At 28.9% G+C, this 60948-nt stretch overlaps 5 protein-coding genes and 1 long non-coding RNA gene across 17 annotated transcripts; 3 read left to right on the forward strand and 3 right to left on the reverse strand.

Annotated features, from left to right (window-relative positions):
* The first annotated feature begins 10983 nt into the window (after nt 1-10983).
* LOC140180444 (uncharacterized) lies at nt 10984-13101 on the forward strand. Its single transcript, XR_011874722.1, has 3 exons — nt 10984-11327; nt 11410-11596; nt 12918-13101. It is a non-coding gene; the product is annotated as an uncharacterized lncRNA (long non-coding RNA).
* Nucleotides 13102-18175: 5074 nt separating this feature from the next.
* On the forward strand, nt 18176-26452 carry LOC112755826 (ABC transporter C family member 4). Its single transcript, XM_025804125.3, has 12 exons — nt 18176-18537; nt 18749-20973; nt 21076-21396; nt 21567-21653; nt 21829-22458; nt 22603-22767; nt 23220-23514; nt 24164-24378; nt 24799-25104; nt 25484-25547; nt 25663-25902; nt 26011-26452. The coding sequence occupies exons 2-12, from the start codon at nt 18859-18861 to the stop codon at nt 26109-26111; spliced, it is 4539 nt and encodes a 1512-aa protein (XP_025659910.1). The 5' UTR covers nt 18176-18537; nt 18749-18858; the 3' UTR covers nt 26112-26452.
* A 274-nt stretch (nt 26453-26726) lies between these two features.
* On the reverse strand, nt 26727-30087 carry LOC112720398 (probable E3 ubiquitin-protein ligase BAH1-like 1). Its single transcript, XM_025771341.3, has 6 exons — nt 29766-30087; nt 28389-28630; nt 27994-28236; nt 27400-27537; nt 27090-27148; nt 26727-26980 (listed from the first exon to the last, which is right to left on the reverse strand). Exons 1-6 carry the CDS (start codon nt 29956-29958, stop codon nt 26875-26877), a joined length of 981 nt encoding a protein of 326 aa, XP_025627126.1. The 5' UTR covers nt 29959-30087; the 3' UTR covers nt 26727-26874.
* A 13261-nt stretch (nt 30088-43348) lies between these two features.
* LOC112755835 (universal stress protein PHOS32) lies at nt 43349-45883 on the forward strand. 2 transcript variants are annotated; one of them, XM_025804146.3, is made up of 4 exons: nt 43349-43827; nt 44151-44245; nt 44891-45012; nt 45494-45883. In XM_025804146.3, exons 1-4 carry the CDS (start codon nt 43641-43643, stop codon nt 45579-45581), a joined length of 492 nt encoding a protein of 163 aa, XP_025659931.1. In that variant the 5' UTR covers nt 43349-43640; the 3' UTR covers nt 45582-45883. The 2 variants fall into 2 exon arrangements, with proteins under 2 accessions (XP_025659931.1, XP_025659923.1); XM_025804138.2 differs by having other exon boundaries at nt 43499-43827; nt 44142-44245.
* An 859-nt stretch (nt 45884-46742) lies between these two features.
* On the reverse strand, nt 46743-53169 carry LOC112755851 (hydroxyisourate hydrolase). Of its 6 annotated transcripts, none has more exons than XM_072206080.1 (13): nt 52725-53038; nt 52595-52658; nt 49839-49894; nt 49610-49685; nt 49412-49483; nt 49241-49328; nt 48841-49066; nt 48547-48662; nt 48220-48440; nt 47897-47925; nt 47698-47785; nt 47499-47589; nt 46743-47126 (listed from the first exon to the last, which is right to left on the reverse strand). In XM_072206080.1, the coding sequence occupies exons 1-13, from the start codon at nt 52902-52904 to the stop codon at nt 46982-46984; spliced, it is 1452 nt and encodes a 483-aa protein (XP_072062181.1). In that variant the 5' UTR covers nt 52905-53038; the 3' UTR covers nt 46743-46981. The 6 variants fall into 6 exon arrangements, with proteins under 6 accessions (XP_072062181.1, XP_025659965.1, XP_072062190.1 ...); XM_025804180.2 differs by having other exon boundaries at nt 48841-49102; XM_072206089.1 differs by having other exon boundaries at nt 46743-47226; nt 48841-49102.
* Nucleotides 53170-53896: 727 nt separating this feature from the next.
* Nucleotides 53897-59589, reverse strand: LOC112755882 (hydroxyisourate hydrolase). Of its 6 annotated transcripts, XR_011874725.1 has the most exons (14): nt 59316-59589; nt 59135-59198; nt 58596-58651; nt 58341-58416; nt 58162-58233; nt 57987-58074; nt 57466-57724; nt 57185-57300; nt 56766-56986; nt 56602-56624; nt 56420-56507; nt 56135-56225; nt 55708-55890; nt 54509-55616 (listed from the first exon to the last, which is right to left on the reverse strand). XR_011874725.1 is itself a non-coding variant. In XM_072221609.1 (13 exons), the coding sequence occupies exons 1-13, from the start codon at nt 59478-59480 to the stop codon at nt 54259-54261; spliced, it is 1356 nt and encodes a 451-aa protein (XP_072077710.1). In that variant the 5' UTR covers nt 59481-59589; the 3' UTR covers nt 53897-54258. The 6 variants fall into 6 exon arrangements, 3 of the variants coding, with proteins under 3 accessions (XP_072077710.1, XP_025659994.1, XP_072077709.1); XM_072221609.1 differs by lacking the exons at nt 54509-55616; nt 55708-55890 and adding an exon at nt 53897-54312 and having other exon boundaries at nt 56152-56225; XM_025804209.3 differs by lacking the exons at nt 54509-55616; nt 55708-55890 and adding an exon at nt 53897-54275.
* Between the last annotated feature and the right edge of the window lie 1359 nt (nt 59590-60948).

Raw genomic sequence — 60948 nt, forward strand, 5'->3', positions numbered from 1 at the left:
AAAATTATATATATTAAATTAAATAAAATAATTGTGTGTTTTATCTTCTTAGTATTATATATTTTTTTATGCAGTGTCGTTTGGCTTAATTATTAATAACTAAATTCATCATGAGAGGTTATATTGATTATTTAAAAATAGACTTAATTATTTTGTCATATGTTATATCTAAAGTTGTTAAACGAGTGAATAGGTAAGGTTCGAGTCAACTCAGTATGAGTGATGAGCAAAAATATAAATAAAAAAAAAGAAAAGTCTGAGAGGCCAGCAATTTTATTAAATTTTGGTCAGCATGTAATCAACAGAGAAAGATGAGCCATTGGATGAAATCTTACACTAATCTCATACCATTAAATAATCATTGATGGCTATTTGATGGCTACCAATGACAAAAATTATTGATCCCCTTGCATTGCTAAAAAAAACGGATTGATCTGTATTTTAAATGTAAAATGTCCATCCAACTCAACTCATTTGAATTAACGAGTTAAACATATTAATTCCCTTGACTTTCTTTTTATAATTTTTTGCTTAAAAAATTATTATATAATTTTAACAATTTTTTTTATTTGATATACATACGAATAAAAAATTTATTATGCATTCATATACTTTGATAAAAAAATATATATATATATTTTCTACTTCCTAACAAGTCCTAACTTTAGTGGTTTGATTCATCTATTTTTTCGAACGATTTGAAGCGACTCGCGAATCGCAATTCATTTTGATGGCTCCTCTAATCATATATATAATGAAGATTCCAATTCACTTTTGAATTTTCTGGAAATTAATTTAAAACGTCTAATTTTTTAAAGACTAAATTGATCCTAAAGATATATTTTGTTCCTTTTCTTCCCTAATTATTGCTTATGAGTTCAATTTACAAAATTATCATATATATATATATATATATATATATATATATATATATATATATATATATTAACAACAATTGTATGTTTTTATGAATTTAATTATCATGGAACTTCAATAATTTTGTATATGATTTTGCCAGGGAGTTCAATTCTGGAGTACAAATTCGAAATAGGATTAGATGAATTTTGTGACCCTAGCAAAGGGTATGTTGTGAATGATACTTGCATTGTTGTTGCCGAGGTTTTTTATAACCTGTCCAGTAATTATCCCACTTTGCCTAAGCTGAGGATCAAGTATTATTCATTTGACATTTATCGTTCAATAACGGATTTCAAGAATTTATGCAAAACAGAAAAATTTTCTGTTCCACAATTGGAGGAGCTATTTAAGCAACTATTTGTAACATGGCGTGATGGTATCAAACATCTTGAGAAGAGTAAGAGAAGTCAAAAGTATATTGAATGGTCGATGGATGCTTTGTATAGAGTTTCGCATTTTCTTAAGAGTCACAGTGTGAAGGATATGAATGATGATGCATGTAAGGAGCTTCAGATTTTATTGGAGGAACTTAAGACTTTTGGATTTGATGAGTTTAGTTGGATGAACTTTGATCTATCGGCGGAGCTTGAAACAAAATTTTGGAGGGGTTACAAATTTATTATAACAGTTGAAGGTCTAACTCATTTTTCGATGAAATTCTTTGAATTTTGGAATGTTGTATCTCATTTTTTTTCGTAATTTATTAAAGTGCAAGAATTATTTATAAGTGTTGATATTGTAGGAGTTATATGTTCTCTTTTTTTAATATTAGTCTTCCTCTAAAAAAATACATCAATTCTTTAATTTTTCATCGTGTTAAGAGGATCAATGAGAGTCTAGTGGTGTATTTTTTAAGAGGATCAATGAGAGTCTAATGGTGCATTTTTTAAGTATTCCTTATGTTTTTTAAATATTTATAAAGTATTTAATTTTGGATTTAATATTAAAGACAATGTGTGTTAGATTTTTCAACAAAATTATGTATTATTTAAGATTTAGCATGAATATTTATATGACAATTTTATATGGTATCACATTCGTCTTTTTTGTTAACAGAAACAAAATTATTTAATAATTGAATATTTTTATTGATGTTTTAAATCTTTTACGAAGTTTTTTGTCTTTTTTATTTTTTAAGATTGCGCTTATAGGTCTCAATCTTTTGCATTTTTTTTACCAATTTATTCTTAAACCTTTTAATTAAAAATAAACCTTTTGATAAAAATGCTTAATGGGATACAGTTATAAATCTCATAAAATCTTCTTAGAGAATTTTAACACAATAACTCTAAGGAATTGATGGAATTATCACCTTGACTAATCTTTGATTAAGATGTTAACAAAACTATTCAAAATAACAATAATCTACTAATCTTTAGGATTAGAAATTTAGAATTCAGTTAGATTAAAAGAAGATAATTTAAAAATAAATTATACTTTTTTAAGACTTAGATAATTTTATTAACCTAAATCTATCTTTTATATATACAAACTTTATTTTATTTTATTTTTCTCGTAAATAGATTTATCAACCTTTTTAACTATTGTGGGTAAAAACGTACTTTTCTCAATTTTTGACAAACTTTTTCATTTTTTCCTACAATTTCATTTAGTGGGTGGCATAACTCATAAGGAAAAATACATCATATAGCAGATTAGCAGCACAAAGCTCCTTTTTTATTCCTATTGGGCTCAAGCTTTTAGGCCCAGTCTTATTCTTCCTTGAACTTGGAAAGTGAAAACTGATAACCACATTCTACATGACCAAAAAGTATATAAAAAAAAAACCACATTCTAAGAATCCATATTTCTTATACCAAAGGTCAGCAATATTTGCCAAAATAATCATAATCTTTTCAACCAAGTTGGATTGATTTAATGGTTAGTTTATTAGTTCATTTAAGAAAAGATCAAGTTTGAATTCTACTTTATGCATGCAACAACTTATTAATCAACGACAAACTCTTATTGCAGCAAATTAGTCTTTAGTATACCAGGTTGACAGATATCGACATATTGTAAAAAACAAAAAAAAAATGATGATCTTTTCTATTATTTTTAGCAATTATTTATTTTACTTTAATGGTAATAAAAATAGTCACTAATATATTTATCTTATGTTTTGTTGCTACAAAATTTTAATAGTAGTTATAAAATTATTATAAATAAAGATTATTTAATAATAATAGAAAGTATATAATTATTATAAAAATATAAATTAAATAAGATATAAAATGACTATTATGTTATTGTCATTAAATATTTTTTATTAAAATTTTAAAAATTTTTTTTGGTAGTGAATTAAGAATATTTTCTATTTTATATTATTACTTTACGAACCACTACTACGCTAATAAAATTCAGCATTAGTCGCTTTTATTATTTTACTGTATTTTCATGTCGTGGGGACAAAGGAAACAATTGACTCTTTTGCTACGCATTTTAATTTAATTGTTTTTATCATTAATTATATACATGATATATGAATATGATGCCGAATTATTGCTGATATATCTCTTTCTTGGAGAGCACACCATTTTCGTATATGATATTTCTTCTTCTTCTTCTCGTGTGTGGACCTTTGCATTAAAAATTAAAATATGGATGAAATTTAAAAAAAAAATACAAGCTGTGCAGGTTGACCTAACCAACTTGTGGGGTAAGTTTGAAACTTCTAAATGTATAATATTTAATAGCCAATTATATTAACTAGTATTTAGTTGAATATTCAGTTTTTAATAACATGTATGTGGAGGAAAAGATTTTGTGACCAAATGTATGTTTCTCTTTTGAAAAAAAAAAAGTAAAATAGAATTATTATTTTTTTGGTTGAACTGGTCATTAGGCACGCACTTTGAGTTTGAGGGGGAAAAATGAAAGTGATTGGTGGAGAAAAACTATAAGTCACATGACGTGCATGCATGTATAATAATATTCATGGTTGATTTGACTCCATGATTATTATATCTCCAATTTCATTTTTCTATATATTTTCGGTTAGAATAACATCATGCTATCAATTATAAACATTTTTCTAGATATGGTTAAGTGAAAGGATCTCATATTTCTCTTAATCAGGCATTGAGAAAAATTAATATAATGCTCAATAGTGAATTATAAATTATGAGATCATTATTATTACCATAACTTAATGGTTATGTTCAACTTATATAGTAGCTAGCAACATATAATTAAATATTAATATTAATATACATCTACTACTTTACTTTATAATTGAATTATATTCAACTTAATTTCAACAATAATAAATTTAGAGAATATATAAATATAATATATCATCAGTTGCTTACATATAACATATATATAATAATATATATTAAAATTATTTCAAACGAAGAGTTATACATAAACTTGTGGGTCGAGGAAATTTTTCTTAAATATATAAGTTAAGAAATTAATATTCCTAAAAACAAATTAAAATATTCCTCTATATATATATATATATATATATATATATATATATATATATATATATATATATATATATATATATATATATATATATATATGGACTGAAATGCAATAATGCAAATATAAATTAATTCAATTATTATTACTCCTAGAGAACTTAATATATACATATATATAGACATAGTAATAACTTGATATATTAAATCTTTAATGAATGAATAAAAAGTAAGAATAATGATAATCAATTTAAAAAGAGAATAATAAGCTAAGTACTGGTTAACCCTTCTTATAATTTAGTAGTAACTAGTAAGTACTAATTAGTGATTAACCAGTTGTCCATGCATATTGGTATTTTCGTTAAAGTGATAATTAAAAATGATGCGATGTTCAAATATTAATGGTGTGGAAGCATTCAATATATGCAATTATATGCAATCACATGGATTAATGTTCTTCCAAGATTGTCACTATCATTATTATTGTACTTAGACAGACACGTGAAAATTATAAAGATATCATTTCTAGTTCGAGGAAAATAGCAATGGGGAATATTATGACTAGTTTTGATTAGTATTATTTGATTACTAATAAACAGAGGACATCATGCTGACATCATGCATGACGAAAATTCAAATGTACATAATCGATAATAACCCTTAAATTCAATTTAATTTAATGTTAATGTAAAATAATTTGATATATGTGTATTTTTATACATATAATTATATTAATAAAAAAATTATTTTTAATATTAACTGTGTGAATGATAATCTAAAAAAAATATGATTGAATGGATATATAAAATATTTTACACGGTTAATATATTAAAATTTAATTTTTTAATTTAATTTGTCATGATTTGAATGTATAAAATTTAAAAATTATTTTTTTATAATTAAAAGTTAACTTATTTAAATTACTTTTTAATATTCGTTAGTATTCAATACCTAATAAAAATAATTTAGATAATTCATTTTTACTTATTAAATTATTATTTGTTGTTACAATAATATTTTTAAAAAATTAAAAAGAAACAAAAAAAAGGCACTACTTCAAAAACTACTCTACATATATAGAGTATAGTACTCTATAAATAATTAAGTGCAGTGAATTCCACTTTTGATGATTTTGGTATAAGTTATTTTTACCTTTTTAATGTTTAATGCTGAAATTGAAATGAGATTTTAATTAGCAAAATAGTATGTTTTTGAATTGTAGAAATTGGTGTCAAATTTCTAGTTATAACTTATAATTTTTATCTTTTTTAATTAAGTTGTTGGTTGTTAGAGATTGGGATAAGTATTGTTTTGGTCTCTAATGTTGAGGGTTGAAATCGAACCTGTTCCTGATCTAATTTTCAGTTTAGAATCGTCTTTAACGTTTTATCCGTATTAAAATCGTTTTTTTTTAATAAAATTTTTAATTTTATTCCTAAATTATCCTTATTTTAATAAAAATTATAAAATTAAAAAAAAATAAAACAGGAAAGGGGAGACGGGAAGGGGAGACCGGGGGTAGAGGAGGGGGAGGCAGGAAGGGGAGGGGGAGGGGGGAAGGGGGGTGGGTTGGTGGAGAGGGGAGGGGGAGGCAGGAAGAGGAGACGGGGCGGGGGTGGGGTTGGTAATGGGGGGAGGGGAGGAGGAGGGGGGAAGGGGAGACGGGGCGGGAGTGGGGTTGGTGGTGAGGGGAGGGGGAGGGGGAGGGGGATGGTGGGTTGGGTGGAGGGGAGGGAGAGGCGAGAAGGGGAGACCGGGGGTGGGGGACGGGGAGGGGGAGGGAAAAGAGAAAAGAGGAAGGGTATTTTTGTTAAAAAAAGAATAAAAATGACGATTTTAATACGAAAAAAATATTAAGGATAATTCTAAATAAAAAATTAGATCAGAGACGGATTTAATTCCGACCCTCAACATAAGAGACCAAAACAATACTTATCTCTTAAAAGATTTAACAAGGTCACACCAAATAACACTTTAAAATTTAAGGTGAGACCAAAATCCTAAAACAATTAATCATGATTTTCCTTTATATTCAGAGAACGGTAATATTTTTGATAAAGACAATAAAAAAATAGTTCAAACAATAAAATTTTATTTTATTTAATATTTATTAATTTTAGTGATAATTAATAAATATTAAATACGATAAATTTAAACTATTTGAACAAATTTTTTATATTGTTCAACTAAATTATCTTATCAAGTCGTTTTATAGAATTAATAATTTTTTATTTTAAATATTTTTAGCCTAACTTAAATTGTTTTCTTTTATCATACAAAATACTATATGTGATATGAGTAAAAAAAAAGTGATTCTTCTCCATCCAACATTTAGGATAAATAATATATATATATATATATATATATATATATATATATATATATATATATTCTTTTTTTACTAATTTATGTTTCTACTCCTTCTCCAAATAAATTTAATATTTTACATTATAATTTTTACACAATTATTAATTATTAAAATATATTTAATTTTTATTTTTATATCATATAAAATATATATAATTATAGAAAACATTAAAATACTTTTGATAAATACGTAATTAGGGTGAGTACAGGTAGCGAGTATCTAATTATTAGTCCAAATTCAAACCGAATCAATTAAATTGATTTTAGAACTAACGGGTATTCGGACCTGATCCAAATCAAACCAATTGTTCTCTCTAGTAATTGGTTCGGGTAACAGTTATGGGATGCGGAACCCAAACCAATCCGTGGATCCGATTATGTATTAATTAAATAAAAAATTTAAAAAAATATATATGCCTTTTAATAATTTTGAGTTTCTCTCTATTGCATTCTTGTATTTAGCTTTTAATATGTTTAGTATTTAACATGTTTAGATTTTAATGTGTATAGTATTTAATATGTTTTGATTTTAATGTGTTTAGTTTTTAATGTGTTTTGTGTTTAATATGTTTGAATTTTAATGTCTTTAGTATTTAATATGTTGGAATTTTAATGTGTTTAAGTTTTAATATGTTTAGATTATTTCTATTGATTTCACATGTTTATTGTACTGACATAATTTTTAAGATAATTTTTTTTTAATAAATTTTTACTTCATCGGGTACTTAATTATCCGAACTGAACACACTCATTTTCAATCGATTTAGTTTTTTTTTTTGGTATATACATAAAAAAATATAAATTCAAATCAAATCGAACCAATTCTAATTTCACTATAAATTCGAACCAATCCCGTACTTATATCCCTACATGTAATGCTCAACAAAAAATGCTAATTATTTTTCATACAACGACTAAAGTTATGTAATACGTTAATACGAGTCTAAATTGATAAATTCAACACTAGTGTGATAACAGTAAGTCAGATAACACAAATTGTGGATACCAATTTATATATCACAATTTTATAAATTATAAGTTTTTTTTTAATTAAAAATTGGAATGATAGTAGTACTGACTAGTGACTAGTGAGAAAGATACGGTTCATTATTTAGTGCACAGTTCTTAAACGAAGAAATACGGTCTGCATCAAATATTGACTTAGCTTCACATATCACGTGCTTAAGAGTTAAGACGTATCATAATTCATAACAGGGAAAAAATTGAACGAAAAAAGTTGAAAAAGAAAAAAAGAAACAGTTACTTTTTATTTTTTAATGATATTTTTTTAGACTTTTAATCTCACACACACCTGCACAGAAACTGAAAGTGTAATCCTTTTTGGTATCATCGAATTGTTTAAGGTAGAAATTCAGGTACAGTCGACTTCATGCGAAGTTGATAATTGAGAGTTGTTAGATAAAAATTTAGTCAAATTAGTCAAATCATCTAACAGCTCTCAATTATCAACTCACGTGAAGTTGACTGTACTTAAATTTTCACCATTTTCTAATTAATATATAAATACGGTGATATATATCATAACAATTTAAAATTTTAAATAATAGTTTCATAAGAAATTAAACCTAAAAATTGATCTTCAAATAATGAAGTCATTTCTATTTATAATATATAGCATGCCAAGAAATGGGGAAGAAAATGAAAGGGGAATGGTGTGGTATGGAGATTACAAAAAGCATATGAATTTGTGCGCAAAAAATCATTAGGAAACAAACAGGACAATGAATATCTTTTTGAAGAATAATATATAGAGAATTTGATACCAAATAGAAAAGCTTCACATTCACATCAAAATGAAAAAGATGGAATAAATAAACCTATAGAAAGAAGATAAAGCAACCAAAGAGATAGGTTTAATTTCTTCATGTGTTGGAGAATTAAAGAAGGGTCATCATTCAACTATACTTAGGTTTGTTTTAATAATTTGTATGTATCTTTATCTTTATAGATTCACTCTCCTTCTCTTTTGGAGATGCGTTTGGATTTTGATAACATATCATCTTTTTTTGTATTATTTATTTAGCTCTACTACATTCTTGTTAATATATGCATGAAGAAATTTGTACCATGCAACTAAGGAGATTTTTTTTTTCTTTTCCAGAACCTGATTGAAGAGTGAAAATTGTGATTAAAATTTTTAAGAGAATATGCGTATATTGTATATAATATCTTTTTTGTTATAAGAAAGAACAATTTTTTTTATTTTAACCTACATGTGTATACAAATTTAACTATTAAATTAGTGACTTATATAAAATGTATATTATTGACATATAAAATATACATTAAAAATGAATTGAACAACACATATATTTATACAATAAATATTATTTTTCGTGTATATATAATATTTTTCTTTAAAACAGTAAGTAATCTTCAACCTTAGATGTAAGTAATGAATATTGAAAAAAGTTTTGTTAATTAATAAATATTCTAAAAACATTAGTTAAAGTGTTTAATATAAAAAGTTTTTATAAAAACTTAAGTAATTATGTCAACTAAATGAGAGGCGAATTCGAGTTAACTTGTTACAAGCAGCGAGTCAAAATTAAAAAAAATGAGTTGGTTCATATTTTAAACAAATCAAAAAAATATCAACCCACTACAATAGAAATGGAAGATAGTGGCCAATTATTAGTGTCAATTTTGACTGCCGTTAATCATAAAAAAAAACCGCCACAAAACTACGCTTCTTTTGTAGGTACCTGACTTGACTCATCCGAATCAACGAATTAGACGAATCAATTCGTTTGACTCATTTTTTTAATTGTTTTTTAAATCTTCATAATTTTAGTTATTTTTAACTTGATATCCATATCAATAAAAAATTATATAAATAAAAATTAAAATTATTATACATTCATATATTTTATATTATAGTAAATTATTTAAATAAAAAAATATTTTGTATTTTAGAAGAGATTTTATATATCCAAAAAGAAAAAAATAAAATGAGAAGAAAAAGAGCTAAACAACTAACTACTCATTCGACCCAAACCCATTTATCTCATAAGTTATACCGGCCGAATTAACTTGTTTCTAATACACAGTTGTGATTTTACTGATTTAACTCCTTTATTTTTACAAGTGATTTAAGTTGATTGACGATTCATAACTTATTTTAATAATTGTAAAATTAAGTAGTTGAAATTTTTATATACTTATAATATATTTTAAAAAAGGTTTAAAAATTTTGACTAGTGATATAACCTTAAACAATTGCCTAAAAACAGTACTTAACGCAAAATCTTTTAAAAAAATTATAACTCCTAAAAAGTATTGAATGTTCAAGAAATAAATTACATAAGAGAAAGGAAAATAATAACACTATATGGATAGATAGTATAAGAATGTCCTTTTAAAAAAATATATATATTTTCTTATAATATTTTTTAAGTATAAATAACCTTATTACATACATGATACATAATAAGATATAATAATATTATTTGATCTATATTGTTAACTCACTGAATAGATCAGAATAAAATTTTGTTATTATTATTCTTTTAACAAGATTCTTAAAGACAATTATTAATAAGATTTTTTAATATTTTTTAAATATCATCATGTATAAGATCAGACCTTTTAATTCAATTTTTTGTATGTGTGAATATTTTATTAATAGTAGATCAAATATCTTGTAAGATAATTTTTGATAATATTTTTTATTTTGGAATGTATTCAAAGAAATAATACAAATTATATCATGTGTGGTTTCATATAGTATTTTTAGGATAATATTAGAGAGACAAAAGAAATAGCTAGAATTTATGTTATTTAGCATTTATTAATTGTCATAACAACTAATAAATACTAAATAAGACAAATTATGGTTATTTTTAGTTTATTTTCTTTGGTTACTAAATATTTTCGGTATTTTTAATATATATTATATATACAAATAGTTAATTTTAATATATATATATATATATATATATATATATATATATATAAAAGTTGATAATATATAATTACTATATTTAAGAATAATAATGAATATATAATAAATTAATAAAAATAAAAAAAGACATACGTGATATTGTACACCAATAAGTGTTTCTACATTTCCATATAAAGATAAAGAGCCATAATTAAATATAGTCTAAAGAAAAAGTTTGGTAACAAAAAAATTTCAACTATAATTAGCCAAAACTTTTCATAATTTACTTCATTTATATAATTTAATAATATTTTAAATTTTTTTTTAAAGATAAATTATTTTATTCAACTGGATAAAATAGACATTGTCTATTACTAGGAAAGCAATACATGAATTGGGGATCTTCTAAAAACTCTTTAACGAGTAAAAATGCAAAAGCTTAGGAAAAGAAGATGAAACACTCCAATAGAAAAATTAAGGTATGTGGCCTTGCATGTCATGAAGAAGGTTGCTAGCTGAAGTAAGAATTTGTTCTATTCCTTTAGTATCATTTTTAAAGATGAGCCGATTTCTTGATTTCCAAATTTGCTAACACATAATCGCAAGCATCTGAAAGTCACGGTTGTTGCTTCTCTATCTCTTGAGCTTGCTTACACTTTCCGACCATGTTTGCCATAAGGTGAATGACCAATCTCCACAAACCAACTCAGGTAATGAACTTCTATTCCAGGCCTCCTTCGATTTTTGGCAAAAGATTAACAGTGACTAATGATTTCTAGGCTAAGATTGCAGCACCTACAAAGAGGAAATATTGTGTGGATGCGACGGTAGAAGTTTTCCAGAACTGGGAGCTTCTCATGCAAACATCGTCAGAAAAAAATTTGATTTTTGGGAGTAGAGACATTTTCTAGAGCTCCAACCATGTGTCTTTGTGCTGCATCAATTCGGGGCAGCAATCAATTGGAGAGTGATAGAACAGGTAGGCAATTTGGTAACCTGAGCTGACTTCATATTTTTTGCTTTTGGTTATGGCCCAAAATAAGTGATCATCACCTTCCTCAATTTTTATTAGCGAAATACGATTAGCCATGTTTGAAGAGAAGATATTGTTGATTAATTTCAAGTTTCATTGTTTGCTAGGCATGATTAGCTCATTCACCCATGCTACTTCCATAATTTGATTGCTGATTACTGAGCTGTGTGGGACAAGAAAAGGTTGGGATGTAGTTACCCACGGATCCTGAAAAATGCGAATGCTGTTACCATTGTCCACCTTCCAACATATGTCTTTTTCTAGAACTTTGCGGTCCTCCAAAAGGCTTCTCCAGCCCTAAGAAGATTGGTTTCCTGTCTTTGCTCTCATGATATTGCTGTAACCGTAGTACTTGCCTTTGAAAATTTTGGACAATAATGATTAAGGTCGCATAGCTAGTTTCCAGCATTGTTTAGCAAGTAGCGCTAGGTTCTGAGCTCGCAGGTCTTTAAAACCAAGGCCACCCTCCTTCTTTGGTCTAGATATGGTGTCCCAACTAATCCACGCTATCTTTCTTTCTGCTCCTTTTTGTCCCCACCAAAATTGGATGAGAATACTGCGAATCTCATAAATTAAAGTATCTAGAAGTCTGAAGTAAGAGAATGTGTAAATAGAAATGGCCTCTCCGACTGCCTTAATTAGTACATGTCTACCTAACGTAGATAGTAAATGTCGTTTCTACCCCTAAATCTTTTTTCTCACTTTTTCTTTAATAGCCCCAAATGTCTCCTTTTTCGGTCGATTAACCGTTGAAGGGAGCCCCAAATATTTGTCCTGTGCTCCTATGTGTCTAATGTTGAGCCTGTTAGCCAAGACAGTTCTCATTTTTTTTGGGGTATTGTTGCTAAAAAACACAGCTGATTTAGATAAGTTTACTTTTTGACCACTAAAATTTTCATATAGATTAAGGATTTTCAGGATATTATAACAGCTGATTTAGATAAGTTTACTTTCTGACCACTAAAGCTTTCTTGTAATCACTATTTAATATATTTTTTATAATTTGAATATTATAATGTCATATGATTCTCTCTCCCATGCTTAATAAATAGATACCAATGGAATGACATTTTTGGAGAGAGATTCAAATCTTAGACTTAAAAATACAATAATCACTAATAACAATTAAAAAGGGTAATAATATTAATTAAATAATTTTAATTGTAACTGATTTTTATTTTCTTTAATTCATTTATTATTATTGCAAACATTGACAAATGTGAAAGCTTGGTTTAATAGTTTTTCATTGTTAATTTGGATCATAAAGGTTGTTATTCCCTCCCACTAAAAATCACAACTCTATTTCAATTACAAGCACAATTGGAATAGGACAAGGAAATTTACAAGAAGGAGTTGAAGAATAATTTGAACAATAGACAAACTTACCCAATGAGATTATTGTCCGTCAATCAATTTTCGAGAATATGAAAGATTACACTAGCTTTGATGAGGTATGGTAATAAACTGATTTAATTTTTTTATGTGCATCTATAATTATACTGACCTAACTAAGTTCATACACATAGCATTCATAAGTTCATATACATAACATCCATAATTACATACAAATAACATCTAAAAATTAAATTTATGTTTATTAGATATTACATCCATACACATATTAATTTTTAGTTATTGCATAAGTAACTATCAAATTAACACAAATATTTTTAAATTTTTTCATAATTGAATTTGAAAAATGTCAAATTCTTAAATTAATTTATTCAATTGATAAATTTACTCATAACATCCATAAATTCATACGCATAATATCGATAATTTCATATTAATAACATCCATAATTTTGTACTCATAATATTCATAATTTCATACATTTGATGTCTATAATTAATAAATTTTTATAATTAATATTACCAAATTTTAAACTATGCGTTGTATTTTTCAAATTATCTCATATATGTACTAATAGGTAATGATTTTAATTATTTTAATATTTTTTTATTTATATGTATACTTATTTATTGATTTTAATATGACGAGTTAATAATTATTTTTAAAAATTTATTTTTTAATTTGTTTATATCTTATCTTTTATTTTTTATTTTTTAATAGTTTATATGTAAAATATAAGTTGTGCAGTAGAAGTTGTTAAAATTTTTAAATTTAATCTCTATAATTTTTGCAGAAAAATTGTATTTTAATGAGTAATAATGTGAGTGAGAAATTTTAGGGATTTAATTTGGAAGAAACTAAAATTGATTTTGAAGAGAACATTAATGACTTTAAGCAAGCAGAAAAATAGTAGGTGATAAGAATAGTAAGTGATAAAAAATGTATATCACTTGTTTATCATGAGAATGAAAATTTTTATATAATAATTCTATATTATAATTAATTTTTGACTACCTAGCACTATGGCTAAGATAATTACAATTGAATTCATTTTGATAATTTTGAAAAAATAGATTATATATTATCTATCTTACTAAGAAATATATAGTCCGAATCTTCATCACGATTTAAGATAGGTTCACTAAATTGATTAAAAATTTTTTGGATATACCAAGATACTAGTATTTTAATAAATTTTAATTATCGATATTACTTAAATTTTTTTTAAATTGATTATTAAAGAGTACAAACCTTAACTTTTATGCTTTTTTATCCATTAATTATTAGAAATTTAGAACTGCAAGAGACAATCAAGCTGCTATATATAGATAGAGATAAAAGACCACAGATATTTTATGTTCATAGTTTTCCAAATAAAAAATCATACTACTACTACTACTACCTAGTCACATTCTGATTGGCTTATTTGGAATGTAATTATTGAAAAGCAGATTCCCTCATAGAAGAAGATGCAAGTTGTTTACAGTTCATCAATCAATTTTTTAATGCATGCAAAGATAAAGCACGATATATTAATTAGTTATTTAATATTACATTATTACTTTGTTACTGTTATTTAGATTCCTGAAACTTGAAATACATTCCATGCGTGTAAATAATTAAAAAATATTGGATATATTATTATTATTATTATTATTATTATGAATAAAATGACAATTAAATTTTTGAATATTTTAAATTCGAACTAATTAATTTTTTTAAAAAAATATCAATTTAATTTTTATAATAACAAACACAGATACGTAATATTGTATCATTATTATTTATATAATATATTTATTTATAAAAAATGATCATGTATATAATAATTGTTGAAGCAAAATTTTACCTATTTTAATAGGATTCTAATAAATAGATCAGAAAACTTAATAAATGTTACATAAAAGTTCAAAAGATAATAAATGTCTCAATTTTTAAAATTATATCGTTTTTATACTCACGTGATAATAATGAAACACGCACTAATATAAATAACAAAATACATAACCAATTCTATTTTATTTCACATTATCTATTGATAAAAAGACATATATGTTCACTATTTATTATCATAGAGATTCTACTTAATACTTTTTAAAAAAAAATAATTAGTTCGAAATTAAAATTTTTAAAGATCTAATTATAATTTTATTCTATTATTATTATAACATTCATATTGTCATCTCATCAATCTTTAGATTTTATTTTTTTGAATTTTTTAGATAAACAAATCACTTGCTAATGTTATTATTAATAAAATATTAATAATAATTTTATAAAAAATTAAATATATTAATATATTAATATTTTAATAAATTTTAAATATTAATTTTAATTATATATTTAATTAAATTAATAATTAAAAATTACTGAAATATTAATGTATTGATATATTTAAAAAAAATTTTGATTTTAATATAGAGATTATCGTTTCTAGAATGTATTCGCAGAATATTCGCCTCCAGAAGTGCTGTCTTTTTGTGTATCCGAATTCACCTCTTTTTTCACACAGCTACCTCATGTTTTATATACGCATGTACACCACGGTGTAAATTTTCTTAATAAAATTATTAAGAATATTTTTAAAAGAATTTCTATAATATATTGGTGATAAAACATTGTAAAGTTAAAATCTCATGGCTTTTATCTAAACATCTTATTATTAGATTAGTTTCTTTCTTAATAACAAAATAAGAAAGTACTTTTAGAAAACCTTAAAAAGAAGATAGAAGTCTAAAAAAAAAAAAAAATCTCAATGTTAAATGTTAATATTATCCTACCTATTAAATAAATAAAGAAATTCTCTTACTGGTTAACATAGATTCCAACAATGATAAAGTCATCAATGACATTTTTTATTAATTTCAATATTCTTAGTGTTTTGCACTAGAGAATAGAGATTCATCATATCACCCATTAGCCGTTCCTACTTCCTAGGTAATTCCGTGAAAGACTTATTATATATATATTGCACCTTAAAATCCACTACTAAAATTAATTAAGATAAAATATATATTTTATTTTAATTTTATCTAAAAATTTTTTGATTTACATTATATATATTTCTGACAATTAAATTTTTAAAAAAATTAGGATTAATCTAATAATAATAATAATATATAATAAATATGTTTAATTTGTTTATGTTAAAGATTGTTTTTGTAGATTTATTCCTAAATTAATTATAAATTTTTTGACAAATTAATCGTTAGGAATAAATTTAATACAAATAAAAAATTTTTAAGATAAAATTAAAACAAAATAAAATTTAAGAATATTTTTAAAATTTTTATCAAACTTTAAAGATAAAAAATATATTTTATTAAATTAATTATTATATATTTATATATAAATATATATAATTTAATTTATTTTTAATATATATTTTATATTTTAATATATAATCGATTTTAATGACTAATTTTTATGATTAATTTTATTATATATGTAGCATAGTTTTATATATATATTTGGTCAAGATGAATGCGGTTCAACCTTGGTGTGCAATATTATTATTATTATTTTGATATTGATATGGAAACTTTGTTTTCTTGATGATAGTTTCCTTGCACTTTCATGAAAGGGTCATTTTCAATTCAGTGCAATTTCTTATAGACAAATTATTGCTTACTTTTGACTTTTAGTTTGACCTGAGGCATGTGAACCTCTCAGGCTGTTTCCTCAGTAGCAAAGTTAATATCCTTTACAAGTTATTATTGTATAATTTTTTAGATAGTAATTAAAGTGTTAAAATTGTTTATTATAAACTTTCTAATGTTGATATTGTATCAAAATGGTAAATATTTTGATTTATTATACATGTAATAATTAAGTCTCAATTATTACTTTTCGATCCCATATGCTTACAAACAAGCAAAAATTAATATAGCTTTTGTATGAAAATCGGAGCTTCAGTATTTAATTTCACAATACTAGCCACATATATTACATATAAATATAATATAAAATGAAAAATAGTAAAATAGAAAAAAAAAAAAGTAGCATGTGGCATGCTCATGGGTTTGTGGGGTAGATTTGCACCTCCCTAGATACAATAGAACACAAGCCTACTCTTCTAAAATTATACTGTTTACAATTTTTTATTAAAATATATTTTGTAGATCAAATCATATATATATATATATATATATATATATATATATGAGAAGTAATTCATTTATATTGGGTGTAAATTTTTCACTTACACTGTTTAATAATTTCTTATGTATAATGAATTTTATTAATATAATTATTATATTACATGTCATATTATCATGATAATTAAATTTACTAAATTTTTGTAAAATTCGAACATTAGTACATACTTAAAAATAAAATATTATGATGATACATCAAATTAATCTTAAATTTTATGAAAATTTCCTAAACGAATTTATTTAGTAAAATGTTAAAATTTAACGATTAAATAAAATTCATTACACATAACAAATTATTCAATAAAATTAAGTTCCTTAGTTATATCTCGATCATGTTAATTTTTATATAATCAAAATCGTCTAAGCACAAAATATGCTCTAATCTTATAATTCAAATTTAATAAATTTTTAGGAGACCTCTTAAATATTTACTTTCTGTGTGAATTCTCATTTATCAATCTCTTTAATTCTTATTCTTAATATTAATGACTAAATAAGTCAAATTATAGTTTTAAGATCTTTACCATTTTAAGATGCATATTTAGCATTTAACACTTAACCAATTTAGTTTGAGAATATTTCAATGCCAAAATAGAATCATTCTCTTTCAAAATAAAAAATTGGTAAAATAAAAAAAAATTAATCACCTTTAAATCAAAATTGTAAGATTCATATATGATAAAAATAATAAATTTAACAATAATTAAATTTTATTTTAGTACTTTACAAATTTTATTACTTTAGAACATTTTTTTTGCCAAACTAAAATTATATTTTATAATTTTGTTTCAAACATACATAATTCAAAAACACTCATATAATACCAAATAAAAAAGTTTATTTAGTATTTTCATATTTTAAATAAATAAAAAATAATTTTTTTAAAATATTTTTAAAATATTAATATTTCAATAATTTTAACTATTAATTTTAATTTATATATATTATATATATATATATATATATATTTTATAATTAAAATCAACAAATAAAACTATTGAAATATCAATATTTCATAGGCATCGAAATTCTTCCTACAAGATATAGAAAGAATTTGTGGTAGACTTTGCCGCCTTGTTCTTTGTGAAAGAAAACATCAAATCAAACCAAACCAAAATACTTTTCCTTTTAATTATTTTAAAATTCAACATTATTTTAAACACAAAGAAAGTTTAAACTTTAAAAGTGTTTTAAACAAGTAACGCTTCTGACAGAGGAAAACAAGGGAAACAGACACACTCAAGTTGTGTCAAGAGCACGGTTATCTTGTTGCTCAGGACCACCTTGTTTTTCTTGTTCTGGCTTCAATCTTTGGAGCTTTAGCTTTTCTGGGTTGTGATCATGTAATTGAAACTCTGTAGTTTTAGTATTCAAAAGGTAAACTTGTTTATGCATGCTAGCATGTCAGACAAAAGAAAACAGTGAATAAAAGCACTTGTTTTGATCATTTTCTGCTTTTGGTTCCTTGTAATGTTGTCTTTTCTTTCATATTCATCTCAAAAAGCATCCATTTGTAGCAATTCAGTAATTTTTTGTTTATTTTTTTTTTTGTAACCATGTTCATCAACTGTTTGATGATTTTTTGCAGAGAAGAAAAAGAAGAGGGAGGTTTGTGAAGTTTTGAGTTATATATAACAATTAACAAACTCAATTTCATTGCAATAGAGCTGCAAAAGGAAAAAAATATAGAGAAAAAACATGTCCTCTGCTTGGATCACTTCCCTTTCATGTTCTTCAGCATCATCATCACTCTCAAGTCCACCTCAATGGTTAAGATTTGTGTTCCTTTCACCATGTCCTCAGAGAGCTTTGTTTTCTGCTGTTGATGTTCTTCTCTTGTTCACCTTCTCTGTGTTTGCCATAATAAAGCTTTACCAAAGGTTCTTTTCAAATGGCAACAACAACAACAGCAGCAACATCACTTCCAACGGCCACAATAACCACCATAACAATGAACTCAACAAGCCCCTTATCAGAAACAACAGGAGTTTCACCAAAATAACAACCTTATGGTTCAAGCTAACTCTCATTGCAACATCTGTTTTGGCTGCACTTTTCATTGTTGCTTCCATCTTGGTGTTCAGCAGTTCTATAATTCAGGCTCCATGGAAGGTACTTGATGGAGTGTTTTGGTTGGTTCAGGCAATAACACAAATTGTGCTTGCAATCTTGATCATCCATGAGAAGAGATTTGAAGCTGTTAATCATCCTGTGTCACTTAGAATCTATTGGATTGCAAGTTTCATTGTTGTTTCTTTGTTTACAGCTTCCGGGGTTATACGTTTCTCCACTTTAGATGTTGACACTTTCATGGTGGATGACATAGTTTCTTTCATTTCCCTCCCTATATCACTTTTTCTTCTTTGTGTTGGGATCAAAGGGTCAACTGGGATTAAGTCCAGTGAAGACTCACAAGTTCCTATTAATGATGAAATCAAAGTATCTGAGACCATATCGAATGTCACTGGTTTCGCTTCGGCTTCTATTGTATCCAAGGCCTTTTGGATTTGGATAAACCCTTTATTGAATAAAGGGTATAAGTCACCACTTAAGATTGATGAAATTCCATCACTTTCTCCTCAGCATAGAGCTGAGAGGATGTCAGTAATATTCGAATCGAAATGGCCTAAATCGCATGAGAGATCGAAGCATCCAGTTCGGACTGCATTGCTCCGTTGTTTCTGGAAAGAGATACTATTCACTGCTTTCCTTGCTGTTGTGAGACTATGTGTCATGTTTGTAGGGCCAGTTCTCATACAAAGCTTTGTTGATTACACATCCGGGAAAGGAAGCTCTATATATGAAGGCTACTACCTTGTTTTGATTCTCCTCTGTTCGAAATTCGTGGAAGTTTTAACCACTCACCATTTCAATTTCAACTCTCAGAAGCTTGGAATGCTTATAAGATGCACCCTCATCACTTCTCTTTACAAAAAGGGACTGAGGCTAACTTGCTCAGCAAGGCAAGACCATGGTGTTGGTCCAATTGTGAATTACATGGCTGTGGACACTCAGCAACTCTCTGATATGATGCTTCAGCTGCACGCCGTGTGGATGATGCCATTCCAAGTTGGCATAGGCCTGTTCTTGCTCTACAACTGTTTAGGTGCTTCAGTGGTCACTGCCCTGCTTGGACTTCTTCTTGTTCTGATTTTCATTGTGATAACCACTAGAAACAACAAGCAATACCAGTTTAAGGCTATGATGAATCGTGATTCGCGTATGAAGGCTGTCAATGAGATGCTTAATTACATGCGTGTGATCAAGTTCCAGGCCTGGGAAGAACATTTCAATGATAGGATCTTGAAATTCCGTGGCTCGGAGTTCGGATGGCTTTCAAAGTTCTTATACTCAATTTGTGGCAACATCATTGTGTTGTGGAGCACTCCTTTAGTTATATCAACACTCACATTTGGCACAGCTATTCTTCTTGGAGTTCCACTCGATGCAGGCACGGTTTTCACCACTACAACTGTGTTTAAGATCCTGCAGGAGCCTCTAAGGACCTTTCCACAATCCATGATTTCACTTTCACAGGCAATGGTGTCACTTGGAAGGTTGGATAGGTACATGTCTAGTAGGGAATTGGCAGAAGATTCGGTCGAAAGAGACGAAGGGTGCAGCGGAAACATTGCTGTGGTGGTTAGAGATGGAACATTTAGCTGGGATGATGATGCCAAAGAGCAAGACTTGAAGAACATCAATTTGGAGATCAACAAGGGAGAACTCACAGCTATTGTTGGGACTGTAGGGTCTGGAAAATCTTCTCTCCTTGCATCAATTCTTGGTGAGATGCACAGAGTTTCTGGAAAGGTATATATCTAAGCCTTTGGTTCAGCAATGAGAAGTTGAGAACTATAACAAAAAAGGTTTTGTTCCATGATGTTCATTTCTGACTGTATATTTTGGAAACAGGTTAAAGTTTGTGGGAGTGTTGCATATGTTGCACAAACAGCTTGGATTCAAAATGGTACCATTGAAGAAAACATTCTCTTTGGTTTACCAATGGACAGACAGAAGTACAATGAAGTCATCAAGGTTTGTTGCTTGGAGAAAGACTTGGAAATGATGGACCATGGGGATCAGACAGAAATCGGAGAGCGTGGCATCAACCTGAGTGGTGGCCAGAAGCAGCGCATACAACTCGCCAGGGCCGTGTATCAAGACTCTGATATTTATCTTCTTGATGATGTCTTCAGTGCTGTTGATGCACATACTGGCTCTGAAATATTTAAGGTAGTTGTTCTTATCATAAATTATTCACTGGAGACAGCTAATTTTGTGAATTATTTTGTTAAGAACTGATTTTTCAGAAAGAAAAGAGAAAGAATCAGTTTGTTTAGTTACAAATTTAAATGTGTTGAGATCAATGCATAATGGAGTGTTTTGGTTTCCCTTTTATGCAGGAATGTGTGAGAGGAGTTCTAAAAGGCAAGACCATAATTCTTGTAACTCATCAAGTGGACTTCTTACACAATGTAGATCTTATAATGGTAAGTATCTTTAGAAATTTGACACACTAAAAATTCAACATATTTAGATACAATTTATGTCATGAATGTACTATATTTCGAAATTGACTGTAATTTTGAACCGGAGGGAGTACTGCTCATTCAGTATTTTATGTAACTTAGTGATTCTAATACACATATTTGCTTTGAATAAAAGGTGATGAGGGATGGTACCATAGTCCAATCAGGAAAGTACAATGATCTACTAGATTCTGGACTAGATTTTGGCGCTTTGGTAGCTGCACATGAGACCTCCATGGAGCTAGTCGAACAAGGCGCTGCCAATCCTGGCGAAAGTTCGAACAAACCATTGAAATCTCCAAAGGGTGTTTCCAATCACAGAGAGGCCAATGGTGAAAGCAATTCTCATGATGCACCAAATTCTAAGAAGGAAGGTTCTAAACTCATCAAAGAAGAGGAGAGGGAAACTGGGAAAGTTAGCTTACATATCTATAAACTCTACTGCACTGAGGCTTTTGGTTGGTGGGGAATTATTGGAGTAATTTTTCTCTCTGTGGTGTGGCAAGCATCTATGATGGCAAGTGATTATTGGCTGGCATATGAAACCTCGGCCGAGCGTGCTGAATTCTTTGATGCCTCTAATTTCATCTCTGTCTATGGAATTATTGTAGCAGTTTCAATTGTTCTGATAGTGCTAAGGTCCTACTCTGTCACAATCTTGGGACTAAGGACAGCACAGATTTTCTTCTCACAAATTCTTCATAGCATCTTGCATGCTCCCATGTCTTTCTTCGACACTACTCCATCCGGAAGAATTCTTAGTAGAGTAAGAATCTGAAGGCTCAAATATACTATGTTAAACGTTAAACCAAATAAATGTTCTATACTGATATACATTTCTACATTTCTGTCATGTTTCCAGTGCATACTTCTAATAAATTTTATTTATTTATTTTTTAACCTTGTACAGGCATCCACTGATCAGACCAATGTTGATATCTTTATCCCCTTGTTCCTCCAATTTGTTGTGGCAATGTACATTACAGTGATCAGCATCTTTATCATCACATGTCAAAATTCTTGGCCAACAGTCTTCTTGCTACTTCCTCTTCTTTGGCTGAACATCTGGTATCGGGTACGAATATAAATATGATTATTTCACCAAATGTGTTTCTGGAATAATTCTGATATATTTAGATTTGAGATATTTAAAGCATGAGCATGACTCAGAACCGATTGCATTTTGTTTCTTATTTTGACAATGCAATGTCCAAAACCAAAGCAGCTGGAAAAGATGAATGATTATGCTTACTCACTTTCTTGACACACAAAATCCATTGCACCTTTAGAATTTTATTTGTTCACAACTAAATATATCTCATATAAACTGTTGGCTTGGCCTTATTTGATCAGTGTCAGTGTGTCACCCTTTTAAGATTCAACAATTCTTTAAGATGCTAGCACTTAGTGCTTGTAATGGATGGAACAATTTTAGCAGTATTTTTTTGTTCTGTTTCACTTAAATGGTTAGAGCTTCATCTAACACTAAGAATTCTTGTGTTTCTTTCTTCTTGCTGGATCTTTCAGGGTTATTTCCTATCTACATCTCGCGAATTAACTCGCCTTGATTCGATTACAAAGGCACCAGTTATTCATCATTTCTCTGAAAGCATATCTGGGGTCATGACGATTCGAGCATTCGAAAAACAGAAAGAGTTTTGTGACGAAAATGTTAACAGGGTGAATGCTAATCTGAGAATGGATTTCCATAACTTTAGCTCCAATGCATGGTTAGGCTTCCGGTTAGAGTTGCTTGGAAGCTTAGTTTTTTGCATATCTGCTATGTTCATGATCATGTTACCAAGCAGTGTCATAAAGCCAGGTAAATTAAACTGACTATACTTTTTAAAAGTACTTGTACAATTTTCGCCTTCTCATGATTCCACAAATCTCACAATATGCATATGCAAACTTTATACATTCTATGTTTCTATCTTGCTGTCCTTTTAGTTGTATTGGTACAAAGAAGTGGGAAGGAAATTAGCAATAGTCAATAATTATTTTAAAGTGGATTTGGTTTAGTTGGGAATGGGACAAGGTTTGGTAATATTCCTTTCCCTTGGTTTAAAATAATGTCCTCCACATAAATAAAAATTACCAAGTGAAAAATTAGTAAGAAACAGTAAAAGGGTTCCACTTTGTTGCACAAAGCACAAGAAATGGGGACACTCCCCTTGTTTGAAGCATACAAATTTCACACTTTTGTCTTCCTCACCTTTTTTGTTCCACTATCTTTGTATTTGTGTCTCAGATAATTTGCAAACATTACATATATACACATTCAAGAATGTACCAAGAAGTGATATATACAAAATACAAGTAGCTCCTGAAAATTATAATACTTATGTTTCAGTAAAAAAATTTCTTGAAATAATGAATTCACTGACTAAGATACTTATGTAGTTATGTTTCAGTGAAAAACATTCTTGAGATAATTAATAAACTGACTAAGGTTGTTACACTTGGTGCAGAAAATGTTGGTTTGTCTCTTTCGTATGGATTGTCCTTGAACTCGGTGTTGTTTTGGGCAATATACATGAGCTGTTTCATAGAGAACAAAATGGTATCTGTTGAGAGGATAAAGCAGTTCACAAACATTCCTTCAGAAGCAACATGGAACATTAAGGATCGGTTGCCTCCTTCGAATTGGCCTGGTCAAGGAAATGTTGATATCAAAGACTTGCAGGTAATCTAGAACCCTCCTATGAAATCATAAGTTTACATTCTAGTTGTTGGATTGAGTAATGCAACTAATGTTACATTTTCTGATAAAGAAAAGGGGTAAAGTTTGGTTTTGTGATATTTGTATGAAAGTCAAATTTGTTGTAGTCTAATTCCTTAAAGCTTTTTAACTTTGTGACTAATTCTTTCATAAAAACGTATCGTATTCGATACTTGTATTTGTATTTGTGCAAATACATAGGACTATACAGACAAAATAGTTAACTTACCTAATTAGATCTCAGTGTAAAAGAGTGTTACAATGAGAGAGCATAGAAATTTAACTCATAGCTGCTTAGAAAACAAATTAATGACTATTTGTCTATGTAACATTTGATGATAATAATAATCTTATGATTAATAACTTGAAATTTTGTACAAACAGGTGAGATATAGACCAAACACTCCTTTGGTTCTTAAAGGCATAACTTTAAGCATTAGTGGAGGAGAAAAGATTGGTGTGGTTGGTAGAACTGGGAGTGGAAAATCAACTTTGATTCAAGTGTTCTTTAGGCTGGTGGAACCTACAGGAGGGAAAATAATCATTGATGGCATTGACATATCAGTATTAGGGCTTCATGATCTTAGATCAAGGTTTGGTATCATCCCTCAGGAGCCTGTTCTTTTTGAAGGCACAGTCAGAAGTAACATTGATCCAACTGGACAATACACAGATGAAGAGATTTGGAAGGTAGATATTCATTTTTCCATGCTACCTTTGTAGGGCCTATAGAATTATTTTGTGTTGAAATTCAAATATCATAAACCATATTTCCTAAGAGTTTAAGATTAGAAAAGAGAAAATGTCTAACCTCTTCACTAAATATTAACATGGGAGCTAAAATATTTTTCCCTCATTGAACAAGTTGGTGTTTTGCAGAACAAGTTTATCTCTCGTCATTCAAAAGAAGTGAACATATTAGTCCTGTACATGTACGAAAAGACTAATTTGTCACTCTTTTTGAATGGCGAGGAATCAGTTTGTCCCTCGTTTTTTTTGTTAGGGATGAGATTAGAGGTTTATGCTTTACACCAATAATGTCTAATAACATTTTTTTTTCTTGCTATAGAGTTTGGACCGTTGTCAACTAAAAGAAGCAGTGGCTTCTAAGCCTGAGAAGCTTGAATCTTTAGGTAACACAAGAATGTCATTCATTATTTTCCTTTATGTTGCTTGAATATCACTTCCATTCCATTTTCTTCTTAACAAACATTGGCAATGTGTTTTTTTTTTCCCTCTAAATTATAGTGGTTGATAATGGAGATAACTGGAGTGTTGGACAGAGGCAGTTGCTTTGTTTAGGGAGGGTGATGCTTAAGCAAAGCAGGCTTCTGTTCATGGATGAAGCAACAGCATCTGTTGATTCTCAAACAGATGCTGTTATCCAGAAGATCATCAGAGAGGACTTCGCGGCGCGCACCATAATCAGCATTGCTCATAGAATACCAACTGTCATGGACTGTGATAGAGTCCTAGTTGTAGATGCAGGTATGTATGAATATGACATTCACTTGCTATTTCTATCATTTTTCTCAATTTCTCAATGTAGTGAAATTTGTGAGCTAAGTTTTGTGCATTTTTTTCCCACCTTAACAGGGCTTGCTAAAGAATTTGACACACCCTCCAATTTGATTCAGAGGCCATCACTCTTTGGAGCATTAGTTCAAGAATATGCCAACCGTTCTAGTGGACTATAACAAACCCTTTAAATGCATCTCATCAATATAGATATAGAGAGAGGGAATGGAAGGGCAAGAATGAGATCAATTAAGATTTTTCTGCTTCATTCATCCTTGTGAAGCATTATTTTAGAGAATTGAAGCAGGAAGAATGCTTGTAAATTGGTATTCTAATTCAATTGCATTTGGCCTAAGTAGTGCCAGTATAGTATGCCAAATGCAGCTATGATAGGTCCTAATTTTTGGTGCTACAATAATAATGTTGTAATGAATAATGAATTGATCCTTTGTATTTTGTTTAATTATGTAACATTAGAAAGCTTTGAATACATCTTTCTAGCTAAGCATTTTTATTACAACATTAAATCTTGATTATTGCCTTCTTGAGTGTTAGTTGAGGCACTCTCATAATTAAATCCAAAAAGGCATTTAGAGAATTACTTTGATTATCTATTATCTAATGGAAAATTGTGAAAGTTTTGGTACACAGATTTTTGTTCTTAAAATGTCATTTATCATATATATCTATAAAATAATTTTTTTATAGGAACTAATTCGTCGTATATTTCCTTTAATTTATATATATGTATACTGTGCCCCATTAAAAATAGTGGTTACTTTTATAAAGACATCTTTATGTGAAGATGATATTGTGAATCTTATGATGGTTTAGTCGAACATGTTCAGTTAAACATGTTAAATTATCTAACAGTTCACAGTATCTTTTTTTTATGAAGATAAAAACAAAATAAATCGCAATCCAAATAGTATGAAATTCAGATTAGATTCCCATGGCTGTTCTACAGACAGATTCCCAGTGCTCCTTGGCCTGCCTAACCCTTTCTACCCTCTCCATTCTAAGTCTTTCCTCCCAATATTCCTTGCATCTGTGAAAAAAAATATTTGTTGAAATTATTAGGTTAAGACACATGCAAATTTTACATCTTATCAATCTCAAAAACTAAAAATTATCAAATACTATAAATAGTATCATACCTTTGGCCTAACAAAATATTTAGTTCTTCCAAGTGCACAGCACCTTCATGAACTCCTTTCTACAATCATCAAAACAAAAAATCACAAAAGTTACCGGCGTGAACATATTTCGTTTCTAAAATTTAAATTCAAAACTTCTGATCAAGAAACTAAAAAGTGAAAATTCACATGCAGATGTTTTCATATAAAATTAACGATTGAGAATCATTAGATGGCAATATAATTAAATATGTCAAATTATATAAAAAATTTTAACTATTAACTTCACATGAAAACAATTATACGTGAGATTTCATCAACTAAAAAATACCTCGCGGCATAGAGGACACTTTTGTTTAGGATCTGCTGCCTTAAGTCCATCAACAATGGTTACTGATGCAGCTGAGCAAGCACATGTGTAACAGAAAACATGGCCACAAGTCAACGCCACAGGATCAAACACTGTATCCTGTATAATGGAATATAATTAATAGTCACATACATTAATTTTTCAATATACCTTTTACCAATGCGACAATTATTTTTGAATGGAAGAAGTATACAATACAAAAAAAAAATATTTGTACACTAAAATCAACCACTATATATTTGTGTCATTTATCGTTTAATTCACTTTCAATAAGTATTTTATACTGATAGTTAATTTTGATAACAACTAATATACAATAATATTATTGGATTATCAAAAATGCTACGTGCCGTACGTATGCATACCAAAAATAAACTATTAATCCGTCACCATATATATATATATATATATATATATATAATTTAACTTGTTTTTATATGTATTTTATATTTTAATGTATTTTATATTAGTGGCTGATTTTGGTATACACCTAACATAGATATGTTGCATTATTTGCGAAAAATGGTGAATTTATAGGCAAGTAAAGTATCTTACCAAGCATATAGAACAAGTCAAGTCAATATCAACTTTGTAGGGTTTAAAGATTTCACAAGTGAGTGATGGTTTTCCATCCTTAAAAGTGAGGCAGCATCCATCAAACAAAGAAGATGTAGGGTCTTTAGTGTTAGTGTTGATGTATAAGGCCATAACCTCAATAAGCCATGGACTCTGAAGAATTTCCTTGTGCATAGCCTGCACTTGTGACTTGAATAATTGCCCTTGCTTTGAGTCATGTATCTGCACTCATATATAGTACTACCCTAATAATTAAATGATATAAGGAACACTAATAATTTCATGCTTTAATTATTTAGAAATCCTTTGGTAGTTTAGTATATTTAAACTATATATAAGAAGCTAATTAAAATGTTATGTAAAGACAAACTAACCTTATCATATTTCTTTAATATTTTTCGGATAGCGACAGCATTGATGAGTGCATAAGTGACAAGATCTTTGCCTTGTTGAATGATAGTATTATGATTGGATCTTGTCAAGCAAAGAAGGTACTTCTTGAAGCCAGAATTTGAAGAGAGGTGTAACTCTAGCAAATGTTGTGCACGCTTGTTGAAGCACCCTACTACTTCTGATACTTCATTCAGCAGAGAAGGGAAGAAAGTTCCATCACAAACTGAAAATCATTCATTCATTATGCTATGTTAGCATATACAAATGTAATTGGAGTAGTTTAAGTAGCTATTCAATAAATTTCTTTTTTTTTTAAATAAATTGACAAATAAATTCTTAAAAATTTATACTTTTTGGATAAATTAGTTTTTGACAAAAAAATATATTAATAAAGTCTTTTAGAATAATATACGTAGATAAATTACGTTTACATTAACATCTTTTATATTGATAATAAGAATTAATCTAGAGGTAATATATAGAGGTAATATATCCCCATCTGTTATCATGGAGAACTTTATTAATATGTTTTTTCAGAAACTAATTGATTTGAAATGTAAATTTTAGAGGCTTATTTATTACCTTTTTTTTCCCCCTTTAAATGGCTATCTAAGTAGGTACAAATAAAGAAAAAAATTATTTTGAAAAAATACGAAAGAAAATGACAAATAATTCTTGCATAGATATATATAACTAAGACTTGCATATCATATATATATCTCCATCTAAGAATCAATAAATGTCACCCTATGAGTAAAATTCTTTTGAGTTTTGACACTATTTCCTTTTCTTTCTTTTGTTTTTTGTGCGTGCTTTTTTTTACTTTTTTGGACAATGTTGAAGTCAAGATTTTATTTATGAGGAAATTGAGGGCTAATAAATTACCAAACATCAAATCACTTGAACCAACCAAACGTTGAATTTTAATAGAATAAAAGAGTTTTCCTAAACAAAAATTTAAATAAAAATATAAAGTTTTTCTTGAAAACTAGAAGTTTAGAACATGTACCTTTAAATGTTGTACATTTTGTTAATAGTTATTGCAAAAAACTCAATCTATAATTAATTAAAGGTTCTACATACATGAACTAAACCCTTTGATTTTCAATTGATTCCTTAACAATTCAACTTGCTCCCTTCCCTTCGTTTCAAACAAATTACATTGTAGGGAATTAAAAAAAATTCATTGATCTCACTTTATTTGATATTAAAAAGGGACAAATATTATGAAATTTCAAACTCTTTGCTAAAAAACCGAAAGGAGTAATTAACAAAAAAAAAATTCATATATAAACCTTGCAATATGGAAAAGAAAAGAAAATTGAATGAAGAGAAAACATTATGAAGATCATCATCACCTGGGCATTGAATAGGGCAACTTTTGGTGGCATTATTGTTATTATTATTATTATTATGGTTCATCATGATAGGAGAATAACAACCTCCACTTCTACATTTCTTCATAATCTTTTTGTGATTTTTGAATTCAAGTCCAGGTAGCTTCTCCTCTTGCCCTTGCATGTACTTTTGGTAGGTTTTGCAGAACTTCATCTCTTAATTAATAAAAACTTTCTAACAAGCTTCAATAATAATTGAGATTATTAACAAACAATCAAACCCTATCTAACATATAATAATAATTTTTTTTTTTAAAAAAGGAAGAAAAACATAAAATTAAGGTTTTTCAACAAGGTTTCAATCTGAGGTTTTACATACATATGCTATATAAAACCCCTCTCCTCACAAAAAACAAAACCAAAAACAAAAAGGAAGAAAAAAAAATTTTATAGTATGGTAAAGTTATGAACCTTGTTATTATAATTAGTTACCAAAATCAACAGAAGTTCAATGGTAGTTATTAGGTATACCCTATTTGATTATTAATTAGTTATCCATATCTAATATGTTATTATTTTTTAATTATTAATTAGTTATCCATATCTAATATCACGATGAAAAAGTCAAACTAATGCAATCTAAATTCTCAATTAGAAAAAGTCTAATATAGTTCTTGATCTAATATAGATGTAACCCTCCTAAAAACAATAAAACATGATTCTAATATAGTAATAGTGAAGTTGCTTGCGGATAATTATTAGTATTATTTTAGAAAAAAAAAAAGGTAGTTTGATCATTGATCAAAGCATTATATCAGCCATCCGATTGAGACAGTAAAAGGACATTCAAATTCCATACGAGGCTTATATCTATCTATACTTACTAAATAATAATAATAATAATAATAATAATAATAATAATAATAATAATAATAATAATAATAATAATAATAATAATAATACCCGTATTATTTTCTAATTAAGTTTCGTCTGTCTTATCCCTAAAAGTAAAAGATATATATAACTGGATTTATTTTAGTTAACAAATTTTTTTTGAGCATATATAATTAAGATAAACTTCAAGAAAAATTTGTATGTAATTTAATTTGTTCATTATTTTTATAGGATATTTTTTTGGTTATATTTTTATTGTATATATAAATAATTATGCAATGATCAGTACAAAATATTAAAAAATTGACCCTAAAATTAATTAATTAATGAGTCAAATGATGCTTATCAATTAAAAAACTAAACAATGCTTAAGTAATAAATGAACTATATTACATATATACAAAAAACAATCAATTACTAATTCAACTACTCGTAATCTATTTAAATTAGTTGAGTGATTAATATATAATTTATTTGTCCAATTTTTTTTTTTTACATGCACATAATACTTTTAGTAATAAGTATATAATAATTTTTTTTTTATGCTGATAGAGATAAATAATAATTAATATGCTTTTAACATATCACAGTTATTTATTTATATTTGTAGTAATAAGTATCTAATTTTTTTATGCATCTATCATGTATATGTGTCCTTAGATTAGCTTAAAAAAAAGCTATGGATATGTTATTCACTTATACCTTTGGCGCAATAAGAGCCAACAGTTTCAGCTTTCGCCATTGCCCATTGGTTTACCTAATAATGTTCCCATATATTCAGCCAACTAGCCAATTCAATCATCAAGAGCAATAATTGTTCATAAATTAGTTCCAATAACTTAAACCAATTTTGTCATTGTTTTATTTATTTTTGTTGGATTTCAATTCTTTAAAGTTTGAATTTTATTTTAAAAAATAAAATGTGGTTTCTTATTATTAATTTTTTTATATTTATTTTTTATTTTATTTATAAAATTAATAATAAAAAATTATACTTTATTTTCTAAAATAAAATTTAAATTTTAAAAGATCTAAATTAATTTTTGTTACTTAAAGATTCCACTTTAATGAGACACGATAATATAACAAAAATCCGCGTGCCCAAGAAAACATACAAGATAAAGATGCATGAGACTGTTTGTGATGATTTTTATCTTTATCTTCTTTTACTTTTTGCATATTATTAAGCAATAATTAAAGCTTCATATATTATTGATTTATTCATTATATTATTCAGCCATGATTCTTGTGCAACGTAACCAACGTATAAATAAGAAAAAGAACTTCCATTTTTTTTTTCTTTTCAACAGCTAATTTTGGCGTAATATAAACCTTTTCTTCATATATATTTTCAACTAATAATCATATTAAATTTATACTGTTTAAAATAATTATAATAAATAATAAACTTTTTAACGATAAGATGCATAATCGGATGATTTTGTAAACAGATTTATATCGAAATTATTATTAATTAATTTTATTTTTTCAATGAAAATTATAACACCCAACCTTACGTTTAAGTCGTAAAGAAGAAGTAGTAAGGTATTACAACCTCTAAAAAAAATTATAGAAACATAAATATAGTTAAAAGAAATCATATTTAGGAATAACCTTGAAAAATTAGCTAAAAAAAATAAAAACAATAAACAAAAAATTGAGTTACATTCGTATGGAAAATAATATATTAGTAACTCATATACATTTAATTTTATATATATTATTACTATAATTATATTATTATTATCATTACTATTACTAGTATTATTATTATTAATCATAAAGTACGGAAATAAAAAGCGGTTTCGATTATGCATTAAGTTACATATATATTATTTACTATCATTATGCATTACGTTGCATTTATATATCGTAAGGCATATATATATATATATATATATATATATGATTAGCGTATACCAGAGGAAAAAAAAAGAAAACGGCGAGAGAAAAGAGCGTGACCGAGAGAGAACGTAAATCCCTCCGAACTTTTAATTTTAATTTTTTGTGATTTGTAATTTCAATAAAAAATCTAAGTCGATAAAAATATTTGTATTATTTTCCTTTACACGTTGGTACTATTTTTGATCGGTAGAAGTTGACGGTAATGTAACTCCTCTACCCCTTGAGTTTGGTCAACGGAAGTTTTAAGAGGCACAGATAATTTTGGACGTTTTTTTCTTCGATAGCTCGGACAAAAAACTTTTTCGGAGCTTTGAATATTTTGATTCCGTACGAAGGTATGGTTTTGGTTTTTCGTAATTAATGTTTAACGCCACGTGAAAACTTAGGTTAGAAGACCTTAAGATAGGAATGAATTGAATGTATAATTGATGGATTGTGTATATGGAATAAAATGTGTGGTTTAACTGTTGTTAATAATTTGCTGTTAAAGTTGGTTGGTTTTGGGAAAGATTTAATATTGGTATTTGTTTGATTTTGAAATAATTTGTTACTAGAAATGATTTGAATGATTGAGAGGTGCTTGGAACCCTTGATGTGTGGCAGAAATTCGAGTTTTAGAGGAGATACTGCTAAAATTTCTATAAGCATTGGAGTTTTGATTTGAAGTGTTATTTTAAAAAGGAAAGAGATTATTATGTGGCTTGTGTATTTGAGACTATTTGTTGACCCTCTGTCGCAAGATGTGACCGGACACTTTAACTCCCCGAATTCCCCCATGGACATATATATATATATATATATATATATATATTGAATATTATATTTGAGCTTGGAGTTTGACTCCATGGAATACTATGTTATTGAGCTTGGAGTTTGACTCCATGGAATACTATATTATTGAGTTTAGGGATGCGCGCACAGAGAGACTGTCCAATGGTTAACTACTAGGATATGTCGGGTTGGCTGTATAACCGATAGATGAGACTCATCAGCCATATGACATGCATACATCATATACATTTGTTTGCTTTGTTTGAGTGTGCATTGTTTTAGTTTGCTTAACTGCTTAATTCTGCTTATCTGCTACTTGTTCTACTTGCTATAAATGCTTCTCTATTTGTGTTTTCTTTGCTTGAATTGTATGTGTATATTTTCTGAGAAATCTCTCTTGACGGAGGTGTGAGGGGAGGGGGGGTTGTTCCACCGAAGTTTCGGAGAATTGGAGGGATCAGAAAGTGAAGTGTTAAGTTAAAGTTAGATTTAGAACTTTAACACCTTAGATAACTTACCTAATTTTTGGTTTAGTTTATTTTCTTTAAGTTTGATTCTGAGTGTCGAAGTTCTAGAACTGTCTCTGCCTCTCCCGAGACCTTTTATATTAACTATGCGGGCAACTTTACCATACTGAGAATTTCTGGTTCTCATTCCATACTATGTTGTTGTTTTTCAGATGCAGGTCGAGAGACGTCTTGTTAGGCGTCTAGGCTTCTGAAACGAAGTGGTTATTGGGCTATCTTGTTGTATAGTGATGTATATATATGTACTTAGCTTTTTCTCCGCATAACTTATTCTTTTTGATCCTCTTAGAAGTTTTTGGAGAGACAGAATTTTGTTTATATACATTGAGCTTAGTAAGCAAGGTAACTCGTTTCTTGAGCTGTTGCGCTTTTATTTCACGATTTTTATTTCCTCTATTTCTCAAGGTTCCTAGTATATTATAATCTTTCTACTATTATATATACACATTTTATTTTAGAAGTTGTAATACCATACCACTTTTATTTTACGACTTAAGTCTAAGGTTCAGAGTAGTAGGGTGTTACAAAAATAATTTTTTATACAACAAAAAAAACTAATAATTTGTATACTCATAAAAAGAACACTTTTACTTATTATATGATATTTAACATATATATATATATATTTTTCAGTAATAATAAAATAAACTCTTTTAGATAAAGTTATATATCAATTATTTTATCACATGAAATGAAAATACATAATTGTCCACATACAATTCATAACAACTCAGAAATGATAATACCTGCCCGGTATGTACCCTTACATTTCCCTTTAAAGACGAAATAATTTTGCTCAGTCGTTTTCAGGCGTACCCTTTTATTCCAATAATATAAAAAAGATAAAGTAATACTGAATTATTTTTAAGAAGATATATATATATATATATATATATATATATATATATATATATATATATATATATATATACCATTTAATTATATATTATTAGCTCCTTATGCAAATTTAGTTGGTATTAAACTTGCTTAATTTAACCATCATCGAAAGGTCAGCTCAAAACTTAATTTAAAGAGAATAAATATTATATGTATTCATATTCATAGAAAAGTAACTATATATGGTACCCATAAAAATACAATTTACATTTCATAGATAGCGGTTGTTAGAGCAACTCCAATGGATCAAAAATTGAGACCCTATTTCTGACAGGTACAGGAACTCACCGATGAAGAAACGAGAGAATGAGTTCCTGCACAGCCTTTGAGGAGCATGAGTCCCTCTGAATAGGGACTTATATTCTCCAATAATAACTTGTCACTTGGCAAGTTATTATAAAAATAAATAATTATATAAAATATTAATTATATATTAAATAATTAAATTATATAAAATTATATTAATTATATTAAATAATTATATTATAATAAATAATTATATTAAATAAATAGATAATAATTAATTTAATAATTATTATAATAATTATTTATATTAAATAATTAAATAATAATTATAATGATTAATTATATTAAATATTGATATTTTTATTTAATTAATAATTTATTAATAATTATAATAATTAAATAGATTAAATAACTAAATTTTTATTTAATTAATTATTTATATTATAATTAATATTAAATATTATTTATATTTATATTATTATATTAAATTAGCCGTTAGAAACTAGCCGTTACTATGTTACTGTTATTAGTAATAAATTAATATTAGTGTAACTCCGAATTATCTATTGTGTATTATTGTTATATATGAATTTATTTAATATTAATATCTTTTAATAGTGAATTATTTTTAAATTTAAATATTTAAATTACATTATTAAAAAAATTAATTACATTAATTATAAGTACTTTAATTAATTAATTAAGTGGGACCACAACAGGGACTAAAGTTAGTTCCTCCTAATGGAGAAGAGAGAGATGCTTTGAGTTCCTATTTACTGTTTATGACGCAAAAACTGATGTGGAGTTACTTTTTATGACAGGTGGGCCATAAACAGGAATTGGGATAAGTTCCTTACTGGAGATGGTCTTAATTCATTCTATAATGGTGTCAGTGACCTTTTTATGACTTACGTATAGACCTCAGTGGCGGAGCTTAGTTCAGACAAAGGGACCATAGTCTTCCCAAATTTTTTATAAAAAATTTAGTAGTATTCTTTTAAAAGATAAAAAATAGTTCAATTGACTTAAATATTTTACTATGACTTAAAGTATTTAATAAGTTCAATAAACAATACTCTCTCTATCTTTAAGTTTAAATATAAAAAATTAGATATTTTTTATATATTTAATTTAATATTATTTTATATTTTACTATTTATTTAATTTAATTTTTTATATGATAAAAAATAATAGAATATTCAATAAGTATTAATATTATTGTATTTGTATAAATTGACAAAAAAATTTAATAAATATTATAAATTTTAATATTTGTCCTTCTAACTTCTTCTTTACATATTTTACAAAATATACATTCAAATTTTTATATAAAATAATAATGAAAAATCAAAGAATTGATATATTTTTTAAGAGGAAGGCTAATATTTAAGAAGGAGAACATATAACTTTTATAATATCTGTAGATAGTTTTTCTACTTTAATGAATCACGAAGGAAGTGAGATATAACCTTCAAAAGTTCAAAAAGTTACATCTGATGACTTTAACTTTAAGTTTTTGGAATGAGATCTTGAAAAACTACTTTAAATTTGGCAATATCACCCAAACCAGAGACATGAGATTAGACGAATTTATCTTAAATGCGATCCATATCAAAAACATTTTAACAATTATTTTCTATCTGGCCTTCCCAAAATTTTGTTTCAAGTTCCGCCACTGGTACCACGTCTTATTTATATGGGGAAACCAAGGGATTTACAAGGTTAGAATGATAAAATGGAGATTTTGGGGAATGGGGTGGGATGAACTCAAGGGACAAGCCATCACTTAGTGACGGTGGTGGTGGAGGAAGGGGCATAAAACCATGAGGAAGAGGAAGAAAGCTCACACGCGCACTCATCTCACTTTGAATGGAGCGTAAATTACACGCGTCCCACTCAAACGGTTTCTCTTCGCAAATAGCGCTCCTTAATGGCGCACTCTTCCACTTCTCCAACCCGTTCAAAGAAAACACAAACCGTCCATTTTCGAGCAACATTCCAAACTGCAGAGATAGCACTTGTCGCGAAGATCAGAACTCTCCATCAACACAACGTAGAACTCTCGATCAAGAATCTCAAGAAAAAATGAAGTTATAATACTCAAGGTACGTTATGTTACTATTTCACTCATATTCTATATTTTCCAGATTTCGAAAACGAAGAACTAGGTTTTACTGTTCTTCTACATTCTTCTAGGTTTTACTGTTCTTGTTCTAAGTCTCATTTTACAGTTTTTAATATTCTACTTGTTCTACGTTTTACTATTATTCTTGGTTCTAGGATATAGTGTTCTTCTTAGTTGTTCTAGGTATTACTGTAGTTGTTTTTCTAGTTCTTCTGGTAATTGATTGTTTGGAATATAATGCGTAATTTGCTAGGTGTATATAGAGTAACTTGTTGGGTGTATATCACATACTTTGTTGGGTGTATATTTTTGAACTGATATACTGTAATATATTCAACAGTTGCACTGTTCTAATATTGATTGTCCATGGGTGTATATTACTTGACCTTGTAATGTTGCTTGTCCTTGTATATTAATGCTTGTTTGAGTGATATCTGACTGATATCTATGGGTGTATCTGACTCATATCTATGGGTGTATCTTATTTATATCCTTGGGTGTATCTTGCTGATATCTATGGGTGTATTTTTCTGAACTAATATACTGTAATATATATTCAACAGTTGCACTGTTCTAATATTTGATTGTCCATGGGTGTATATTACTTGACCTTGTAATGTTGCTTGCCCTTGTATATTAATGCATGTTTGAGTGATATCTGACTGATATCTATGTGTGTATCTGACTCATATCTATGGGTGTATCTTATTTATATCCTTGGGTGTATCTTGTTGATATCTATGGGTGTATTTTTCTGAACTGATATACTGTAATATATATTCAACAGTTTAACTGTTCTAATATTTGATTATCCATGGGTGCATATTGCCTGACCTTATAATATTGCTTGCCCTTGTATATTAATGCATGTTTGAGTGATATATGACTGATATCTATGGGTGTATCTGACTCATATCTATGGGTGTATCTTATTTATATCCTTGGGTGTATCCTGCTGATATATATGAGTGTATTTTTTATTTCAGAAAAATGGCAGCCAGAAACCAAGTTGGAAGAAATGTAAGTGTGCTTAGATGAAATAAATGTCAGCTAGGTATATGTGTTTAAAAAGTAAATAACTCTGTATTACATTTCTCAATTAACATGGTTGATTAAACAGAATATTCTTTTTAACTGTAGGACGAGGTGGACCACTTTAGAGTGGAATATGCTTCCAGGATTCTATTCCATGACATGAATATAGACAAAGCTGAAGCCATTAGGAAAAGTAATGCAATAAGACTGTCCAAGCCATCCTCGTTTTTATTAAGTCCATATTGTCAGATAGATTCTGAGGATATTGACACTGTTTAATGTAAATGTTATATAGTCCTGTAACAAATTGAACACATGTTGTAAAAATTTTCCAATTATAGTTCTGTTTATTGTAAAATTTCTTTCAACAATTAAAATCTCTCTGCTGTATTCAAAATGTATGAATTACAGGTACTATAATATGAAGGAAAAAATCAAACCAAATATACATCCATAACTTGCCATTTTTTACACCCAAAGAACGTTGAATATACACCAAAAAATCTATCCCCCTGATGCTTTATCCCCAAAACCCTAAACACGAAACACTTAAAACCTAACTCTAACCCGTACCCCGTAAACCATAAAACCCTAAACCCTAATACCCAAAACCCTTAAACCATTGTAAAAAAAATAAACAGTATTTTATAACATAGAGATCCTTTGCGTGCTTCTCATCCTTGTCCAGAAGTGGTGATACAGATAGATTGGAACCCATATATGACGGTCTTCATAGAGATCTGCAGAATACACCCAAACACAGACTATAAATACACCCGAAGAAAATTAAATTTACACCTCTGCTGTAGATTTTAAACAAACATTACCTGAAAGCCACTTGTTGTCCACAAGACCAAAATTCAGCAGAAATTCATTCCAATTCCTATCAAATGTGTCTTTACTATGAGAGTTCCAAACAACTTCGCTCATTTCTTGTTCAATTTCTACATGTCCCTTGTACCCGTTTAATTTGCTTGGAATCTTCTTCATGATGTGCCAAATACACCAACGGTGAATTGTTGTTGGCATACAGGCCTCTAAAGCCCTTTTCATTGATGCGCATTGATCGGCGAAAAATCTTTTTGGAGCATTTTCTTCCATGCAACGAAGCCAACATTGAAATAACCATTTGAATGATTCAATTTCTTTGTTTTTCATCAAAGAGCATCCAAGAAGTGTTGACTGACCGTGGTGATTCACCCCGACAAAAGAACCACAAACCAAATTATACCTGAAACAAATTACCATAGTGCAGAATGAAAAATTATTACGTACACCCAACAAATGCTTTGTATACACCCAAAAAAAACTCAATATACACCTCTGTGGCAGATTCATAAAACACATTAATTTAGAATCATAAAAAGAAACAGTTTATTACCTGTTTGTATTGTATGTGGTGTCAAATGAAATAACATCTTTGAAATACTAGTTCCTGTAAAATTTTCTAGCATCTTCAAGGGTGGTAAAGGTCATTTCAACCTTCGGAATAAACTGGTCATCAACAACAGAGAGAGGCTGCAGAATACACCATGTCAAAAACTATAAATACACCCAATCATTGGTAATATAATACACTCGAACGGCACCAACTCAACCAAAATGACAATAAAAGCCATAAGCTGTAAATACACAGGCTGCAGAATACACCATGATGAAAACTAAAAACACACCCAATCATGTCTCATATAATACATCTGAACGACAACAACTCAGCTAAAATAACAGAAAAAGCCATAAATGTAAATACACCCACACTACCAAAACAAATATACCCAAAGAAAGCTCTGATCTACACCCGAGCGTCTGCTATAAATTCCAGATAATCAATCAAATACATTACATTCAATCCACAGATTTATATTGACGCGTTAGTCTCACAGTCAATGTTCATGAATTATTCAGCTACACAATGCTATACAAATTACTGCAACAAAATTCAGAGTAAACATATGTAAATCAAACCTCAGGAACTTCGTTAGATTCAAATTCATAATCCACTTCCCTCTGATTCAGTTGAGAATCTGAGATTGAATCATCCATTATCTTCAAAACGAATCCAAACTTTGATTTCAGTAAACAAAAATCGATAGAAAACGAAGCTAGAGTTAGAAAGAGAGAAGAACAAGAAGAAGAAGAACGAGAAGAAGAAGAACGAGAAGAAGAACGAAGAAGAAAACAAATCTAGAAATAAAGAGAGAAGAACGAGAAGAAGAAGAACGATAAGGAGAACGAAGAAGGAAACAAATCTTTTAAATTTGGTAATTACATATACGCGGGATCTTTATATAGCGCGTGTATTGGACGTAGGGCATGCAGCGCGTTTTGTGGGTTTATTGCTTAATGAACTTGTAAAGCATACAAGCCCTAATGACTTTTATGTAAAGCTTTTCTGTATATAAATTAGGTATTGTTCTGCACGTATATAATAACCACACTACACACATATATATAGGCAAGCAACATCATGTTATCATATCAATTACAACTTTACAAGTGCTTTAATTAATGGTAAGGACTAGGACACAAATTCAGAAACGGTGTGACATTTATGATTTAACAATTCTTTAGCTAATTATTGAAAAAATGTGGTAACCAGCTAATTTGGTAGCTGAAGTCATTTAATATGTTTATGGATTATTTTTAGAGTTATGTTAGATGGCCAATAATTTGTTAGCCAATATAGTCACTACTTACTGAAGGGGGATAAAATATAATAATTTATTCAATCATGCTATTAATAAGTATTTGACATTTCATACAAAAGTTTATTATATTAGTATAAATAAATTTGATTATGCATTTATTATATATTTAATCGATTATTTTATTATGACATATTTAATTAATTTAGTGATTAATTATTTAATTGAAAAATGTATAAATTAATATATAAATATATATGTTTATTTGATTATTGCTTTTTAATATAAATATTTTTTATAATGCATTCTGATTGCTGCCATTATTTGAGGTTTATCTTGGTAAATTGATTGATGTTGGATTTATTTTTGGCAGTTCCTTTAATATTTAAGGATAAAAGTTGCTGTGTTTGGAAAGACTATATCATGTTTGAAAAATATGTTTTCTACCATGATTATGATTGCTCTGATTTGTTGAAAAATATTTTTTTAACCAATTTGAACAGCATGTCTTCCTTCAAAAATAAATCTTTGATTGATTATGAAAGATTGAGTAGAAAATCAGTTTATGATATCAAATGAGTTTTTTTATTATCAATGTAAATCTGCTTATAAATCAAGCATTTAGGATAATGTAATATGCTAAATAACATTGTTACTTGAAACTTGATTAAAATGTTACAGGTTAGTGCTTTCCTTGTTAAAATAGCATACATCAAGGAGGAGCCATGTGACATTTAGAAAGGAGGAGAAATTCAATCTTCAAAGGAAATACTCATACTCAAATCTTTAGATTTCTTTCTATTTCAATTTTAATAATGTTTGTCATAAAAAAAATTAATAAATTAATAAATTAAATGACAAGAATTATTATAAAACATAAATGGGGCAACATTTTTTATTGGAATATTAAATTTAGAATTAATATTGCCCCCTTCTTTGTATTTTTTAATATAAATGAGGTCTGTTGTACTTCAAAACACTTAAATGGGGGCAATATTTTTTAATAGAGGATCAGCACTTTTATTAAATTATGACCAACACTTAATTATAAAAAAAATTAAATAATTTTACATTATTAGATACAATTTTACACCATTAAATTGATGGCTAAAAGTTACAAAATCTACTGTCCCCTAAACTTTCTTTTTCTTAATAACAGCAAGGACCTTTTTAAAAATGTCCAGTTCTTTTCACAGAAAAATCTTTTCAGTAATTTTTTTTAAATTTATCAGAAATGAAACAATTTTAAAAAAGACACTATTTCTAATTGATATAATCGAGAATGTTCTCATTGAGTTTACGCTGAATTTAATGATATATGGTGACATCTTACGTTTAAATTTCATTAAGAAAAATTGAAGTTAATTACTAAATTGAAGTTATTTAAATTTCATTACAATTCACTTTTGGCACCGATTATCAGAAGTAATTTGTCCTCTCTTACTGTTAAGAATCTGATTTCTTTTCTTTTTTTTTCTATTCTTTTCTTTTTTTTTTTAGTTGTTCACCTAAAAAAAATGAAAAATTCTCTATAGTTAAAAAATATTTACAACATATTCATTATTTTTTACCCAACAAATTGAGAAAATCAAAGAATCCTTTGCTATTTAAAAATATATACAAATAAGGAGTATACTATAATTTTTTCTTTTTTGATAGATTAAGTAAGGACAAAAATATTGTTAAAAAATTAAAATGATAAAAATGCTCTACAATATTTTAAAAAATTTGATAAAAATAATAAAAAAATTATAGACATTTTTGTATATATTTAAAAAGCTTACAAAATTCAAAAAATACACTTATTTAACATTTACTAAATTTTAAAAATAAAATATCTTATTTTTTTAATTATGTCTATAAAAAATAAAAAATTCTAAGTGGCTATCAATTTTTTATAATTTTAGTAATTATAAATATTAAATTATCATTGATGTATATAAATTTTAAAAAATATGAATGTAAATTATATTGATTAATATGTACAAATTTCTAATAAATATAAATAAATTATACATTTTTGCGTACAAACACTTATAAATATAAATATAAATTATTGTTGTCAAGTGTTAGTCTAAAATTATATGTATAAATTCGATAAAATATAGATATAAATTATATTAATTTATGTGTGTAAATTTTAATGAATATAATTACAAATTATATGTTGGTATAAATTATTATTGACAAAATAATGACAAAAGATAATAAATTTTAATAATCTTTTAGTATTTTTTATAAAAAATATATTAAAAACAATCTATAAAACGTTTTTTAATTGAGAATATACATATATATATATATATAATTAATTATATTAAATATATATTAAAATAAATCACTAAAATTAAAATAGAATATACATTAAAATATAAATATATTATTTATATATTAAAATTAATTACTATATATTTATTACAAATACATCGGAATATATATTAGTATACATACTAGGTATATACCAAAAGATCAAATATATATATATTAAAAATATATTAAAATCAACGGTAAAATATCTCGTTGGAATATATATTTGTATACATACTAGGTGTATTTTGTAGACATGACTAATTTCTGACTTGTATTAGTGTATATCTATTATAGTTAAAAATTAATGCGTTAATTTATTTTAACGTATAAATAATATTTTTAGTAATTTAGTAAATAAATGATAATAGTATTTATAAAAAAAAGGCACACGTAATAATTAGGAACACGTAATCTGTTCCAGTCGAGGAGCTTCGATTGATTTCCCTATATATATTCCGACTTGTAAGAAATGAAGTCAAACCAAACAAAACACAAGAAAGAGAGAAAAATTTGACAGAATCAATTTCCGGATCCATCATCCATGGCTACCACCTCATCAGATGAGAAGCAAGTGATGATTGTGGCAGTTGATGACAGTGAGCACAGCAGCTACGCTCTCCAATGGACTCTCGATCACTTCTTCACGACTCTCCCCAATCCCATCTTCAAACTTGTCCTCCTTCATGCCAAACCTTCTGCTACCTCTGCCGTTGGCCTTGCCGGCCCCGGTTGGTACCTTCACCTTCATGTTTCATGCATTTTGTTCTAAATTCATGAATTTTGCGAATTTTGATACTTCTGTATTAAGAATTTAATTTTGATGCACTGATTAAAACAGTTTTGTACGTGTGTCTAATTGACTAATTGCAAGGACGGTTGGTGATTTGACGACTGTGTAAAGCGTTTTATACTGTGAATGCATCGAAATTATACTCTTAGATTAATGGTTTTTAGTTTTGGATTTACGATTTTGATTCATGAGATGTTTTGGTTTGAGAATTTTGGTGTTGATGTTGAAAATTGTTGTGATGCGTGGGCTTAGCGTATGCAGGAGCTGCTGAGGTTCTTCCCATTGTGGACTCTGACTTGAAGAAGATTGCTGCCAGAGTTGTTGACAATGCCAAGCAGATTTGCTCCAAGAGATCCGTAAGTATTCCATCTCGTTTATTTGTTATGATTGATATGTTAGATCGATAAGGATTATGTTTTTATAAAATGTTATTGAGTGTCATATGTCCTGATTTTACACTAGTATAATTTGATCCCAACTTTATAAGATGTTTGTATGTATATGTTAGTGTGGTAAAGGATAGAGAAGATGAAGGGAAGATTCTAACAATTATCTGATTAGTTAATGTTTCTCTGTGACAACAAAATTTGTTGGTACTTAAACTTATCAATGGTGCTACTTATGATTTGATAGGGTTATAACATGTTAGGGTTTAGGATGAAATATTAGAAGGGATTTAGATGTTAAAAGAGTATAAACATAAATAGGATTTATAGTAGAGCATTACCTTTACTTGCTCTGCTATTCATTTGTTCAGTGAAAAGAAGTTAAATTCAACATATGGTTATGAAATTATGTCAATTCTTGTTGTTACTTTGCACGGATTTTCATAAAAGTTTCTGTGCATCTTTGCTTTGCTTTGTAAGTGAATTCATTGAAAATTGGTTTTCCATATGATGCCATACCATATTACCTCAATTTTGTTGAATCAACACATCATATGTTAGTTATGAAACCTGTAGAATAATTATTTGGTAACTATGTTTTTTTTTTTGTATCAGGTAACTGATGTGATTACAGAAGTGGTCGAAGGTGATCCTAGAAATGTTCTTTGTGATGCTGTGGAGAAGTACCATGCTTCAATATTAGTTGTGGGAAGTCATGGTTATGGTGCTATAAAAAGGTATACTTTCATTTACATCCTGAATTGAATCTTGCATTTTCAAGATGAACCAAAAAAACATCATTATCACTAGTTTCTGAGATAAATGTAATTTTATTAGAGACTTCTTCACAAAATTTCAACCTAAAGAGACCTGATTGAAAAGTTGTCTTACAAACTATTGAACTATAACATTTGAAGGTGCATTTTGTTCTTTATCATTTTTTTACCAGCCAAGTCTGTCCTCATTATTAGAAAAAAGTGGACAAATTAGAACTCCCACACTATACATGTACATATTTTTATACCAAAGAACTAATTTGTAACCTTCTTTCTAAATTTTAAGGGACGACTTTGTCCTGTTTTTTATCAGGAATAAGAAGAGTAAGGGTTATATATATATAAAATTTTCAATGAAATAATGTGTGCTATTACAAGAGGAGACAATTTCACTTCAAAATTTCCTGATTCATTATGTTTGGCACCATCTTTGATTTTGCAGGGCAGTTTTAGGTAGTGTAAGTGACTATTGTGCTCATCATGCTCACTGCACTGTGATGATTGTGAAGAGGCCAAAGACCAAACACTGATCTATACATTGGCTACACTGCATCTATATATACTACAGCAATAAACACAATCCTTTCAGCAAAAGGAGGAAAAAAAGAAAAAAGAAAAAACAAAGAACCTATGTTCTTGGAAAATTCACAACTATGTTATTGATCTGATACAATTTGGCATTATAGTTTATATTATGTTAAGCTGCAGTTTACTTTCAAAGTTGGAAACATAAAGAACAATATTGGATTGCTTCCCTTTTACCCTCTGTCATGTACATGAGAAATTATTACTGGATTAATGAATCTGAAGTTATCGTTCTCTGTGTTAATAATTATTGAAAGCAAATATTTTAGGGTTTAAAAGTGACTTTTTAAACTTCTGATAGAAACTATTATTTATTAAGACTAAACATTATGATGAACTAAAGCACATATTCAACATAATATGGATTTTTCTCTTTTTTAAAGAAAGAGTGGTGCCCCATATTAAAAAAAAAAAGGTATGAATAACTCCACCATTGAAGGGATGATAATAGTTTCGTATTTGCCGAGAGTTTTAAACGTTTGGATATAAAAAACATTTCCGTTTGTGATTCTTGAAGTTGATACTTTTTCTTTCATTACAAGGAAGGGGCATAAGTGCATAGCACTACGTGCTACCTGTGGACTGCACACAAGTATTTCAATTAGAAAAGGTGGCTCTAGCTTTTTTGGTGTGCTGAGAATCGTAAAATATTAAAATGAAAAAAATTGTCATTGGCTGAATTTTGTTAGAGATATGGATGGTTATAAACTTATAATCAATGAGTATGACACCTGAAATTGATGCAATTAAAAATTATAACATGATGTTATTGGATGATAAACCAATATATAAAAATCTCAAATGAAATAATTTAAATAGAAACTTTTCTAATCATACCAAAAATAAAGAAAATTTATCATTTGTCATAAAAAAAAAACATTTATATTATAAAATGTTTAGGGATCATGTTGAATTATATATGATTACATGCATGAGTTGTAAACTCATACTCTCTAAATAATTAAACATTTAAAAAATTTAATTATATAAATATATCCTAAACTTTAAACTTATAAAAAAATGTTATATGTATTACTTTTATGCATCTCTCTTGTACACCTTCAACTTTAATATTAAAACTGATTGATAAAAAGTGAGAAAATATATTAAGAGAAAATCTGTCTTTTATATTATAAAAGAAAGGTGTGTATATAAAATAATACAAATATTATTTATGCATAAGAAAAAACAGAGAAAAATTAGGTAGGAACTAAGAAGGGAAAAGGAAAAGAAGAGGGGGGGGGGGGGGATCATTTGTTTTGGGAAATTCATATATATTTGTGAAATCTAAGCATGGCTGCATGAGTAGATGAAACTCCTATATATGTAAACAAGTTAAAAGTGCCTATTGAAACAAATGGCCAACGGAAACAGAGGATGGATCTTTCTCAAGTTCTATGGCTCCAACAACAGAGGTCTTTCCACCCTTCAAGAAATTCCCATACCATTCTGCAGAGAGTTTTGGGTACCTCTTCAGCTTTGGATCATCCCTATCAACATAGTATAGGCCAAAACTCGCATTATACCCATCCAACAACTCAAATACATCCATGAAAGACCATGCAAAGTATCCCTTTATGTTTGATCCATCTTTGAGAAGAAAAATTTAGGATCACATGAGAAAAATATAAACACACAAAGCAATCGTGTTTTCCTTTTATGAGGGTCTAATTCATTAGCGCTATGAGCCTCCTAGAATCGATCTATTCTGGTTCGAACTGAATCGGCTACTTTAAGGTAACTCATTAGCCAAAAATCAGTTTTCACATGTTATGTAACCAAAATTTCATAAGGTCCATCTTTAACTTTTTAAATAAGCTAAATAGAGTAGTAAGCTCTCAAGAAGCTAGCAACTGCATTACCTTATGGAATCAAGCACAGCACCAATATATCCATGCAAGTATTCCACCCTTGTCACATCTTGAAGTGATGAATTCCTTTGTGTCCGTTGACCTAACAAAACAAGCCATTTGTCACACTACTTTACCAATGGCACAATGCATTATAATGATTCGCATTCACCCCTGTTGCTGAAATAATATATGAAAGAGAGAGAGAGACCATTTTCATAAATGAATATGGGAGGATTGCCATAAAGGGTCTTCATGATATTCAGCTCTTCGCATAAAGTCCATGGTGTGACAGGGTACTGAACAAAGGTAATGCTGTGTGGTTATGGCGTTATGCAACTAAGTAACCAAAATAAGTGAACCAATAAGTGTAGAGGAATAACTACAGTATGTTTTAATTTCAAATTTACCTCTTCATTCGAAAACAAGGCCTGTGTAACTGCCAAAACCAGGAAAGAATGTTAGTTATTTAAACTTGCTACCCCCAATTGCTAAGGAAGGAGTGGTAGTTGCTTGGGTGAACAAATGGAAATTATTGCAGGGTAAGGTGCTAAATGATATGGAAGTAAAATTTGTTGGAAATTGTTAGGATCCGTGACAAGAGACGAGAAAATTCTATATTTCAGAATGATAGTTGTAAATATGTGTGGAATGCAATTATTACAGCATGCTTATATGACCATGTCCGATCTTATACGAAATCCATTATCCTTAAACATAGTGAAACACATACAGATTAGCTGTGCAGCCATGTCTGTGCCATAGTCTCGCAGATTCCTCTTCAGCGCAACAGAATTGTCTGTGACATTCAAGTTGTTGTAAAATATCATGCCTATAAAGTCACATGAACCCTTCAACTGTGCAGATTCGCGGTCCGAGAAGGTTGGAATTCTGGCACCTGCATTAGTCTTCATGGAAATGGGATAGTCTCCATGCACCAAGGGTCCCAAAATCCTGCAGAATAAATTAAAAATCATTGAGTCTACGGTGTAAAGAGAAAAACCAAATAATATAAGGAGAACATGAGAGTAGAACAACTAGTTGAAGGTCTCTAACTTACCAACCAATAAAAAAATCACGGGCTCTTTGAGTGGCTGCCTGGTCTTCATCTGCATCATTTGCAGGAATTAAACCGGATGAATAGACAGCAATTCCAATAAACCCATGTTGCTTGTCCTGCAATATAACTTCACCTCTATATATAGAATCATGAACATTCTTTGCCCCAACAAAGGTTTCTATATGTGGAAGAATAATCTAAATTCAATATAAAAAGACTATGAACTTCAATTAAGAGTTGGTATAAGTAACTAAGTCAAAGCTTTTTCCTTTGCACCAAGTAAATACTATATACCTTGTACTTTCTTCTATACAATCTCACTGCTGAAGAATGTGAAAGCAAAATATGATGAACTGCCAAGTAAGGCTCTGTTGTGGAGTCACCCCTACTGCTGTTATATTTCTGGCAAAATGGGGGTGAACATCGTGTAGGTGGGGTTGTTCCTTGATCATAACCACCTATGGTGAACACGTTCGGCTCGTTCACAGTATTCCAATATAAGACTCTGTCACCGAACTCTCTGAAACACACGTCTGCATAATTTGTGAAGTCTCTTCTGTATTCGCATTCAAGTGATTTTTAGATTCATATTTCTCAGTTCTTTCTACGGTTGTAAGTAAGCAATTGTGTCTCAAGCACAAGAGTTTCACTGATTAATTCAAACAACACTGTGTACAAGGGTTCATTAACATACATGATTTTAGGACTAACCCATCCCCCGTATTCATCTTCGAGTGCCTGTGGAAGATCAAAATTGTGCAGTGTTACATGTGGTTGGATTCCTGCCCAATGGAAAGAAGGAACATATCAGTTGAAGAAGTAGCAATACATGGTATTTCAAATTAAGAAAACTCATCATATTTACTATTGCTAATGAGTTCATTGATGAGATTGTTATAGAATTGCAATCCCTTGGGATTGATGGGTCCTCTACCATCTGGGAAGAAGGAAAGAAGGAAAAAGCATTTTTCAAAGGCTTTACTATAGAAACTAATACACAACATAAATTAAATTTCAACATTTCTCATTACAAACACAAGTTTGAGTTAGGAGTATTATGTACTTGGAATCAATCTTGACCAAGAAATGGATAACGTATAGGCATCAAGGCCTGTTTCCATCATGAGTTTCACATCTTCCTGCAACGTAAAATCATCAGAAACAGTTGAACCTCCAGCTGGCATTTCCTCAAACACATTATGTGCATATTCTCAATTTTCCACAAATTATAAAAGAAAAAACCACAATGTATGCAAATAATGGAAGGGAATGAGTATTAGTGTATTATTGACCTTGTATTTGTGGTAGCCATCACAGGCTATATCTCCAGTATCTCCATGCGCAAACCCTGTTTTTCACTGAAATTGTTAATATGAGAAGCCCAACAATTATTTTGATTAGATATTCTTTTTTCTGTCTGTGTATTAATATTACCAGTTTCTCATAATTGATTCCCACTTCAGGAAAATCGATTCATAATGTCAATTGATGAGTTTGAAAAATTCTAATTTAAACAAATGATGATCAAACATTATTAACATAATTAATTACAAAATTATTAACTTGATCTTTAATTCACATTTACTAATCAATAATTTTGTATTTACAGATTTTATTATTGGGTCGAAAATTGCTAGCCCAATATGTGAAGTCAACCTTAGTTACAAAACTGTTATATGCTGTGCCTGAATTGTTATGTTAAAAAAAAGAAATATACAGCAAGTCCATTAAAAATGTTTTCAGCATTGATACAAAATTTTTATTCTTGTGGCTGAAACAATGATTTGCTAATTGGGCCAGACTCAATTATTATTATTAGTCCAAGTTAATGTTTTTGCTAGAAATTAGTTTGCTTGATCCAAAAACAAAAGAAAGCAAGGAATACTTCCAATGGATCTCATTATGTGGTGGATTTTAAATTTATTAAACTTGCTTTAATTGCATTGAAACCATGAAAGAGAAACAGCAATTAATTTGATTGCTATCATTAGTGTTGCACGCTACCTAAAGTAAAAAGGGAAGAAAATTAATTCAGTTTAATTCATTTGTTCAAATCCATTGAATTCTCTTCTTCCTTCTCTTTCTTCTCTCTCTACTCTCTCCTCTCACTCTCGGTCACTTCACAGAAAATATGGAAGTCTTTGCAAGCTATCAGAGTGATGAAGAAAAAGCTAGAAACAAGCTAAAGACCATTGTAATGATGACAAGAAAAAAAACAAAAAAGTATGTTGTGCTTGAGATCTTTACCAAAAAGGGGATAAGATTTGGTGAAATAAGCTCATGCTCTCTATACCAAAATTGGAAGAAGATGATCTCGGTCAGAGGAAGAAGATCTCAGAGGCATGGCTCGTCTCTGCTTTGTGTTCACTCATCACAGAAGGTAGCTAAGGAGGCTACGTGAACGAGGAAGTAAAAGTGGAGCAGGAGGAGCTGTCATGCATCAAGAACGCATCAAGGGCTAGGAATCTTTCTTGGAGTGCAAGACAAGATGGATGGCCCGGATTGGTGAAGTTTGGTGTGAAGGGAAGACATAGAGGTAATTGCATCTTGGGTTTTACATTCGGTTATCTCTCCTCTCTCTCTGGCCGAACCGGTTTTACATGAAGAAGAAGAAGTTTAGCTTGGACTAACAATTTCAACCGTGGAGGCTTCCCCTTTTATAAATAAGGGAGAACAGCCAGGGTTTGAAGCAAGGAAAAGAGTGAATGCACAATGTTCCTATAGCTACTCAAGCTAACAGAAGTTCTTCTCCTTCAATGTTTTCTATTCTGTATTTTTCTGTTTAATTTTGTCTGTCTTGAGTCTCATGGAAAAAGACAAACAGTGAGGTTTGTAAGAAAAAGCCATAGAATGAAAAAAGGCAGAAAGTGCAAAATTAAAAGAAAAAGCCATAGATGTCCTTAGAGGTCCTTTGTACATCTGTGTTGTGTTTCATGATTCTGTGGGAATCTCCTTGCAAGTTGGGTTAACACTTAGCAGTTGAAAGCTTGGTGAGTTACCAAGTCAAATTCAGTTTTGGGAATAGATTCTGGAGTTTAAGTCAAATTCAGTTTTGGGAATAGATTCTGGAGTTGTCCTAGATAGGAAGGGTAGTTCCTAGGGATAATTCGTGTCTATAATAAAAGATGATTATAGTAAAATTCCATCATTGTTATGATGGAGACTGGATGTAGGCTACATTGCACTTAGCAGCTGAACCAGGATATATCTTGGTGTAATTTTCTCTCTCTTCTACTCCATTTCTGATTTTGTTGCATAGGAGACAAAACTGAAAAATATCTCCTGGCTGGTCACGAGACAAAACAAAAAAGTCTCTTGGCTAGGCACGAGACAAAAACAAGAAATATCTCCTCAAGTGTTCTGAAGGACAACAAGAGTTATTAAGCAAAAAAAGGGGGTTAAGATTCAACCACCCTTCTCTTAGCCACTAATAAACCATCACCAATAATTGGTTATCAACTTTTTTCCTCCATTAAAATGTGGCTAAAGTAATGATATAAAGATATTTTGTTAGATACCCTAACATATGTATGATAGACTACTTATTTTATCACAGTATTTATCGTTAAAAATAGGAAGACGGTCTTGGAGTAACAGTTGAGTTGTCTTCGTGTAACCTCAAGATCATTGGTTCAAACCGTAGAATTAGTCACTAGGCTCTCGTCGGGTTGGCTTGGTTATTAGATAAGGACGACCGGGGGAATATATGGAGTTAATATTTATATTGGTCCTTGAAATTATACTCACGAATAAATCTAGTATTAAAAATTTCGATTTTTTCAATTGGACTAATGTAAGTCACGGATGCCAAGTTGGGGACTAAATTAAGTAAATTGAAACTTTGAGGACTGATCGTAACTTGTAACCAATTTGAGTATTAACTCTGAAAATATATATACTAATAATGTCTTTTTTTCTTACCAATTCTATATCTATATGCACTTTTTAACTCCCATGATAAACTAACAACCAATATGTTAAATTATGATTCAAATTAATTAGGAATTACATGAAAAGAAAAAAAGCAAGAGCAAAAGAAGAAACTTACCAGCATGTGCATAAGTATCCCAAATGCTAGGAGTTCTTCCATCTTCACTAACAGCTCCTTCCCACTATATAAATACAATCATAAATTAATATTAATTATGTTAATGAAAAAGTTAATTAAGATGAAGTACCTGATAAGCAGAAGTGCCTGAACCAAAGATAAAATCAGTTGGAAAGTCAAGTCTGTTATACTCATCAGCACTAAGAACTAACCTCACAGCCACAAAGTTCAGACATAATAATAGTAAAAGAGTGAGCTTCAAAGCAATATTAATGCTCATCAAACTCAAATATGGTTCTAATTTCATCATCTATCTATATGACTAGGTTTGTATGTGTTTGTTTCTGGATCAATCCTACTATCTTCGCAGCAGCAGCAGCAGCAACAACAACAACAACAACAACAACAACAACAACAACAACAATAATAATAATAATAAGTTTTGTGTTGGAAACTAAAACATTCAATAAATAAATAAATAAATGATTTATTTTTTTCTTTTTCTAAAAACCTTAAACATTCTCTACACAATAGATTTAATATTCGATCTGTAATAAATTTTTATAATTTCAAAAGTTATTTTATCAGAAATTTTTGTTTTTATCATTTTTAATAAAATACTTTATATATGTATTAAATAAATATTTTTTTAACAAATTTTGTTATAAGATAATTAAATTTAAAAAATATTATATAAGACAATAATTTTTTCTTTTTATAGAAAGGCTAATTTGCCTAAAAATTTTAAAATAATAAAGACTTATTCGAAATTAATGTATGAATTTATTCTAAAATTTAAATAGACAATAAATAAATGTTCAGTACTTAGTAAACGAGACCCTACTTACTATTTGTGACAGAAATCTTGAGGGGTCGCAATAAATAGCTTACAGTTGTGTTTGTGTGACACTTCTCCGTAGTAGTTACGTGGGTCATCAATTATCATATGCGGTGTCGGTGATCTTGAAACAAAATCTCTTCCATGTAATATTAGATTTTGTTTGGAGTATAACAAAATTAATTATTAATATAAAATATAAAATATATATTAAAAATAAATTAAAAAATATATGTATTTATATATAAAATTTAGGTTAAAATATAAAATATATATTGAAAATGAGTTAAATAACATATATATTTATACACAGAATATATAATAGCTGATTTTTGTGTACACTTAACATAATTGATATACAAAATATATAGTAACTAATTTTGATGGTTAATTATAGTGTACAAATAATATTTTTTTATTAGATTTAGTAATTATAAAATATCTATATTTGTATTTAATACTAGTTTCTCCTTCAATGAGCCTCTGATTTATTTTCTTCTTCACATAATCAATCTCCAAAGTAGATTATTCAAACTTTTGTACATGAACACTACAAAAATAAATACACAAACAAACAACCAAACTAAACTAAACTGTTATATTGAGTGGCCAACAGAAACATGTGATGGATCCTTATTAAGTTGTTGAAGATCTCCAACTATAGAAGTGCTTCCACCCTTCAAGAATTTGTTGTACCATTTTGCAGAGAGCTTAGGATATCTCTTCAATTCAGGATCATTTCTATCAACATAGTATAGTCCAAAGCTTGATTCATATCCATCCAATAACTCAAATACATCCATGAATGACCATACAAAATAACCTTTTATATTTGATCCATCCCTGAAAAAAAAATTAGGAAGAAGGGACAAAAGTACACCTGAAAGTTCATACGCTGGACAGTAATACACTTGAATCGTTTAATGAGTCACGCGTGCACAGTAATTATACACTCCGACGGACAAAATCACCATTTCGGCCATCAGCGTGTGACGTGGTTAGTTTGAGTGGACAGGTGGCTCTATTCACTCCTTGCTGGCACGTTCACAGTGAGTGACCTGGGCATTTAGTGCTAATTCAGAAAAATTAATTTATTTTAATGATTAATTAGGCAAAATTAAGGGTGAAACCCTAACATCTTCTTTCTCTTCCACCCCTTCATTGATTCACACCAAAAGCTTAAAACTTTGATTGATGGGGTACCTCAATTTCTCTTACAGGGATGAATCCGCACTTTCAACCTCCAATTCTCTCACACCATCACCTTCTTTTTCTTCTTCTTCCACCACCACCACTTCAAAGAAACAAAACAACAAAGAAAAAGAAAAACCCATCAAGATCCAACACTTCCATTACAGTGACCTTGAAGCTGCCACCAATGGCTTCTCAGAGCACAAGCTCCTCAGCAAAGGAAGCCATGGTTATATCTATAAAACTGTAATGGTTTCTTCTTCTTCCTTTGCATCTGCACCAGAGTTCATCATCAGCAACAACGAGGTTGATAACGAGATTGATATCTTGTCCAAAATCCAGAGCAATAACAGCAAGCTTCCAAATTGGGGAAGAAGGGTTCGTTTGGCATTGCAAACTGCAAAGAAAATTGATGCCCTTCATTCATCAACACCACTTGTGATCCAGAGATATTAAATCAGCAAATGTTCTGATTGATAGAAACTTCAATGCAAGGTTAGGTGATCAATAATGCCCAAAAACTCAACCCTAAACAAATGCCCACAACCATATTCTTAATACACTTTATTTCACCCTTAATCATATTAACTGTCTTTTGTAATTGTTGCACATCTTCTTTCAATTCGGTGGCACACTCTGTAAGCTCATTCATCTTCTGGTATGATTATTTCAATGGCCTTTCTTCATATACAACCTCTGTCCCCATATTTTTTGTTTTTCCTTCTACTTCGTCCAGCCAAACAAAATACTCACAAGGATTTGTCTGGATTTCACTCTATTCCAGACTTGAATACCACAGCTTCAATTCTGTGCAAATACTTGCCATTGTTGTACTCAAACTTCTTCTTCTTCTTCTTCTTCTTCAACAACGAAGATCCGCCACCAACAGCGCTACCACAATTTAGGGATAAAGAGCTCGATTTTTTCTAGAGTGAGCCCATATTCTTAATTATTGGTTAAAGTGTTAGGGTTTCAACACATAGCATCTTCTTTCTGAAGATAAAAGAGAATGAAGGGTTATTTTAATTAATCATTAAAATAAATTGTAATTTATGAGTTGGCACTAAATGCCCAGGTCACTCACTGTGAACGTGCCAGCAAGGAGTGAATAGAGCCACCTGTCCACTCAAACTAACCACGCCACACGCTGATGGCCGGAATGGTGATTTTGTCCGCCGGAGTGTATAATTACTGTGCACGCGTGACTCATTAAACGATTCAAGTGTATTACTGTCCAGCGTATGAACTTTCAGGTGTACTTTTGTCCCTTCTTCCAAAAAATTATCATGACATAGAAAGATAAGAGATCACATTAGATGTGTGTCAATGTGACAAGTCCCAAAATGGAAAATAATAATAATATTAAGAATTTGATTTTGATACGTTGACAGTGTAAATCATTTGACGTAATCGCCTAATCACATCCATTCTTTTGGACGACTATTCACGCTTATTTTCAATACTATTTTGATTCGTAAGTGGAAAATTGATAAATTTAGTTATGGCAGTACCTCAATGCATCAAGCACAGCACCAATGTATCCATAAAGGTAGTTGACCCTTGTCACATCTTGCAATGAAGAATTGCTATTGGTTCGTTGACCTAACAAGAGTCAACCCATGAATATGCATAATTATTCATGTCAATAATTTTTTTGTTTTACTCTAGTTCAATTACCAAAATATGTGACATTTTTTAACTGAGTAATTGGATTATATATCACTTTATTTGATTAATCAGTAAATCCTTAATTCATGTTAACAAATTCTAGCAATTCATGTAATCACTAGTTGTACCATTTTCATATATGAATAATGGAGGATTGCCATAAAGAAGCTTAAGTTTGTTTAGTTCCTCCACCAACTTCCATGGGGTGACAGCAATCTGAGTCAAGGAAAAGGCATATACAGTGAAGCATAAACAGTAATCTAAATTATTGAACCAATGAATTAAGAAAATAGTTACTAATTTTTTTCACCTCTTCATTTGAAAACAGCTCAACTGCAAAGAAAAGACAAAGCAGGATTGTTATTTTCAAAAAACTAATGTAAATGATGCAAAATTTGAACTATTACACATTTTCAAAATGATAATGGAAAAAAGAAATGGTGAATGGAACTAGTAAAGCACAAGAAAACTTACAGTAAAGCACTGCAGCTATGTCCATGTTGTAATCTCTCAGATTATTATTCAAGGCATCAGGATTATCTGTGACATTGATATTGTAGTAGTGAATCACACCTATGAAGTCAGCTGAACCTTTAATTTGTTCCGATTCGCGACTCGTGAAGGCTGGAATTCTTGAGCCTGCATTTCTCTTCATGGAAACCGGGTAGTCTCCGCGCACCAATGGTTCCATAATCCTGCAATAAAGCAGCAGCAGCAGGTATATAAAACTGCCATATCTTTTCTCATTTTAGTCAAAGTCATTTGACAGAAGACAGAAACATTAAGACCTGTTTGGTTTGTTTTTACATTTTTTGTTTTTGTTTTTACCAAGAAAACATTGAACAAAGGGCAAAACACAGAACATGAAATTGATTTTAGGATTTGCAACTTACCAACCAACCATATGATCATAAACTCTCTGACATGCTACCCTGTCTCGTTCCGTGTTTGTTACCGGATGACAACCAAATGTAAAGATTGATATACCAACAAATCCATGTTGGTTTTCCTGCAATGTTACTTGTTTCTCAAGAATCATGAATATTCTTGCCAACAAAATTTTCCTTTTCCATATTTACCTTCTATCATAACACACAGTAATACTATTATATTCTATCTATCTATCTATTAAAATTTGAAATATAGAACATAGAAATTAGGAGTTGATGTGTACCTTATACTTTCTTCTGTACAATCTTGCAGCTGAAGAATGAGATAACAAGATGTTGTGAACTGCCAAGTAGGGTTCTATTGTTGAGTTACCCTTGTTGCCAGTTGAATAACAGAATGGGGGAGAGCAGCGCCGAGGTGGGGTTGCTCCCGAATCATAACCGCCGATGGCGAACACGTTTGGCTCATTTATAGTAGTCCAATACAAGACCCTATCACCAAACTCTCTAAAACACACATCTGCATAGTTTGTGAAATCTCTTCTGCATTCACATTAAAATAATTCTTTTTAACTCATAACTTTTGGCTCTGTCTATGAACTACGATGGTAATATAATAGCAGTGAATATCAAGCACAAAATACAATCATGCACAAAATGAATATAAATAACTATTTAAACTATACAACCACCTACTTTGAATTAAGATAATCACAAAGTGCCTAATTTTAAATTCTTAAGGACTAATGTTTATACAATAGAAATTCATACACTTGGAAATTTCAAGAGTTAATCTCAAACATACATGATTTTACGACTAACCCATCCTCCATATTCATCCTCAAGTACTTGTGGAAGATCAAAGTTGTGTAGTGTTACATGTGGTTGGATTCCTGTAAAGGGAAAAGAAATGGAATGCACATTAATTGAATAAGCATGATTGATTCCAAAACCCTTTTTCTTAAAGGAATTTCTAGAACCATTGCTAATGAGCTCATTGATGAGATTGTTGTAGTATTCCAATCCCTTGGGATTCACAGGTCCTCTGCCATCTGCAGAAAAAAAAAAGGCATTTTCGACGGCATAATTGAAAATAAAGGCAAAGTAGAGAAAGAGCAATGATAATATAAAACAAAAATTAGGGTTCATAGCATAATACTTGGTATGAGTCTAGACCAAGAAATGGAGAATCTATAGGCATCAAGGCCTGTTTCCACCATCAGCTTCACATCTTCCTGTATTACACATTCTTAATTTTAAACGGTTGTGTGTATTATCCCCCAACCTGACAGACCAATGACTAATTCGTTGTCTGACTAATGAGTTGCTACATACACAAGATGAGATTCGAACTCTCGACACTCGACCAACTCAAGTTGGTTAAAAATTGAAGATTAATAGCATAGTACTTTACCTTATACTTGTGGTAGCCATCACAGGCTACATCTCCATTTTCTGTCCCTTCAAAAACTGTTAATATAGAGATATATTATGAGTCCCTTTAGTTTGTCAAGGGAAAATGACAAGTTATAGAGCCAATAACTAATTAACTAATTATACTGTTACAAAAAATACTATATATACACAAAAACAATCAGTTATTATGTATTTATATATAAATACAAATATTGTTTAATTCATTTCAATGTATATTTTATATTTTAGCATGTATTCTATATAGATAGTTAATTTGATAACTAATTTTTGGTATATACATAATATGATTGATTTTATTGCAGTACAATAATTTGACTATTAACAAGATATAACTACTAACTGAATTCAATATCTTCAACTTTAATTATTTGACTCAGATTTGGTTTGCTTTTCAAAAAAAAAATTATTTAAAAAAACAATTTTATGTCAGGATAAAAATTAAAAAAATTACTTTTTTTAATCAATTATGTGTATGATGAATCAAAAGAAGAAAGGAGATAAAGAAAAGGAAGTAACCATCATGAGCAAAAGTATCCCATATGCTTGGAGTTCTTCCATCTTCATTAGCAGCTCCTTCCACCTATTTATAATCACACACAAAATAACAATATTGATTAATAGGAGTAATCATATTATTGCAATGGATTAATTAAGTTAAAGAGAACATAGAATCAATAGTGGAGTAGAACAGTAATACCTGATAAGCAGTGGTGGCTGATCCAAAAATAAAGTCATGAGGGAAATCATCTCTGCTATAATAATTCTCATAAGCACTTAGTTTTCTCAAAGTAAAGTTTAGAAGCAAAAAGGTTATTAGTTTCAAAGTAAGGATTGTTGAATAACATGTTTTTGGTTCCATCATCTGATGAACTAAGTTGTTTTCTGACTTTTCTCAATGTGTGTAAGCTCTGTCTTAAATTCAATTATCTTTACAGAGAGTAAACGGACCGAAACTCAGAAAGTCAAAAGTCAAAACATATGAAAGCAAGTGATGCCACATAAAATATTTTTTTTTCTTTTTGTCTTTTTAGAGTAATATTATATAGATATAGTTTTTGACTTTTTGTATACATTTTCTTATACATTTTTTTATTCGTTACGTTAAAAATAATCGATAAAAAATGAATAAAATACACAAAAAATATAAAATAAATATTATTTTTCTTTTATTATTATTTTTTGGTGGGCCAAGTAGTATTAATTATATTAATATATTTGGGTATAACAATATAAAAACACTTTTTATTTATTTATTATATGAAAAATATTTTTTTTAAAAAAATCTTTTAAAAAAAATGTAAATGACAGCTTTTTAAAAAAGATATTTTTTTATTTTTCTAGTGCTTTTACTTTTATTATTAGAAATTTGTCAAACATGCTAAAAATAAAAAAATATTTTTTATTAAAAAATATTTTTTATCAAGATAATGATGCCCAAGTAAGCACTAATCTATTCTTAATATATAAAAGTAGGTACATAAGTTTACCCACATTACTTTTAAGCTATTTCTCTTCTTCTATTAACGTCATGTCAGCAACATCGCTTACTTGGCAAAATTTTAGAATCAACCACTCAATTTTTGCCAAATCATCTATCATTTCTAAATCAACAAAAAAATATATATATATACAAAAAATAATACAATAATTACCAATGACAATAATTAGAAATTAATAGTGTCTAACCAAATTTGTAACTTACAAATACATTAAATTCATATTCCTAGATTTATTATTGTGAACAATACAAGAAATTTATAACTCCAATAATTAACTTATTAATTTCTATAAATAACTCATTCAATGTAATAGACATCCATATTATAAATGTCATAATAATATTATTAATCATAATAAATTTTACGTTACAAATATTTAAATTTCATACTATTTGGATTACTTATATAAGTCTCTTATCACTATTCCTTCAAATTACATCAAATTTAGCACAAAAAAATTATTTCTGAATTATACAACATCTCAAACTTACTCAATTGAGATAACTATGTTGAATGTGAAAAGTGTACGAAGAAAGCATATGAAAAAGGAGATAACTACATTTGTGGCACATGTAATCAAACACCACAATATCCAACAATAATGTAACTCTATATACTTTTCATAATCTCATCTATCAAATTATTAGTTACTAACCCAATACTTATTTTAGGTTCAAACTTCAATTAAAGGTTTCAGATCAAAGTGGTACAACAACTTTTGTACTATTTAATGGCGAAGCAAAAAAATTGTTGGGTACAACTGCTTCAAATCTAATGACACTCTAGAAAAGTAATGACATTGAAGCACCGCCCTAATTGAAAAATTTGTGC

The sequence above is a fragment of the Arachis hypogaea genome, chromosome 2, assembly GCF_003086295.3.
Source record: "Arachis hypogaea cultivar Tifrunner chromosome 2, arahy.Tifrunner.gnm2.J5K5, whole genome shotgun sequence".
Classification (NCBI taxonomy): Eukaryota; Viridiplantae; Streptophyta; class Magnoliopsida; order Fabales; family Fabaceae; genus Arachis; species Arachis hypogaea.

Excerpts from the sequence above, each read along its gene's own strand:
- LOC112755826 (XM_025804125.3), top strand. The coding sequence starts at position 18,859 with ATGTCCTCTGCTTGGATCACTTCCCTTTCATGTTCTTCAGCATCATCA. Across the intron at positions 20,974-21,075 it reads TGCACAGAGTTTCTGGAAAG|GTTAAAGTTTGTGGGAGTGT; the intron begins GTATATATCTAA and ends TTTTGGAAACAG. Across the intron at positions 25,105-25,483 it reads CAGATGAAGAGATTTGGAAG|AGTTTGGACCGTTGTCAACT; the intron begins GTAGATATTCAT and ends TTCTTGCTATAG.
- LOC112720398 (XM_025771341.3), bottom strand. The coding sequence starts at position 29,958 with ATGAAGTTCTGCAAAACCTACCAAAAGTACATGCAAGGGCAAGAGGAG. Across the intron at positions 28,237-28,388 it reads TATTAAAGAAATATGATAAG|ATACATGACTCAAAGCAAGG; the intron begins GTTAGTTTGTCT and ends ATATGAGTGCAG. Across the intron at positions 27,538-27,993 it reads TGACTTGTTCTATATGCTTG|GATACAGTGTTTGATCCTGT; the intron begins GTAAGATACTTT and ends TCCATTATACAG.
- LOC112755835 (XM_025804138.2), top strand. The coding sequence starts at position 43,641 with ATGGCTACCACCTCATCAGATGAGAAGCAAGTGATGATTGTGGCAGTT. Across the intron at positions 44,246-44,890 it reads AGATTTGCTCCAAGAGATCC|GTAACTGATGTGATTACAGA; the intron begins GTAAGTATTCCA and ends TTTTTGTATCAG. Across the intron at positions 45,013-45,493 it reads GGTTATGGTGCTATAAAAAG|GGCAGTTTTAGGTAGTGTAA; the intron begins GTATACTTTCAT and ends TTGATTTTGCAG.
- LOC112755851 (XM_025804180.2), bottom strand. The coding sequence starts at position 52,904 with ATGATGAAATTAGAACCATATTTGAGTTTGATGAGCATTAATATTGCT. Across the intron at positions 52,659-52,724 it reads CAGGCACTTCTGCTTATCAG|TGGGAAGGAGCTGTTAGTGA; the intron begins GTACTTCATCTT and ends GTATTTATATAG. Across the intron at positions 49,103-49,240 it reads TGGGTTAGTCCTAAAATCAT|AAGAGACTTCACAAATTATG; the intron begins GTATGTTAATGA and ends ATGCGAATACAG.
- LOC112755882 (XM_072221608.1), bottom strand. The coding sequence starts at position 59,480 with ATGATGGAACCAAAAACATGTTATTCAACAATCCTTACTTTGAAACTA. Across the intron at positions 58,417-58,595 it reads ATGGCTACCACAAGTATAAG|GAAGATGTGAAGCTGATGGT; the intron begins GTAAAGTACTAT and ends TGTGTAATACAG. Across the intron at positions 56,987-57,184 it reads TATGATCATATGGTTGGTTG|GATTATGGAACCATTGGTGC; the intron begins GTAAGTTGCAAA and ends GCTTTATTGCAG.